Below are 72089 nucleotides of genomic sequence, written 5' to 3' on the forward strand. Positions count from 1 at the left end.
CTGCAAAACGTCAGTGCGGAGCGCCGTTGGAACCACGAGCAGGTAACCAGAGTCCGTCGGGGCGTAATTTCGATTGTAGAGGACGCCATCTCGCAAGCAAAACGACGACAAGCCACGCGCGAATAGACGAGGCGGTAACGAGGCGGTACCCTCAAGATAATCGATGAGTGGCCGCAATTCCGTGTCGTCCCTCTGGTGTTGAGCGAGGTCAGACGTGGTCAGAGCACCAATAAAGAGGGGGTCATCTTCGAGGTCATCAGAGCTGGACGGGATAGGAGCACGGGACAAGCAGTCTGCATCGCTGTGTTTGTTGCCCGACTTGTAGACAACTGTTACATCAAATTCTTGCAAGCGAAGGCTCCAACGAGCTAGCCGGCCCGAGGGGTCTTTAAGATTCGCGAGCCAGCACAGTGAGTGGTGGTCACTCACGACCCGAAACGGGCGACCATACAAGTAGGGCCGGAACTTCGTTATCGCCCAGACAACAGCTAGGCACTCCTTTTCAGTGGTTGAGTAATTGGCCTCGGACCGAGACAGCGTGCGGCTGCCGTAAGGAATCACACGCTCAACACCATCTTGCCACTGGACGAGGACTGCACCGAGGCCAATGTTGCTGGCATCGGTGTGAAGTTCTGTATCCACCTCCTCGTCAAAATGGGCAAGAATGGGCGTTGTTTGTAGGCGTTTGCGGAGCTTTTCGAAGGCGTCCTGCTGTTCCTGCGCCCAGACGAAAGGCTGATCGTCTTTTGTCAGCCGTGTGAGAGGCTCAGCCAGCCTGGAGAAGTCTTGCACGAAGCGTCGGTAATATGCGCAGAGGCCAAGAAACCGGCGCACAGCTCGCTTATCAGTGGGAGTCGGGAACGCAGCTACAGCAGCCGTCTTGGGTCGAGGCTGACACCCTAAGGTGTCACAACATGGCCCAAAAACTTAAGCCGTTGATACGCGAAGAGGCATTTTTCGGGTTTTAGAGATAGACCGGCTGATCGGATGGCCGTCAATACTGCACTCAAGCGTTTGAGATGTTCTTCGTAGGTCGCAGCGAAAATAACCACATCATCAAGATAGACGAGACGCGACTGCCATTTGAGGCCAACCAGGACAGTGTCCATCATTCTTTGAAAGGTGGCAGGAGCGGTACACAGGCCAAAGGGGAGCACCTTGAACTCGTACAAACCGTCAGGCGTTATGAACGCGGTGTTTTCACGGTCACGTTCATCGACTTCGATCTGCCAGTACCCACTGCGTAGATCAAGAGAGGAAAAGTATCGGGCATGACGCAGGCGATCGAACGAGTCATCAATTCGGGGCAACGGATAAACGTCCTTTTTAGTAATCTTGTTGAGGCGACGATAGTCGACGCAGAATCGGAGAGTGCCATCCTTCTTGGCGACCAGCACAACGGGCGAAGCCCACGGGCTTGTTGACGGCTGGATAACCTCGTCGCGGAGCATTTCCTCAACCTGCCTCCGAATCACCTCCCGTTCTTTCGCAGACACTCGATAGGGGTGGTGTTGTATAGGCCTCTCGCCTTCATCCACTACAATGCGGTGTTTAGCGACCGATGTTTGTCGAACTTTAGAAGTGGTCGCAAAGCAGTCACGAAAAGAGTCGAGGATCATGTGGAGGCGGTGTTTCTGATCGGCGGTTTGGTCGGGGTTCACGTCAGTCATAACGGGGGCGTCAGACGTCGATGCATGGGTATCGTTGTGGGAGCAGGCGCAGTGGGAGACTGAGTCACTAATTTCATCGAAATAGGCTATGGCGGTTGCTTGCGGCAAGTGGCGGTATTCGGCGCTAAAGTTCGTAACAAAAAGCTGCGTTCGCAGTCTGCGGAGGGAAGTAACACCCCGCGCAACGCAGACTTGTTGACTCAGCAGTAACGACAGGTTACCTTCCGCAACCCCGTGAGGAGTGCGTGGGTTGGAGCATTCCACCGTAATAAACAAACTGGAGCGTGGTGGTAGCGTGACATTGTCATCAAACACGCGAAAAACAGGCCTGTCGGGCTCGCTGCTGTCGGCTATGGCACAATGAGGTGAGAACGTCACGACAAGTTCGCGGAGGTTGATTATCGCACCGTGTTCCCGAAGAAAATCTAACCCAAGGATGAGGTCCTTCGAGCAATGAGCCAACACAGCGAAGCAGGCAGTGAAGGTGACACCACGAATCTCCATTCTAGCGGTGCAGACGCCAAGCGGTGTCACCAGATGGCCTCCAGCTGTCCGGATGTGTGTTCCCGGCCAAGGTGTCAGTACTTTCCTCAGGACAAGCGTCAGACCACGACTCATGACGGAGAAATCGGCGCCGGTATCTACGAGAGCAGTCACGCGGCGGCCATCAACGATGACCGAGATTTCAGCCGAAGCTTGGTCACCGTCAGAAAAACGCTGTATGAGGGAGGTCGGACTAGGAGATCGTTCTCGCGGTCGGGTTGGGGCGTCAAGCGGAGGCGTCTCCGTTCGTCGAAAAGTCGTCGGACTTAAGGGTCGTTCAGATTGTCCAATTGAGGCGTTAAGCGAAGAAGGCGTCTCTGGGCGTCGAAAGGTCGTCGCGGCGTGGGGTCGGAGGTCGGGTCGCATGCTAACGTCGGTGAGCGGAGGATGTTCGTCATTATGTCCGGTGACGGCGGCCCTACCTCCGGGGGTCGCCGTCCTCAGTTTTCCCGGGGCGGGCTGGAGGACTGCCGGACGTAGGACTGGCGAACTGGTGAAGAAAACCGTCGAGGCGACGGTGACCTGGACTGACGTTGGGCAGTGGGTACAGGTGGAACGTTGGCCGCTAGGTACTGATCGATCTCACGGTGTCGTTCACCATAGCGCGGCAGGGGTGCGTCGTGCGAAAAGCCGCGCAGGCCAATCCGGCGGTACGGGCAGTGACGACGGATGTGGCCTGCTTCGCCGCAATGGAAGCACAGGGGCCTGTTGTTCGGCGTTCGCCACATGTTTGCCTTCGTGACGGGTGGGTGGTCGTCTGGCAGCGCTGTCGTATGCGGGAATCGGTGGGACGGCGCGGTAGGGGCAGGGGAGTAGAACGCCGGCGGTGGTGGCGCAGGACTTCGCAATGTCTCGCTGTATGTCATCACATAGGGCGCTGGCGGTGGCGGCGGTGGAGTGGGCTGCACCGTGCGGCGTATCTCGTCACGGACAGCCTCCGAGATGGCGGTGACACTAGGAGGCTGCTCCACAGAGCGCAGCTCTTCGCGAACTATGCTCCTGATGAGCTCTCGGAGGGAGGTGTTCTCATCCCCGGGCTTCGGCATGTGGCACTCCACAGCAGTGATGTTTCAGGAACGGCCGTAGTGCGCAAACCGCTGCTGCAGGGCGCGCTCCATGCCTGCCGCCTCCTTTGCAAAATCGGCGACTGTAGCCGGAGGATCGCGCACGAGCCCAGCGAACAATTGCTCCTTGACGCCCCGCATCAAATGGCGCACCTTCTTGGCTTCCGACATCGAAGGATCAGCGCGGTTAAAAAGCCGGGTCATGTCCTCCACGAACATCGCCACGCTCTCGTTTGGCTGCTGCGCTCTCGATTGCAGGGCCAATTCAGCACGCTCTCTCCGCTCGTTGCTGCTGAACGTATCCAGCAACTGGCGCCGGAAGTCTTGCCAGGTGTGGATGGCGGACTCGTGGTTTTCGAACCACGTCTTGGCGGCGTCCTGGAGGGCAAAGTAGACGTTCCGAAGCTTGCGGTCCTCGTCCCACAGATTAAATTCAGAGACCCTGTCATACCCGTCCAACCAGTCCTCCACATCTTCAAACTTGTCACCATGAAACGGCGCGGGAGTACGAGGCGAATGAAGAAGCAGCGGTGGCGGACTCACAGTTTGCTGGAAGGTCCGGCTGGCCACCGTAGAGGTCATCTTGCGGGATGGCGCGGCGAGGGGATTGTACTCGGGAGCTAAGTCTTTCAAGCGGCGGCTTGACTTGTGGACCGGTGTCGTGTCCAGGGGGTGTGGCTGAGCGCTGGAGGTTCCTGGGACCTCTTCGTACATAGATCGTACCCAGCAGCTGCACCAAAAATGTCACGGACGCCGGTAGGACGTTCAATCCCTGGCAGAACAGTACCTGGCGAGCACACTGCGCAGAGCGTAGCCGGCAGGGCCTAGCACCGAGCAGAAGAGGACGAAGTCCGGCGCGCGACAAAGGTCGAAGACAGACCGCACGGGGGAGCCGGTAGCGTGATGGCTAAACTAAGTGCGGCAATATGCACTCGTTTATCGCAGTTATCACAATGCAGATTCCACATTCCTGTCTTTGAACTATTCCAGACTGCAGTTTATGCACATGGTGTTATGCTAATTAGTATCTCACTAATTGGTATGTGTCCAGTTAGCTGCACTAATTACCACATTATTAAGCTTCAAATCAAGACACCCCCAACCTTGTTCTGCAGCCAAACCAACTTGCCTGCGTGGCCTAGTCGGTATAGTGTGCCTGGCCAGCGGCCCTAAGGATCGTGGGTTGGAGTGCAGGCGTACAATTTACGTGTATTTTCTTAACGACAGGTATGGGACAGGCCTTTGCCCTGAAACTGGTGTAGTCAGGCTGATGTTTATGATGGTATTTTTCGAAAAGAGCGCGAAGAGGACATCGCGAACAAGCAATATTTGATTACCAGACAAAAATTGGCTACAACCTCCTTTTATTCTGTCAGGCATTCAAAATTCATAGCTGTAATTATCATTCTTAATGATATCTTGGTCTGTGGCTCTCCTTGGATTATCTTGTTGCCTACAGCTTTGCGCATTTAATTTTTTTCTCCAGATTTTCGACAGTATGGTGTTTGGCGAAGTGGAGGAACCCAATAGGAACCATTGACAGACTTCGCGCAGCCATCAACAAGCAGCCTTTCACACGAACTTGGCCCCGCCGCTCTGCCACCTGCTGCCGAAGTAGCTGTCGGAGCCCAGGCTACAGCCCGAGCACCTGCTATGAGGAAGCGGCGGGCTACAACATATGGACTATCATTGGAGAGTTTAGATGAGCTACGGAAGATAAGAGGGCGTCCAGACAACCTCCCACATGCAGCAATGTAGACCATTGCATGCTTGCTGCCTCTCTTCACTCTTCATCTCGCTGTGTTTGGTCACACCATGTAGTGAGGTTGTTTATCTAAATACAGCTGTCTAGAGCATAATTAACTCTTGGCAGCCTACGGTACACTTTTCGATATTATGTTACCGCTCAGCAGCGATTAAGTGTTTTTGGCTTTTGTTCCTGCGCTTATATTTTCTTGTATTATAAGCACACATGTACAGAGTGTTTCAGCAAAGTATACAAAATATTGAAAAATAGGCATTTTTATTAGGATGAGCACTTTTTTCGCCATAGCATTGTAAGCGGTGTAGTACATCAAAATGCAGCTAAGACATGCTAACCAGAAGGATTTCATTTTACTAACACAAGTATAAGACATCCTTTTTTTGCCAGTTTTTCCGTTTGCACCGGAAAAACGCTAAGGCGCCCGTGTGCAGTGCGATGTCAGTGCACGTTAAAGATCCCCAGGTGGTCGAAATTATTCCGGAGCCCTCCACTACGGCACCTATTCTTCCTTTCTTCTTTCACTCCCTCCTTTATCCCTTCCCTTACGGCGCGGTTCAGGTGTCCAACAATATATGAGACAGATACTGCGCCATTTCCTTTCCCAAAAACCAATTATTATTATTCACTGCGTGTACATATAATTTACATAAGAGCATAGCATCCCCCATGTGGCGCATATTTTTTGCCGGCATTGAATAGTTAAGTTCTTACTATTACTTTTAGGCTAATTAATTAGTGAGGTACGTCTAGCCTACGCTAATATCCATATCACTTTTTACAATTTCGAAAACGCGGTTACCCTCGAGTGGAACATCGAATTTTTGCTTTTTCGACGAGTTACGTGCACTGGAGAGGTTACTTTGCTTCTCAGCTTCTCTAAGCGCATGTATTTTGACGCGATTTCGCCAGAGTTTATTCGGTCACAGCGCAGGGCTACCGCCTTTTCGAAATTCTAAAAACTGTTATGGATGCTACTTACACTGTATTACACACCTCTAAATTATTAAGGAGTCTAACGGTAATAGTTAAAAAGTTAACTATTATATATTAGTTAACCAGCCTGCTGATTAGCAGGTCTTAGGTGTACTGCGATGTACGTATTACGCCGCTGGCAATGCTATGCCGAAAAAGAGCGTTCTTCTATGTGAAAGAGCCTATTTTTAAAAATTGTGAAAAGTCCTAGGTGAAACTCGCTATATATTCACTTATATTGGGAAGTACGCCTCGGGCTCTGAAAGGCGGACTGAATTTTTTTTCAGGCGGCATGTCATCTTGTGCATAACCAAGCATGTGTTGATGCGGCCGAATGCGGTTTCTGCAATTTTCTTTGTATGCGAAAGATTGTAAATAAATGCACTTTTTTGGCTTTCAGTCAGTGCATATCGGAATTCGTTCGGCATGTTACACGGCGGAGGGATGCCTGCATGGACACGCCGTAGCATGGGCTGCATGTCTGCTTCCCGAATTAGTGTTGTGGGGGAAAGGAAAGTCCTGCTCTCACACAGTAAGTAGAGCTTCGATCGGCCATATCCGCTGGCATCGTGGCACCTGCCTGAGCTCGATCCGTACGTTTATATACAAAATGATACGAGTACTTCACTGTTGTCAAGAGCTTGTTGATGTGCCTGCATGAGAAACCGTGAACAGTGCGGGTTCATAAGTAATTATAACAATGGCGCGAGGAATTGTAGGCGAACGTCACAAAATGTAAACTGACATCCCAGTAGAGACGGTGGTCTTAAACATAAATCGACAGCATGTCCGTCACCGTGCGGGTGAGGCGCGCAGTAAGGCCATTCCTTTGGGAATCGTATAGGCCGTCGTGAACCACTTTAGAAAGAAACCAGCGTCCGAACGGAGATGTTCAGGGGCACCAGACTGAGGCTTACGTGCGAGAGCAGACGTTGTGCATTAGGTCAAAGGAAATCGTTCAGCCAGCGCGATGCCACAGTGTAAAACTTGGGGTGAGAGGCTGGACTTCAAAGTCGGAAGGTGGGTGCAGTTGCGGGCGACTCTCGGAGCGGTGTGCCGAAGGTTGACGTTACGCTGAAGCAGAACGTCTTTGATTGGGTGAGCGACGTCGGTACCATTAGAAACGCATACTTGGGTGGATAAACCGCAGCTTCGCGCGTCAGGCGAATGAGCTGAGCAGAACCTAATTTGGTCGGTTTGGTATGGGTGCTTTCAGAGCAGAGCGGCAGGTTCAAGCGAAGAAGTCCTGTGGAGGTATCTATAAGCGCCGCATGGGTCCTTAAAAAATCGCTGCCAAGAATCACATCGTGGGGACAGTGGTCGATGAGAGTGAACAGAACAGCTTTAGTACGACCAGCAGTGCAAACGCGCGCAATGCACATTCCAACTCTGGCTGCAGCACACCCGTCGGCCGCACAAATGGCTGAGGAAAAGGCGCATGTCACAACCTTCTTCAGTCGACTGGGAATGTAGGAGCTCAAGAAAGAAACTTGGGTGCCATTGCCAATCAGAGCGGTTACTGGTGCACCACATACGCAGATATCGAGAAGGTTGCGGCTAGGTTCAGGAGGGAATTTTCGGGCCGGGTCGTCAATGCAGCGTCACCTCCGGGAGCTGCATTGGTTAGTTTTCCGACTGAAAGACGGAGTAGGGTGAGTGGATGGGCGGTGAGGTTGAACGGGAGCGGCGGACCTGCGCGGGGTCGGAGTGTCGTAAGGCGTGCGGGAACTCAGCACGAGAAGTGATCTGGCGCGGCCCATATTCGGCACGACGATGGTAATATGGGTTAGGTCGCGATGACGAAAACTCAACAGCTGTTCTTGTAAACCAGCGCAACGGCTCGAAGCCAAACCGAAAGGGACAAAACACAGCGCTCCACGACAAAAAACAGGTTTACAAGAACAATGTTTGACCAACTCGCCCACCAGTTCATGTTGTCAACAGCTATTGTGGTTACGGCAAATGTGACCGGCACGCGAACGGGTAGGTTAAGCAGACTGGCCGGTCTTCCGAGGCGCACCAGTCCACAGGATTACGGTAGCGGTAGCGCGTCGCGATGGTAGGAGACGGTGCAGCAGAAAGCAACCATGGCGACCCGGAGGGCAGGACAGAATTGAGGCCCATATTATCGAACTCCTGAGAAACGATGGCCTATAGATCAGGGCAGTCGCGGCGTCGGCCGGCTGAGGGGCGAAGGCGACGGGCGTCATAGCCTCCAGTTCTATGCGTAAAATTGGCAGGATGGGACGGCTGCTGCAGTACTCCCACGTCCTCGAGCGTAGGGCATCGCCGCAGTGTTCGGAAGGTGGTCGAAAGGGGAGAAATACGGCGTGTTTAACTTGCTCAAACTGCCGACACATCTGGAGGACCGAGTGGACCGTTGGGCAGTAATACAAAACGAGAATGTCAAATTCGTCATTTTCGATCCCCTTTAAGATGTGGCCCACCTTATCGGTGTCTAACATGGCGCTGTCCACTTTACGGAACCGAGCTGGGAAGTCCTGAATGTAGGATAGACATGACTCGGTGGACGACTGTTCTCGAAAAGCAAGGTCTTTTTTAGCGCCGGGCTTGCGTCCAATGGGCTTGCCAGACAAGTTTCTGTTTCTGAAGCTTCTGTTTGCAGGTGTCCCAAGAGGTAAGGTCTTCCTCATCAGTCTTGAATCAGACGCGCACCGTGCTCACGAGGTATAAAATTGCGTAGCAGGGGGCGGCAGAAAGTTAGGTGGGTGGATGAGATTAAGAAGTTTGCAGGCATAGGGTGGGCGTAGCTGACAGCAGATAGGGTTAAATGCAGAGACATGGGAAAGGCCTTTGCCCTGCAGTGGGCGTAGTTACGCTGATGATGATGATAATAATGAGCAATCGGGAGGGTCGCGTCCCATCAGTGTGCGTACTGATGCACTCATAACATCGCGAGCCACTCTTCGACGTCGACGTCATCGCTGCCGCAAAAGGTGCCCGGGTCGCTAAGCTGCGCCACCACGACGGTAGGCGCTGGTGGTGCTGCGGTGGCCGGAGGTGTGTCGAACGGCATAGAGATGGATCGAAGCTCACGGCCGCTGCGGTGGTCCAGGGCCTACTCCTGCTGTAAAACCGAACGCCTACACTAAATATGGGAATTAACTCAGCGGGAGGCGAGGGAGGCCGCAGTCAGGCAGCACACAAAACCAGGTCACCCCCAGTATTAACTGCAACGTCCTCATCGACAGCCTCCAGACAGTACCACGTCCTCTTTGCATCGTGACTGCGTATACGGTAAGAATATGCATTCAAATATATGTATTTGCACATAGAATTCATGAAAAAGAGCAAGTCACGTGCATTGACCAGCAGGGATTAACCAAGTAAAAATGCAAAATGATAAGAAAATACTGGTAATGCCGTCTTGTTAATGTCGTGAGCTACGATGTTGCAATCACGCCTCAGAAGCCGAGTACGTATTTTACTTGTAAGCCGGAAGACTTACTAGCCGCACTACATGGAATGCCGGCGGCGTGCTGTAGTGTATTCGTGCACTCGCAGATGGTACAGAAAATCCCAGTGATGTGAGAGGAATAAGATGACGTCGTCAAGCAGCCATAAGGCGCGCACAGCAAGCCGACCATCGGCATTTCGGCAATCGTGCACGTGTTCGTTCATCCATAAATACCCCCACTTGTTGACCTCAATGTAGCGCCAGTTTTCGCTACTGCATACGCACCAAAATTGTGATCAGGCGTTTGTCATGCAGCTTTCGCTGTGATGTCAAGGGTTTCTCGTTACATATAGCTCGGATATGTTTGTGAAGCTCGACGCTAGCTTGCGACATGCATTTCAACCTAGAACATATGCACCTTGTATGCCTTTCCAGACTTAGGAGAGCAGAAAGTTGGGCTAGTTGGTTGATATGCATGCCGAAGAAGTTGGCGCGGAAAGAACAAGGACAAGGACAAGGAAAAAACAAGCACAAGAGGATCCGGATCGCGCTGGACCTGCTGCTCACCCTCGGCCCTCCGCCGCCCAGGAGTGCTCTGCTGTGCGACTCCCGTGCCGCCCTCAACCGCCTGCAATATAACGGCCGCGGTACCCCACTAGTGCGCGAAATTCGCTCGCGCATCGAGCGCCTCGCGCAGAGAGGATGCGCCGTGCGTGCTCAGTGGGTGCCCGGTCACTGCGGCATCGCCAGAAACGAAGAAGCTGACGACCTCGCGACCGCTACACACCAACTACCTGCCAGCGATCTGCCCCTTGCGCTGGAGCACGTGCGTGCGGCCATCCACTACCATCTCCAAAAGCATCATCACGACCCACGCATCGCAGGAGGTGAGCGCATCGACAGTGTCACCGGCTGTCGCGCACTTACACGGCCACAACGTGTAATGATCCTCCGCGCGCGCATTGGCTGCGTGTGGCCCGGGGAACGACGGGAGCGTCAGGGAAACGCGGCGAGTGATGTGTGTGATGAATGCGGTGCAGTGGAAACACTAGAACACCTGCTCCTTCGCTGTGCCGCGTTCGCCGATGCTCGTCGCGATATGCTCGCGGCCTATAGGGCGCAGGGCGTACTACGACTCCATCAAGACGCTATTGTGGCCGCAGGGCAGTGCGTGCACTCGTGAGCGTACTTTGGTGAGCCTCTGTGCATTCCTCGAACACACCGGCTTGACGACCCGTCTGTTCTCCGTCAGGTAGTTACACGCAGTGACCGAACGCTCCGCGAGTTCTACCTTGAATGATTAATAACCGGACGCCCCACTCCAGTTGTAGCCAACACAGGGCTGTGCGCGTGTGTTTTAATTCCTCTAAAGTGAACTAATCACGCGCACAACCTGGACACATTTCTTATTGTGTAAATAGTTTGTACCTATTACTTCTCCCTCTATCCTCTCTTCATGTCCCCTCACCTCTTCCATTTCATTTCTGCATTCTGCCTGTTATCCTTTATTCCCGCTGCCCCAGCTCAGGTGCTTCAGTATCGATGGTATATGTCGGGGCTAGCAAAAATCTTTTCCTTCCTTTTTACTATTATTTTAATAAAGTAACCACTACCACCATTAAGGACAAGGCTCGTCTTTGTCTTGCTTGTCTTCGTTTTTTCCGCGCCAACTTCTAAATTGTACTTTCCAGACTCCAGACTCTTTACCTCTTCCCTTAAGGCATGGTTGAGGTGTCCACCGAGGTGTGAGGTGGTTACTGCGCATTTGTTCTCCCCAAAGACCAAATTTTGTATTAGAATTATCACGCAGTCGTTCGTCGTACACCGTTGCGGGTATACACGGTTGGCTTCCGTCAAGTATATGCCATAACGAGCCCCTCTTTTCCCTTTCCTTGTATCCCCGTTGCGGGTAATAATAATAATAATAATAATTGGTTTTGGGGGAAAGGAAATGGCGCAGTATCTGTCTCATAATTGGTTTTTTGGGGAAAGGAAATGGCGCAGTATCTGTCTCATATATCGTTGGACACCTGAACCGCGCCGTAAGGGAAGGGATATAGGAGAGAGTGAAAGAAGAAAGGAAGAATAGGTGCCGTAGTGGAGGGCTCCGGAATAATTTCGACCACCTGGGGATCTTTAACGTGCACTGACATCGCACAGCACACGGGCGCCTTAGCGTTTTTCCTCCATAAAAACGCAGCCGCCGCGGTCGGGTTCGAACCCGGGAACTCCGGATCAGTAGTCGAGCGCCCTAACCACTGAGCCACCGCGGCGGGGCCTGTGCCACATGGTGAAGCCATTTTCTGGATGTAACATTAAACACAAAATGACAATTCATCATCAATTTTAACTTCACAAAGAAACCGTCACTGAATTTTCTATACATTTACAGAAATTCTGAAAAATGCGATGTTCCAAAATGCCAGGCATGCTTCTACTCTTTAGACAGTTGTGTGAGTGTTTTCGGAAGGGAAGGTAGGTGAACGCAAGTGTGTGAATGCGTGTTCGTGCACGTGTTTCGTACTTTATGGGTCTTCAGTCTTTTTTCTTTTAGTTGGGTCCATCGTCAAGAACAGGTGTTTTCTGGCATGCATGCGAGCCGCAACAAGGGTTATCGAGAGCACCTGTACATTTTATTTATTTGCAACATAACTTTAGGGGCTCTGCGGTTTTTTCTAAAGAACAGGGGGGCAGCATGGGGGACAATTGGAACAAAAACTAACTAGTAACGGGACACTTCACGTTACCGAAAAATGTTGACGTAAGTACATTACTCCTTACAGTTTCGAAATAGTAAAGAATACGTTACGAATTAAGTTATCGAAAAAGTAACACGTTACCGGTAACACATTACATGTAACGCGTTACCGCCAACGCTGCTTATAGGGCACGCCTTTTTCTTTTGATTTGCCAGCAGCGTACAAACTGGTGATAGTCTACACGGGGCTAAAAAGGCAAGATTAACATTTTTCCTTTTCGCGCCCTTCTTTAAGTTATGAGACAGCTTGTGTAGATACGGGATTACGGCCAGGGGAGGCCGTTTTGCCTGCTCTCTTGCCTGCGTCTTTGCTTTGCGATTTTAACTTCTGGAGAAGGATCTGAAACGCTACGCACCGATGCTGGTGAACCCGCCGCGGTGGCTCAGTGGTTAGGGCGCTCGACTACTGATCCGGAGTTTCCGGGTTCGAACCCGACCGCGGCGGCTGCGTTTTTATGGAGGAAAAACGCTAAGGCGCCCGTGTGCTGTGCGATGTCAGTGCACGTTAAAGATCCCCAGGTGGTCGAAATTATTCCGGAGCACTCCACTACGGCACCTCTCTCTTCCTTTCTTCTTTCACTCCCTCCTTTATCCCTTCCCTTACGGCGCGGTTCAGGTGTCCAACGATATATATGAGACAGACACTGTGCCATTTCCTTCCCCAAAAACCAATTATTATTATTATTATTATGCTGGTGAGTATCCAGCAAGTAGCCAGCACTGTAAAGACGTTGGTCTTGTTTCTCCATTAACGCTGCTCTGCATCGCATGGGGACTGCTTTTCGTGAGCGCTGCCTGCATGGCGGATGAAACAATGCCTCGCTTAATCAATTTCGAGTGAGCGCTGTCATGCGGAAGAAGACCCTTCTCAGAGCGACAGCTATACGTCCATCAGAGGTGAGTTTGTTCAAAGTTAAACAACTCAGGCCCAAAAACTGTACACCCAAAAAAACGCTAAGGCGCCCGTGTGCTGTGCGATGTCAGTGCACGTTAAAGATCCCCAGGTGGTCGAAATTATTCTGGAGCCCTCCACTACGGCACCTCCTTCTTCCTTTCTTCTTTCACTCCCTCCCTTATTCCTTCCCTTACGGCGCAGTTCAGGTGTCCAACGATATATGAGACAGATACTGCGCCATTTCCTCTCCCCAAAAACCAATTATTATTATTAGTTTTAGTTTCACGTACGTAGAGGCTTCACGTCCGTAGAGCTCTTACGGGTGACCAGTGCGCATGCGCAGAACGCAAAGGGTAGGCGCGAGTCTCACGTACGTACGTGAGATTCGGATTTTTACGTTGCGGTCTTTGCGTTGCTTGCGTACGTAGCGTTGACAAACATGGCGGCGCCCTGCCCGCCGCTTCACAGCGGTAACAGCTTCTTCGCTAATCCCTCGACGCGATATCGTGTTCTAAACTGTTGTATTCGCCTTCTATTTGCGCATTCTTACCCTCGCATAAGGTTTCAAGCGACAAATGGCTTTTGTTTTTCAGACAGAAGGGCGATTTTTAAGCTATTAAGCCTGACGAAGTAGCGTTGGTCGTCGTCATAGCAACCGTCTCGCTATGGATGGCTTGGCTTAAAGACTTGTCTTGGATGATTTAGGCTACAACCAGTGTCTGTGTTTCTTAGTAGATGGCGCTGGGCGTAACGCGCGGTGTGCTTCGCGTACGTGTAACTAGAGAGTTTTAGTTTCACGTACGTAGAGGCTTCACGTCCGTAGAGCTCTTACGGGTGACCAGTGCGCATGCGCAGAACGCAAAGGGTATGCGCGAGTCTCACGTACGTACGTGAGATTCGGATTTTTACGTTGCGGTCTCTGCGTTGCTTGCGTACGTAGCGTTGACAAACATGGCGGCTACCTGCCCGCCCGCTTCACAGAGATAACAGCTTCGTCGTCAATCCCTCGAGGCGATATCGTGTTCTAAACTGTTGTATTCGCCTTCTATTTGCGCATTCTTACCCTCGCATAAGGTTTCAAGCGACAAATGGCTTTTGTTTTTCAGACAGAAGGGCGATTTTTCAGCTGCTAAGCCTGACGAAGTAGCGTTGGTCGTCGTCATAGCAACCGTCTCGCTATGGATGGCTTGGCTTAAAGACTTGTCTTGGATGATTTAGGCTACAACCAGCGCCTGTGTTTCTTAGTAGATGGCGCTAGGCGTAACGCGCGGCGTGTTTCGCGTACGTGTAACTATAAGGGTTTCAAACGACCTGCGTGCAGGCTACGTAGACTTCTCACGTTTGCGTACGTGAACCCTCTACGTGCGTGAAACTAAAACACTCTACTATAAGGGTTTCAAACGACCGGCGTGCAGGCTACGTAGACTTCTCACGTTTGCGTACGTGAACCCTCTACGTACGTGAAACTAAAACTCTCAGAGGTTCGTACGTAAAGTTATTTGAAAGGGGCGACAATCGCAGAAGTAACACTGTCTCCAGAACCAGGTGGGCAACTTTAGAGGACAATAAGAAAATCATACACATACCGGAAGACGTACTGGAAGCGTTGTGGTGATTCATTTGTGCCGGCGTGTCACAGGAGAGAATATAAACATTTTTTTTCACCTGCTCCAAAGCATACATTTCAAGAGACCAATAAATCCAGTAAAGGTAACAATTTTCTTATCGCTTTTTTATGCTTTGACTTATATTCGCGAGGACACATTGAGCCTCTTATATTCTCTTGTTCTCGTTACTCGTGTGCTGCCAAAGCCAGCCAGAGCGCATGCGTTTTTCTCGTAGTGTTCTGACTAGCGCGCGCTGCGGCGCACTTTGGTGCGCGTTCGATTTTCTCTGGCCGAGTGGATTTTGGCCTGGAAGCGTTTTGGACGCTTTGTGGCCAGCAGTCAAGAAAAATAAACAATGGTCACTCCCATCCATCATTGCCACGCGTTCGCTTGACGACGTGATTGCTGGCGCGCTGGACCATTACCCGCTGAACAGCTTTCAGGCCTGCACCCAGAATTTTGACGTCACATCCGGCAGGCTGACACTTGCAGAAGCCGCATCGCCAGCGACATGATATTAGTCCCTGCTGTTCTTTCTTTCACGCTCCCTGCGCCGCGCGGGCCGGTTGGTTGCAGCGGCGTGGCCGCGTTTGTCGTTTGTCGTCGTTGTTTTGCGGCAATTTTGTTTCCGTGTGCGGTGTGCAGTGGATACTAAAATGCCGAACAAGTGTTGTGTGCCGGGGTGCACCGGCAATTACAATACGGGCAGGAAGATACAAGTGTTTTCTTTCCCAAAAGACGACGACACTTTCAAGAAGTGGTTACGCGCCATTCCAAGGAAGGACTTTGTGCCCACTTCGTACACTAAGGCAAATAATGTTTATGGTACTGTTATGTGCTCCTGGTTGCTTTTACTTAATCAGCACGTTTATTGTGATACTTCCGAAGCCCACATAGATTGATTGCGGCCACACTTCTTTGCTGCAAACACGCTCATAGACAAAGGAGCTAGCATTAGGCTATTTTAATAAGTAGATCATGAGATGTTTACGAAACGTTTGTACGTTTTTGTAGGTTTGCGCCGATCATTTCGACGCTTCATGGATCGAGATGACGACATCGTACACTGATCCAAGAACAGGAAATGTTCTTACAGTTCTATTGCCAGTACCGCGGTTGCGCCGTGGATCGGTGCCTACCGTATTTCCCAACGACTCTTCGTACCTTTCAGCACCAGACAACAGCAAGAGAGAAGCACCTGATGCCAAGAGGAGCCGACTAGAAGCTTCCCAACTCGCCCATGCGGTGAAAGGATCATTGGCGTCATACGAAGCAGAGCAGGAGAGAGACCAATTTTCGTCACTCGAAGAACTAAAGGCGCGCCTGCAAGTGGCCTCAGTGTCAGTGCAGTGGACTGTGATTCATAAAGAAAAGTGTACGATGTTTTTGAACATCACCAACGATCGTGAACCTTGGTTGAAGGCGTCATTGACAGTGTTCGAAAACCGCCAAGTCTCAGCCTGCTGCCAAGGATCCGCGATCAAGAATCTTGGTAGCGCTGTTGTACCAGACTCGGTTTGCAAAGTGAGCTCCTTGTTGGAAATTTTGAACAACCTGTGCATGCTGTCTGACGAGTCTGGCGAGCGTTGTAGTTCTCTCCACTGTCGCTTGCAGTAAATTCCCTTCTGGACAAATTGGAAGCAAACATTAATGAAAACAAGAAAGGGGCTGTGAAATTTTTAAAGGAACACCTAACACGGCTCTCTGCAGAGCGTATTCAGTACAGCACACAGGTAGGTAATGGTATTTTCATGCATTCGCCACACAATATCGCCACATGCCTAGAAGTATTTGAGAAAAACAAAAACACAAGCCTTGCCCCATCCGAGCACTATTGGGAAAGTGTGCTCATCGGTACAAATGTGCCCAGAAGTTGATTCTTGTGATGCAACTTTTCTTCAGTATGTTTCCCAAAGATTTACACATCTGCAGCCACATGAAAAGACAGCGACGTTGATGCTTGACGAAATTCATACCAAGCCTTGTTTGGATTATAAGGGAGCAGCATGTGTGGTGCTGCAGTGAATTCCAGCGAGGCAGCCACATCTGTACACGTGTTTATGATACAAAGTCTGCTGAGGTCATTCAAGGAGGTAGCACACACTCTTCCGGTAAAAACCATACAGGGCGACCAACTTCATGCCATACTGAAAAAGGTGGTCATACGCTTAGAAGAGATTGGGTACAGGGTCATAACCGTTGTTTGTGACAATAACTCTCTAAACAGAAAGGCAATGAAGATGTTTCTGCCAAAGTCAATGCTTCGTCATGTTTATCCACATCCGGCAGATCCAGATCGGCCATTATTTTATGTGGTAGATGTTGTATATCTTTTGAAGTGTATCAGAAACAATTGGCTGACTCAGAAAAATGCGGGGACTTGCTTTTTCTACCCACGCTTGGAGCTTTCAAACAATGATATTCGTCCTGAATGCAAAATGACTGCCTCATTTAAGGATTTGAGAGATTTACATAAAGAGGAGTCATCTCTACTGATAAAGTCTGGGTATGGCTTGACATCCAAGTCACTTAATCCGAGCAACTTGGAACGGCAAAATGTGAAGCTGGTACTGCAGGTTTTTAATCCGCACGTAGCCACAGCCCTGGCAGCTCGCAATGGTGAAGCTGATTTTCAACATGCGGCAGCAACAGCAGCTTTCATCAAAATCATTCTTCGCTGGTGGAGTATTGTCAACGTAAAAACGCCAAATAAAGGCTTCCATCATCGTACTGTTTGCGAAGAACCCATATCTTGCAGTACAGAAGACCCAAAAGTAGCTTTTCTGAATGGTTTCATTATCTGGCTTGATGTCTGGGAATTTTATGGGCATGACTCTGGGGTCCTTACCCAGGACACATTGAGTGCCCTAAGGCTATCTGCTCAATCCTTACTGGCATTGGCAAAGTACTGCATAAGTGAACTTCATTTTAAGTACGTCCTACTAGGGAAAGTTCAAACGGATCCTCTCGAGAGTCGTTTTAGACAGTACCGGCAAATGGCTGGTGGGCAGCAACACGTATCTGTTCGACAGCTTTGTGAGACAGAGGGCAGGAGTCGCCTTCAAAATGCCCTGCCAAAGATGAGCACTGATGACTTTAGAAACATCGAAGAGACAGTGTCAGAGTTGTGGGAACCTCCTTTAGTGTTCAAGTTGTAGACGCTGACCTTGATGCACTCAGAGAACGAATGCCAGTTATTGGTTATGTTGGCGGGTATTGTGCGCATGTTACAATGAAAGTTTTAAAGTGTGAAAGTTGCCGAGGACACTTGGTTGTTACTGGAAGTGAGACGGAAATGGAAGTAGACACCCATTCCTTAATTGCACAACAGGACTCAAGTTTCCCTCTGCCCTTGTGATTACAATAGTCATGTACACGGAGGTTGTAGTTACAAAGCTTGTGACACAAAGTGCTTGCCCACTTTGGCAAAGTACTGCATAAGTGAACTTCATTTAAGTACGTCCTACTAGGGAAAGCTCAAACGGATCCTCTCAAGAGTCGTTTTGGGCAGTACCGGCAAATGGCTGGTGGGCAGCAACACATATCTGTTCGACAGGTTTGTGAGACAGAGGCCAGGAGTCGCCTTCAAAATGCCCTGCCAAAGATGAACACTGATGACTTTAGAAACATCGAAGAGACAAACAGTGTCCGAGTTGTGGGAACCTCCTTTAGTGTTCAAGTTGTAGACGCTGACCTTGATGCACTCAAAGAACGAATGCCAGTTATCGGTTATGTTGGCGGGTATTGTGCGCATGCTACAATGAAAGTTTTAAAGTGTGAAAGTTGCCGAGGACACTTGGTTGTTACTGGAAGTGAGACGGAAATGGAAGTAGACACCCATTCCTTACTTAATCGCACAACTGGACTCAAGTTTCCCTCTGCCCTTGTGATTACAATAGTCATGTACACGGAGGTTGTAGTTACAAAGTTTGTGACACAAAGTGCTTGCACACTTTGGCAAAGTACTGCATAAGTGAACTTCATTTAAGTACGTCCTACTAGGGAAAGCTCAAACGGATCCTCTCAAGAGTCGTTTTGGGCAGTACCGGCAAATGGCTGGTGGGCATCAACACATATCTGCTCGACAGGTTTGTGAGACAGAGGCCAGGAGTCGCCTTCAAAATGCCCTGCCAAAGATGAACACTGATGACTTTAGAAACATCGAAGAGACAAACAGTGTCCGAGTTGTGGGAACCCCCTTTAGTGTTCAAGTTGTAGACGCTGACCTTGATGCACTCAAAGAACGAATGCCAGTTATTGGTTATGTTGGCGGGTATTGTGCGCATGCTACAATGAAAGTTTTAAAGTGTGAAAGTTGCCGAGGACACTTGGTTGTTACTGGAAGTGAGACGGAAATGGAAGTAGACACCCATTCCTTAATCGCACAACTGGACTCAAGTTTCCCTCTGTCCTTGTGATTACAATAGTCATGTACACGGAGGTTGTAGTTACAAAGCTTGTGACACAAAGTGCTTGCACACTTTGGAAAAGTACTGCATAAGTGAACTTCATTTAAGTACGTCCTACTAGGGAAAGCTCAAACGGATCCTCTCAAGAGTCGTTTTGGGCAGTACCGGCAAATGGCTGGTGGGCAGCAACACATATTTGTTCGATAGCTTTGTGAGACACAGGGCAGGAGCCGCCTTCAAAATTCCCTGCCAAAGATGAGCACTGATGACTTTAGAAACATCGAAGAGACAAACAGTGTCAGAGATGTGGGGACCTCCTTTAGTGTTCAAGTTGTAGACGCTGACCTTGATGCACTCAGAGAATGAATGCCAGTTATTGGTTATGTTGGCGGGTATTGTGCGCATGCTACAATGAAAGTTTTAAAATGTGAAAGTTGCCGAGGACACTTGGTTGTTACTGGAAGTGAGACGGCAATGGAAGAAGGCGCCCATTCCTTAATCGTACAACTGGACTCAAGTTTCCCTCTACCCTTGTGATTGAAATAGTCATGCGCACGGAGCTTGTAGTTACAAAGCTTGTGACACAAAATGCTTGCACACAATTTCTCCATGGGCCCAACCAAAGGAATGCCGTTCGGCAACTGGCGCTCAACTCTCTACCGAGGCTGGAGGACATAGATGCTACTACCGCCCCATATCGCTATTAAGTGTTTTTGCGAAAATTTTGGAATGCCTTATACATAAACGACTTGCTGCATATGCAACTGATTTTCATTTAATCTCTCCCAAACAGTTTGGCTTTTGCAAAAATAAGTCGACTGAAACAGCACTAATTCAGATTAAAGAGAAGATAATCGAGAATATCGAACAAAAGCTTTTTACAGTTGGTATCGTCCTCGACTTAAGGAAAGCGTTTGATTCCGTAAACCATCGCATACTAATCTAAAAACTAAATGCTTATGGAATTCGGGGACTTGCCAATAACTTAATTCAAAGCTACTTAAGTAATCGAAAACAGTTCGTTAAATTGGGTGATTACGTGTCCGAATTGAGAATTATAAATAAAGGTGTACCACAAGGGTAGAAACTTGGGCGAGTCGGTAACGGTGATCCATGGAAAGTGAGAGTAGCGCAAAACGGGACAAAGGGACAGAGAAAGACAGACACACCACAGGCGCTGTGTTGTGTCTGTCTTTCTCTGTCCCTTTGTCCCGTTTTGCGCTACTCTCACTTTCCATGGTGTACCACAAGGGTCAATCTTAGGTCCGCTTCTCTTTTTGTTCTATATTAATGATATTGAAAATATTCCTTTCACTCAAGACATACTCTTGTATGCTGATGATACAAATGCTTTTTTTTCCGGATCAAAATTGAAAGAAATAGAAGAAGCAGCAAACACTTTGCTATGTAACTTATCGAACTGGCTTATTAGCAATGATTTGCAGTTAAACATCAAGAAAACAAAATATATCCTATTCCGAGCAAGAAACACACCTATTGACTACGAGATTAATCTCACCTTCCACACTGAAAGTTTGCAGCAAACAAAAACCATTAAATTCCTCGGTGTCCACTTTGAAGAGTTTCTGAGCTGGAATGAACATGTAAATCATTTGAAATTAAAAATGTCGAAAGTAGTTGGAGCATTATGGAGGGTGAAGAACCTGATTCCAACTAGGTACAGATTAAATACATATTATGCAATCATCCAATCCCACTTAACTTACTGTCTTTTAATTTGGGGGAAAACAACTAGCGGTAACTTGCAAATGTTAACAATCATGCAAAAGAAAGCCATTAGGGCTCTGGAAAGCTTAAATTATAATGAGAGCACAAGGCCTGTTTTCAAGAGACATGAGATTTTATCTTGAACAGCTCTATTTATACAAACTTGCAGTCTGCATATACACCCAAAGGAAACAAAATTCTCACAGCTTTGATAATACATATCTCATGAAAAATGACAGTTTTTGCTTCAGGAAAATAAATTACATATTACCACGTTTACGAACAAATTATGGACTATAAAGTATGAATTATCTTATTCCCAACGCTTTAAACGAGAACGCGGTGTTAGCTGAAGCTATCAATTATCCTTCTATTAATACACTGAAAAGATTTTTGCGCGAAATTTTCATTGTGTGGTAGTAGTTGGTCTCACGGTTTTTTGTGAATTTCTATAATGTGTACTTTCTTTTAGAACGACTACTTTCTTTTCGAGTAACTATACTTGATTTATGTTCATCATACTTATTTTTTGTACATTATTGATTATAAGTGTCTCTCCTAATGGATTCTGTATTTTCTGATGGTTTCCGCACAAGGTTTTGCTAAAACGGTTTTTATTTTGTTTAAATATTGGCACGAGTGTTGTGCACAATTTCAAACATCATGTTAAATTGTTTTCGCTCAAAGTGCTTTGTTCGTTTTTCTTCGTTAGTTTATTATTTGTTTATTCGGAGTGCATCGCTACCAACTTTGTTATGGGGTCAGGGGACCCAGCCAGGTACAAGTTTTGTACCTTTTGTCCCCGGCCCTTAGTTTTCTGTACTGAGAACTAAAATGTTAATAAACTCAAACTCAAACTCATATGAAAATGGGCATGCCTACGAGCTCCTTGTCACACTTGTTGCAAACTGTGCAGCAAACATAATTCTTAACAATTTATGCAAACAAAGGAATGATCAACTTCATATATAAAAGAACAGAAGGCAAAAAACAGAAAAGCTCTTTGTTTCTAATCTGTAATTTTAAAGTATTTTGGCAAATAAGTGCAATGTTTTTTTTACTGAATTGTACCTGCTGTGATAGGTGAATGACTTATTTGTCACAACTTTTGTCTGTATGTCCTCTTGTGCAGTGTCTATTACTGTACTATAGTTGCATTGTCTATTATGTATTATTGTATTAGCGTCTATATTATTGTGCAATGCAGTATGTGCAGTGGATTTCTTGTGCATTCCTGTACCTGCAGCAGTCAAATAAGTGGTTCTTTGTGTCACCTATTTATTATAACCTAGTTCACAGTTTAGTCACAAGTGTGGTCAATGTACTGTGGTTTCTTTGCATGTCTTCGACTCTACAAAGTAATATGTTGTGTTTTATGCCATTGAAGGGCGGCCACCTACTCGGGAAAATGGATGAAATAATATTTTCTTCTAACCTACAGTTAAGGTGCGAGTATGGCTTTCGTTTTCTACCTCTTGGCATTGCCATGTGCTTTGTTCTGCTTCCTCTCACTCATCTGAAACTCGTATCGTGCCACAGGGCCTACTTTAATACACAGATTGGTATTCTAACTGTGTGTATCTCTTATCTGTGCAACAACTTGTTTCGGGTGTCAGTTGTTTAGAATTTTATAGCACGCAGTATAAAAGGGAACATCCGTCTACATTACAGCGCAATATCGTTTTCTGTCTGTCATGTATTTTGGCCGCGAACGATGTGTAGTCGTAAATATATGCAAATATGCATACAGACAGAGTCTGCTGAGATAAATAAATATGAATAATTCTGTCCGTAATCTTAATTATTTGCCTTTGCCCTGATAAATCGCGCGGCCCTGGCGGTCGACGAGCCTGTCTGTGGCATCAGTTCCCGCGAGGCGAGCGCGCGGCAATCGCTCGCGGCTCTCCGCCGACGCGCAGTGACGTCGTTGACGTCGCGTCACGTGACGCGCAGGCCTGAAAGCTGTTCAGGGGGTAATGGCTGGACCCGGTGGCCGCCAGACCATGTGACCATGATGCCGATTCCTCCCAGAGGCGAACTTGCTGGCAGCCAGCGGGCTGCCCGAGCGCGGTTAATCGAAGAGGCACTGTATAGGGCAGCTGTAGCGCTGTACTGTGCTCAAGAGGCTCTCCTTTTCAATGTAACCAGGCGAAGCGCTTACACGGCGAGCACCATGGCCACGAATCACGCACACGCAATATTACATATGCTTGCACGCATGCAAACGCCTACGGTTGCGCGCTTATAGACTGGTGCTGCCATCTTCCGGTTGCTTTTGAGACCTTTAGTGGTGGTGGCCCCTCGCGATTGGCGGTTAGATGAGGCGGGAGCCCTTTGGTTATTGGATCTCGGGGCTGCGCGAATGCAACGCAACTCTCGTATGGCGGCTAGTGTGGGGAGGTGCAACTTTGTTGCGAGCATTGGAGCGGCGGAGAGGAAACACCAATCAGGGCTGGCCTCGAGGGAAGCGCGCGTCCCCTTCGAGACCCGCCCCGATTGCTGTTTCCTCTCCGGCGCTGTCGGCCCGCAGCGAGGTGCCTCCGCGCCGAGGGGATGATGCTGGGATTTCGTTGTCTACGCCGTGCTTTTCTTGCTTCGCAGCGTCTAGAAGCGCCTCATCTGTGTGTCCTTAAGTACTTATGGAATCTCAGGGAATTCAATATATGTAAAGGACCTATCTTGAAATTAAGTCCCCTTACTGCATTATTGAATGTAGCTTAGTGCCCCGGTGCGCATGTTCGAAACAACACATGTAGCGTCATGAATGTCGAAAGCTCGCTCATGCCCGTTTATTACTTGCATTCTAATTTGGCCGTTAATAGCGTTACGAAGTACTGTAGGCAGCTCTTTATGTAATGCTTGTTTGATCTATTCGTGTCCTTTATCGAATGTCAGTTGCGAGACTGGTGTAACGAATTGGGAGTCTGAGAACAAGCTAAGGCTTCAAAAAGTACTGGACATGCCTGATCTTGACATTATTGCACAACCGATCTCCGTCATAAGTGTTGAATCACTTTGTGCACAGTTCAGTATAGCAGTGACCAATGCTGATGTAGCAAAAAAATCGTCGATGATTCCCGCTGTTACGTATGTTGCGGGATACTGTGCCCATGCAACACTGAAAAAGCTCATGTGTATGTCGTGCAAGGACAATCTCGTCCTGGATAACACCAGTTTGGACCATGATGACACACTGCTCATTTCTGGCATGACAAGAGGAGGATTAAAGTTTCCACGAGATGTCGTAGTGAACGCTGTACTTTATACAGAAATAGTCCTTGACAAGTTGAGGAGTGAGAAGTATCGTATGCATCCAAATTTCTGGCTCTTCCAATCAGAAGGAGGCCCTTGTTTCTCTTGTGTCAACCATTCTCCACGATTCTGGAAACCTTGATACGTGTGATTCTGGTCATTCGCCAGAAAAAGTCATGCACCATATTTTGAGTGCTGCTGCCAACACGCTGTTCAATAATCTGTGCAAAACGAAAAACAACACAACAGTGTCGAAGGGGCAGCGAAAAATGCAAACTCTAAAGAGTTGAGGATTGATGACTGTATCGTTTAATGGCAAGTGTTTCTGAGATAGCAGACCTTTCTTGCACACCTGATTACATTATAAAGATAGCTTTGTATTAAGGCATTTTATAATCTGTACATGTTCTTTTCATACTTAGCAACTGCAGCTATAGAACATTTCATAGAACTGTAGTGAGTGGTAACATGTGCACCAAATTTTTTTCCCTTCTGTATGATTTACACGTAAATGCAAATGGGTATGTTTGTTCCTGTTTCATACAGTATGGCACTGAACAAATTGTACTGGATTCTTGTGTGCGCATCTCACCAAATCACACAACTTGGTGACAGCTATATTCTTTGTGTATGTGTGTGTGAGTGTGAAGTGCTTAAATAAACTCTTTATTCACTGTATTCGTTGCAACTCTTTTTTTAGAAATCTTGCTGGTTTGTTGTGAAACATCCGTGCAACGTGAAGTAGTATAGAATAACATATGAAGGAAGCTGACAGTCAATGCAACCAAGGAAAGCATAGGGGAATGTTCGATTTTTACTGAAGTGGTTATGAGTGGGAAGTGAATAGTGTAATCATTTTATGGATGCAAGACAACTGACTAGGAAGAATTAAAAAAAAGTCCAAGGAGCTACAACTGGGGCTAGTTGGAAATGCATTCTTGAAGGGGATGATAAGCGCTGTCAAAATACGAGAAGGGACGAACAAACAGGACAAAGCGCTTTCTAGCAACTGTTTATTCTATGAAGAAACATGAATATATATACACATGTTAACGTCAAATCATGCGCAGAAGAGGGAAGACCGCACCGCACTGACAAGAGCGATATGAAGAAAGAAATAAAATAGAATAGAAACGAACAACACGTGCCCTTACAACAGCCGAAGATTACTTATCTTGAGGTAGTTTAATGCAGTTCTCCCTAAAAGCACCGAAGTGGAGCTGACGCATTGCTTATCTGGAGCAACATGCATAGCGAAGGCGTCGATTATTTCGCGTTCCCGCCTGTTCCTGAAGAATACATATTCTAATCAGAAACCGTTAAATACTAATATTACGCTGGCACAAAACACGCAGTATTTTGAGAAATGGGTGCCCGACGGGCAACCGGAAAAACCGCGTGGGGTGAAGCTGACTTCCAGGCCCATCTGCTGTGTGTGACGTCACGGACGCGTGCGGAGGCCTTGAGCTAGTCTAGGTGGTATTGGTTGGGGCCCCGCTTTTCCACAGCTGGTATGACGTCACACATAGGTTACGCTGAAGGTCAATGGTGGATTCTCCGGGACGACGGCCAAGAGCGGAAACCTCGAGCAGTATTGCTTTCGCAATAAAAACCACTTACTGCTACTACTACTACTACTACATCTTTAACGTTCAGTGGCATCGCACAGCCCACGGGCGCTTGGCGTTTCGCCTCCATCGAAACGCGGCCTCCGCGGTCCAGTTCGAACTCGCGTTCTCTGGATCAGTAGCCGAGCGCACTAACCACTGAACAACCTCGGCGGGTGAGATGCGATGCAAGCAGGACGGATTTAGACACAGAGGGAAGTGGCTGTATTTTCTGGGGGAAAAAAATTCCACTGGGACGCCATTTGCTTCAGGCAAAAAGCTTTAAATGCATTGTGAAAATAAATACCTTCCACAGCCTCCTATCCGGCGCTTCAGGCAAGAATTTCCCGATAAACCTCGCCTAGATAAGTAAGTTAGAACAGTAGTAGCGAAATTTCGTCGGGGCAAATAAATTACCTTTAGCAGGCTTTTTCTGAATTTATGGGATCTCGTACCGGGCACCGCACTATAGTGCTCTAGAATACAGGATTGTAGAGTACCCGCCGCGGTGGCTCAGTGGTTAGGGCGCTCGACTACTGATCCGGAGTTCCCGGGTTCGAACCCGACCGCGGCAGCTGCGTTTTTATGGAGGAAAAACGCTAAGGTGCCCGTGTGCTGTGCGATGTCAGCGCACGTTAAAGATCCCCAGGTGGTCGAAATTATTCCGGAGCCCTCCACTACGGAACCTATTATCCTTTCTTCTTTCACTCCCTCCTTTATCCCTTCCCTAACGGCGCGGTTCAGGTGTCCAACGATATATGAGACAGATACTGCGCCATTTCCTTTCCCCAAAAACCAATTATTATTATTATTAGAGCACTATAGCGTAACTCGCCAAAGAAAAAAGATAGTTTTTTGAGGAAAGGAAGTAATGCAGTAATTATCATGCGTCTAGGTGGACACCCGAGCAGCGCAAAAAGGGAAGGGAGGAAGGTCGGAGTGAAAGAAGAAAAAGTATTTTTTGGGGGAAAGGAAATGGCACAGTATGTGTCTCACATATCGGCCGCCACCATAAACCACGCCGTAAGGGAAGAGATAAAGGAGGGAGTGAAAGAATAAAGAGGTGCCGTAGTGGAGGGCTCCAGAATAATTTCGACCACCTGGGGATCTTTAACGTGAACTGACATCGTACAGCACGCGGGCGCCTTAGCGTTTCGCCTCCATCGAAACGCAGTCACCGCGGTATTTTTTAATTGGTTTTTGGGGAAAGGAAATGGCGCAGTATCTGTCTCATATATCGTTGGACACCTGAACCGCGCCGTAAGGGAAGGGATAAAGGAGGGAGTGAAAGAGGAAAGGAAGAATAGATGCCGTAGTGGAGGGTTCCGGAATAATTTCGACCACCTGGGGATCTTTAACGTGCACTGACATCGCACAGCACACGGGCGTCTTAGCGTTTTTCCTCCATAAAAACGCAGCCGCCGCGGTCGGGTTCGAATCTGGGAACTCCGGATCAGTAGTCGAGCGCTCCAACCACTCAGCCATAGCGGCGGGTAGAAAGAGGTCTCTCAAATTGAGAAATTGTAAATTGGTTTTTGGGGAAAGGAAATGGCGCAGTATCTCTCCTACTATCGGCGGACACCTGAACCGCGCCGTAAAAGGAGGGATAAATGAGGAACTGAGAGAATAAAAAATGGAAGAAGTGCCGTATATAGTAGTAGTAGTAGAGAACTTTACTGACAAGGAAGATAATAGAGTCTAGAAGAAGTACACAATGGGAGGTGTCTTCATTTCGAGACTCCGCTGGCCTTCGCCGCCGCTCTAGCCTGCGCAGCGAGTGTGTGCTGCTGGATGGAAGCAGCTCTTATCAGGGAAAAGGAAAGAAAAAAAAAATCTTCCACGGTGGTGGGGGGAAGGACCATGAAGAAGACATGCCAGCGAAACGGAGACATTGGCTCCGGCTTTTATGATCAATTTTGCAGTGTTAATTATTTGTTACTGCGGTATAACTATTACCATTGTATCCGTGAAGGTGCGGGTTATCAACCAGTACCGGTGGCTACCACAAGGTACGAAGTTTCGCCAATTTTCCGGGATATTCTGTGGAGGTCGGCGCCGTTCCTCTGAGCCTAAACAAAGAGCTTGGAACTGCCCATAGCGAGGCCTAACCTTGGCGTGGGAAGGCTATCGTCTCAGGCGGCGGCTTTACAAACCGAGATGGCGACGTCCATTGTTCTGGACCCGGCGATTTCCGGCGTTAGCCAGATGTGTGTTGAGGTACAAGGGGAAGAAATTTCTTCAGAGTAATTCAGCACCGGTGCAGACTGGTCGCACGTTGGCCGGCGTATAAAGACCTTGGCCGGCGAAGGGTTTGCCGCTCGCCAGTCAACTCCTACGACGAAGAACTTTGCCAGGAACGTGAAAGCTTCGATGACGAGGGCAGCAAGGATGCCGGACGCCCTACCACGAGAGGAGACCAAGGTGATAGTGCGGCCTCGGGGAGGCCTTAACATCGCGAGGACTCAGATTGCCACCGTGGCATCGGCCATCATGACGGCGGCGAACGTTTCAAGGGACGACGGGGCAGCGGATACTTTCTGCCCCAACTTACAACAAAACATTATGGTGGTGAGTACCCCCGATGATACACGTGCTTCACGTTACGCTGAGATAAAATCGATCTGCATTGGTGGCACAGAACACGTGGTTGGCGCATATCCAACCGCGCCATACGGCACCGTTAAAGGCGTTATTAGAGGTATCCCAATAGAGGACTCCCCGGCCACAATCGACCGGAACATTGTCACCTCGAGAAATCCCTTGGCACTTGGCGCGAAGAGTATTGGCAGCTCGACCACAGTCATCGTGGCTTTCAGGGGCCTGAAGGTCCCGAATTACGTGTGCTATGGTCCCGTTCTTACCAGGTGCAGCCTATATCGAAAACAATTCGAAGTATGTAAGAAGTGCGGACCGGTGGGTCACTGCTGCGATGTTTGTCCAAACCCCCACGTGAAAGCTTGCTTCGCTTGCGGGGCCGCTGACCCCAAAAAAGATCATAGATGCACCCCCACTTGCAAATTGTGCGGAGGGCAACATCTGACCGGTGCCAAGGTTTGTAAGAATAGGTACAAGACCCCATACGTAGTTAAAAAGAGGCAATGGGAGCGCAAGATGGCCGAACTACAAGCGCAGCAGCCACAACTAGCTTCTCTCAGAGCTGAGGAATTTCCATCGCTGAAGTCAAGACCTGTAACACCTGCCGGCCCAGCTGGTGGCCACGCGTCCGTCTCAAAGAGCAGGGTCAGCAAAAATAGACAGCGTAGCGTTAGCCGTAAGCGATCACAGTCACGTGACCGCGTGAGCTGGGCCGATGCAGCAAGGCACGATGCCAAGAAAGCACAGGGGGGTACCACCACCACCTCTAATAGCACCGCAACCTGTAAGACCGTTAGCACCATCAAGAACGCCGACGGCAACAACAACAAGTCGAGGGAAGACGAGGTGATGAGGACGTTGAAGGAAGCCAACGAGGCCCTCCAGCGCGAAAACAACGAGCTCGTGATGAAAGTGAGTAGGCACGAGGCCACTATTAGCAAGATGGCCAACGAGATCGCGACAATCAAGAGCCTTCTGACTACTCATTTCACCAGCAACGAAACACCCCAGTCAGTATTATGTGACATCACACCGGGTAATCACAGTGCTGTACCACCAACATCCGCCGAGAAGGAACCGGCACCCAAGAGACGGGCAATCGAGAACCCGAAGGAGCGGAAGCTTAATGACCGGGCGGACAACCTGAAAGATAAGGTTGACCACATCGAGGAACATCTCTACGGGCTCGACGATTATATTAAAACAACCTTCACCAAGATGATTAACGACAAGTTCGCCGCCATTGAGCTGACGTGTCAGCAGTTAACGAACGCAATACAGCAAATAACACAGCATCCCCTTGTAATGTGGTATGCATCGGCCCGGTCTTCGCACCACGGACATTCGCTTTTGTAGCGCTCGGGGAATAATAATTGGTTTTTGGTGGAATGGAAATGGCGCAGTATCTGTCTCATATATTGTTGGACACCTGAACCACGCCGTAAGGGAAGGGATAAGAGAGGGAGTGAAAGAAGAAAGGAGGAATTAGGTGCCGTAGTGGAGGGCTCCGGAATAATTTCGACCACCTGGGGATCTTTAACGTGCACTGACATCGCACAGCACACGGGCGCCTTAGCGTTTTTCCTCCATAAAAACGCAGCCGCCGCGGTCGGGTTCGAACCCGGGAACTCCGGATCAGTAGTCGAGCGCCCTAACCACTGAGCCACCGCGGCGGGTCGCTCGGGGAAGATGATCTTGCATTTGTAAAGATTGGGGAATGTATCGGTCTGGAGTTGCCTCCAGTCCCGGGTTTCCTGAGCGTTTAAGCTTTTTATGTGGAGGGGGAAAGTGCTGTCGTTGTGTGCTTGGAAAATGCAGCCGTGTGTTGTAGGTGACGGGAACTTCAGGGAGAAAGCTTGAGTCGGGGTTGGAGCCCGCTCGGTTGGTATGTCCTCGAGCTAGTGCGTCCGCGACCTCGTTGCCCTCTAATCCCGCGTGACCAGGCACCCACGTTATCTGATGTCTTTGGGAGGAATTGGCGCTCATAGAGTTGGTTACTGTGCCCAACAACTTTTTGGGTATTCCGCCTGCAAGTTGTAGCCGACAGGATGCTTGGGAGTGTGTCATGACGTGTACACCCTGGTTAAGGGCGTCGCCGTACTGGATCGCCAGCAGAATTGCTGCCACCTCTGCTTCCGTGATCGTCGTGTATTTCAAGGAGGCGCTGACAACCTCGTTGTGGGAGGAGTTCACCACAACTGCCGTCGCCCGCGTGACCTCACTGTGTGTTGCTGCGTTGGCATACACCGTGTGGGGGCTGCGTGCCGCCGTCCGCTTCAAGTAGCCCATTCTGGCTGAGCGTCAGCCTGACACGGCTCCGCTCGACATGTTTTTGCGAATCGGGGAGACGTATGCCCGCGAGCGATATGTTGTTGGGAGGTTGGTCGTGCTTTGTATTATCTGGACGTCTGCCGGGTAGCTAACCCGCTCCAGAGTTTGACTACCGGTGTCCGTGTGAAGGAGGCTTGCGCGTTGCGAGAGGAGAAAAGCCTCCTGGATCTCCTCGAATGAGTTGGAGAGGCCGAGGGCCTCTAGTTTGGCGTTTGAAATGCCGATAGGAATGCCCGGCGCAAGTTTGTACCCAGTACGTAACATGGCATTGACTTTGGTGAGATCTTGTCTAGTTAATTGCAGGTACGGTAGGCCGCAGGAAACGCGGCTCACCACAAGTGCTTGGACGAGGCATAGCGTGTCCTCCTCGCGCATGCCTGTCCGATTGCGTGCCACTCTTCTGATCATTTTGCGACTTGCTGTGTTGTGGTGGATAACAGCTTGATAGCGTAGGTGGCTTTTCGATTACTCTGGAGCCATAAGCCAAGTATGTGTATCTATCGGGTCTCCCGGACGGGGACGCTGTGTAGGAGGACCTGAATGTCTCCTGGAGACTTGTAGTTATGTCTTTCTATGCGGATGATCTCTGACTTTTCCGGAGCACAGCGTTGTCCGCACTGGGCGGCCGTGTCCTCAACGCAGGTGGCAGCTTGCTGAAGAATTTCTTTGGCCGCCAGAGAGCCTTTGGTAGTCCAGAGAGTTATGGCGTCGGCGTACAGTGTAAATCCGATGTTTCATAGTGCTTGAAGGTTTCGGGCCACGCCAACCATCGCGACGTTGAAAACGAGAAGGGAGGTGATCGAACCCTGAGGCGTGCCTTTGTGCGGTATGTCCTGTGGGTCCGAGCGTGTACCTCCTATGCCGATCGTAGCGGTTCTGTTGGATGGGAAATTTTAGACGTAATGAAAGACGCTTTCCCCACAATTTAGGTTGTTCAGTTCTGTGAGGATGGCATCGTGAGACACGTTGTCGAAGGCACGTTTGAGATCAAAGGCCTTCACAAGGTGCTCCCCTGCGCTTGGAACGTGCGCCAGTACCTCCACCTTGAGTAGAAGGAAGGCGTCTTGAGTGAATAGCCCGTATCGGAAGCCGATCATGGATGGAAGGAAGAGGTTGCTGTATTTTATGTAGTTCTGCAGACGAGTTTGGATCACCCTCTCGTATAGCTTGCCCAGACACGACGTGAGTGAGATGGGGCGGAGCGCCTGAAGTGTGGGCAGCTTCCCCGTCTCTGGGATGGCGACGATTTCGGAGTGTTTTCACTCTTGAGGGATTATATTCTTTTCCTAGAGCTCATCGTTAATGTACTGAGTTACATCCTGAATTCGGTCCTTGCCGAAGTTGCGTAATATAGCGTTGATGATTTTGTCCGCACCTGCCGCCAGGAGTCTCTAGTCAGGAGGACAGGAGTCTCTAGTCACACTGTTTCCCTCTCTTGTGGGAAAGGCAGGGTTAGTTAGGAGTTCCAGTCCTATCGTGTGCATAGCTCTCACTGCAGACTGACCTCTTGCCGTGTTATCACAATACCCCCACTCTCTGTGGGGCGCGTTGAAATCTCCTACGGTCACGTGCTGATTACACTGCGCTTTGTGAGAGGCAGCCAGTAGCAGATCTTTAAAGTCCCCTTTCCTAGGCTTGGGGGCTTGTAGACGTTAATGATAAAGGTGCTTGCTCGGCCGCACTTGTTGTCGCAACCTCGACCGTCAAGTGATCGGCGTCCGGTACTGGCAGGGCATGCTCGACCACAGTTATATCTTTTGCCATTAAAATAGCAACCGATGGCATCAGGGGCTGACTGATCGTGTAGTATCCCGCCAGCGTCGGGGCCTTATGGGCTCCCACTTCCTGCAGGCAGATAAGGTCTGGACAAATTGCAGTGGCGGCAATTAATTGTTTGAGGCGACCCGCTTTGCGCTTGTAACCCCTTCAATTCCACTGCCAAATTTCTATGTGTTCTGCATTTTGGCTGCTTTTAGGGTGCGTGGCCATCTTGGACGTATTGAAATGAGGTGCGACCCGCATCGCCGCTGACTGAGCTGGTGCGACTGCGTAACTGCGAGGGGCTCTGGCCGTGCTCGTCCGACGAGGCTCGTTTACGGTGTCGAGTTTGAAGTGCCTGAATGACAGTTGTGTGCTGATTGAGAAGAGCCTCGTGTCGCGCGAGTGTATGGTGAATACTTTATATTTTCTCCGTTAGTGTTTGGAGAAGTATGGACATTTTGCAGAGAGTTCAGTGTCGCGGATCATTTGGACGGTTACGGATTCTGCCGGTTTTGCGAGGGGTGGCTCTGCGTCTTTACGTGGGTGCGGGGGTGCTTGGTTCTGTTTTAGGACCTGTTCTAATGTCCCCGTTAGGGCCTTAATTTTCGTGTTTTCGTCGGCTACATGGCGCTCTGGGACGCAATGATATTATGCAGCTGTTGGAAACGGGGGTTGTTCGAAGGAGCGGGAAGTCCCTGTACTCTCTCTGCCTAGCTCATCTGTCTCGTCGGCTGCGGCGGTGACGGCTTGTTTTTCTTCAGCTCCGGTTTCGGCGGCACCGAGGTCCTGGTCTTTGATCGGGAACGGCTCCCAGAATGGCTCGCCCGCCTGCTGCCGTGGCTGGTCATGCTCTCGTCGTCTGAGGGGAACCAGCAGCCTTTGTGGACTCCCGGCATCCCGTCCTTGCGGCATTTCCGGCCCTGGTTTGTGTTGAATATGTTGGAGGACGCGGGAGGTTGGCTCTGTTGTGCCCTGACAACCAGCCCGGTTTCCACATTTACAAGATGCACAAATTCTCCTGCGAACGCCCTTGGACAGGCCCCTTGGACTAGCCCGTTGCTGCGCCGAAAGGCAACCGCGCCCTAACGCTCCCTTGTCAAGCAAAGATACTGCGCCGCTAGGCAGCAGCGCTCTTTGGAGAAGCATCGGCGAGCAACATGTCCAAACGTGTTGCAACATTGTTAGACAGCCATATGCCGGTTCCCCTTTCCCCCTGGGAGTCACCGCACGCGGCAAAATTGAAGCGGGTGGCCAGCGTGGTCGCTGGTTAGACCTCTCGGACGGCTGTCAAGTGCTGGATTTTTATTGGTCCGTTTGTGGGACGACCGTTTCTCGGGGCTATATAAGCCCCAACGCTGGAGAGGACTCCGGACTCCGATCTTCCGAGCTCGCACTCAGTGTGCCGCTCCCGAGTGGAGTGTGATGTGTGACGCGTTGGAGCCTCACCGGACGTCACCGTGCGAGAACTGTCGCGTTTGCTGCTAGCTCTCGGCCCCTGTGCCGATCTCGTCCTGTATAATGCTCTGTACATAATGTATAAAATCCCTTTCGTTGTTCTCACCGACGCCTGACTCAGAGTCTTCGCTACCGACTGAGAGCTGGCGACGCTCTGTCACAAAACGGGTGGCGAGCGCTACGGGACCACCTCAAAGTCACAACACTGGATGGCAGCTACGGGATTGACCGACATCAGCTACCTCGGCGCGGTGAGTGCCTGAAGTATACCTCAAACACCATGCTTTCCCTGACACATGTTATTGTAGCTTCGAGATGGACATTGTGTAGCATTGCGTCAACCTTGTGTGTTTCAAGCCTAGTAAGAGTGTTTTGAAAACCAAGGGATGCTGAGGGTGTAAATAGGGCAGTGACGACGACCCAAATGTACGCTCCTACGTCCTCGACCTCCTCCAGAGGCTCGGGAAAACAAGATATTGTAGAGAACCACATGAAGACGGCGCAAACCTTGTCAAAGGAATATTACGACAAGTCAGCAAAAAAACGCACTTTTGAAGTGGGTAGCCAAGTGATGTTGCTGCGACCGTCGAAGAAAAACAAGCTCGAGGTTCACTGGGAGGGGCCCGCAAAGGTTGTATCGAAGCTTTCCGATACCAACTACGAAGTTAAATTAGGAAGAAGGCCCAATAAAATTTATCACACCAATTTGATGAAACCATACATTCAGCGTCACGCGATTGTAAGCATGACGGTAAATGCTGCTGATGAGGAAGGGGCCGAAATCCTGACGACGGCTGACATGAAATAATGTGGTTTAGAGTTAATGTTGGAACACCTTACGTTGAACGCGCGTCTAAGTGCCGCTCAAAAGTAGGACTTAAAGGGAATCGTTGCAGAGTTTAAGGAGGTTTTTTCGAACCGTCCCGGAAGGACCACGGTCCTAGAGCACGACATCGAGTTATCATCTGAGCAACCGATCCGCAGTAAACCGTATCGTTGTTCACCCGCGCAGAAAAAAAATCATGGCTGAGGAGATTCAGCGCATGCGTCACTTGGGGGTTATTGTCCCATGTGAGAGCGATTACACATCGCCCCTGATACTAGTCGAGGTTCCGGGAAAAGATCCGAGGCCATGCGTCGATTATCGGCGTGTGAACGCGAAAACCCGAGATCAGACATATCCGATACCGAACCTGGAAGAAAGGGTAGAGACGGTGTCGAAGCCAAATTATATACCTACCCAGGACGTCGTGTGAGGCTATTGGCAAGTACCCCTTACGGAACGGGCTAGCCGCTGCGCCGCGTTCGTTTCCTCGTTTGGAACGTTCCGCCCACTCATGTTGAGCTTCGGACTCAAAAACGCGCCGTACTGTTTTTCTAGTCTGATGGACAGAGTGCTTTATGGTTTGGGCGAGTTCGCCTTACCGTACCTCGAGGATATTGCCATATTTTCGAACACTTGGGAAGCACAACTGGAGCACTTGCGTGACGTATTGAGCAGGTTGAAAGAGGCAGGCCTTACGGTGAAACCAGCTAAATGTCACCTAGGTTGCGGTGAAGTGACTTACTTGGGCCATGTGGTAGGGCGCGGCCGGCGTAGACCTTCCGACATCAAAGTAGCCGCTATTGTGAACTATCCCCGGCCAACCACTAAGTTTTAGGTTTAGCTGGATATTACCAACACTATGTGAGAGACTTCTCTGACCTTGCCAGCCCGCTAACAGACGCGCTTCGGAAGTCTGAGCCCGTTAAGGTGACGTGGGACCCGAAGAAAAAAAATGCGTTTCAAATGCTGAGGCGAGCATTGAGCCATAAGCCGGTTCTGACAGCACCAGACCTTTCGAAAGGTTTCATCATTCAATGTGACGCGAGTGATCGCGGCATGGGAGCGGTGCTACGCCAAGAAGATGCTAGTGGTCATGAACGACCAATTTTGTATTCGAGTCGCAAACTAAGTTGTAGGGAAGAGGCATACAGTACCTCTGAGAAAGAGTGCACCTGCGTTGTGTGGGCAGTGCAGAAGCTGGCTAGTTATGTCTCCGGTTCTAAGTTTATTGTGGAAACAGAACCATTGCCCTCTCACTTGGTTAAGTAACATGTCGTCTAAAAGTGGCTTGCTGAGGTAGAGCATGACCCTCCAGCAGCACAACCTCGTCATCCGTTATAAGAAGGGAAGGTTGAACGCGAACGCAGATGCTCTAGGTCGTGCATTCTAGGCCTCGCTTCTTTCAGTGACCTCGTTATTTACCTTATTTCGCTTCGCGACAACCTGTCATGTTCGCAGGAAGATCGGGGCAAAAATGAATGACCTCATTTGCTTCCTCAGTAGTGTGTTTTCGGTCCAAGTGATTTCAAGGGGATCATTCTATTTTCATTAGTATTGATGATTATAATGGTTCCTGATATTTTGGCGTTTTGTTGATTTGCAAAATTGTTGTTTGAACCTTGTGTACCAGATCGTACACCTGTCTCTTGTTGCAGCGGGAGCAAAAAGGGGACACCAATTTAGTTAGGTTGATTTGGATTATGGCCTTGTCTGGTGTTTGACGGGAGACAGAGGGCACTTGCTTGTGTTGGGTGTTGCCTTTTGCCGGTCGGTTTTGCAAGCTGCAGAATGACCAACCACGACCTGGGGCGAGAAGCAAGGGCGTCGGAACGACCCGAGCAAAGCTGGTCGAGATGCCTTGGCGAAAACGCTGTGAGCAGCGATCCTGGCCCGGCGAGTGGGACCTGGGTACGTGAAGCTGTCTGGCGTCCGGACACTGGACGTGAACTTCGAAGAGCCTGACGAACGTGCGCGCCTGACATCCGAGCCACGTGGAAGCAGCTCGTCTTCCCGGCGCCTTATCTGAGGGCGGGGATGCTGTTGTGCCCGGACAACCAGCCCGGTTTCCACATTTACAAGATGCACAAATTCTCCTGCGAACGCTCTTGGACAGGCCCCTTGGACTAGCCCGGTGCTGCGCCGCAAGGAGACCGCGCCCTAACGCTCCCTTGTCAAACAAAAGACAGTTTTAGCTGTGCGTACGCTAAGAGTTAGCGTACGCGAGGAGTTTGCGGGGACGGTAGTGCGCATGCGCAGAACGCAAGCGCAAGCCTTGCGTCTTGCGTACGGTAGCCTTGCGTACGGTAGCCAGCGGAGTTTGCGTTGCGGCGCTTGCGTGGCTTGCGTACGCTAACTTTGACAAGATGGCGGCGCCCTGCTCGCCCGCTTCGGAATAAATACATGTCGCCGCTGGATTCTTCGACGCAATAGCTCGCTCAAATGGTAGCGGTTCGCTTTTATTTCGCCTAATCTTGCCCACACGTAGTGGTATAAGCGATAACTAGCCCCTGTTTTTCAGATAATTTGGCGATCTTCAAGCTCCTAGGCCTAACTATATTCAGTGTGTTTTCCTCGTAGCAACGACACCTGGCGAAGCAGTTTTCTAACTTTTAGCCGGATCATGCATTTTCTTCGGTTTGCATAGTTTTTCTTCTTGGAACAAAAAAGGCTCCCAATGCACTCACAGTAGTTATCAGTAATCACGGATGAAATTTTCTTCAACCGAGCGTTGATGTGGTTTGACTTCTTGTCACTAGATGGCGCCACGTGCGCCTGAGGGACGCTACGGCACGGTCAGCTAAAACTATACTTCGGAGCGGACAGCGTAACGCACGCAGCGCCGTAGCTCTTTGGGTACGCAAGCACTTGCGTACGCACAGCTAAAACTGTCTAAAGATACTGCGCCGCTAGGCAGCAGCGCTCTTTGGAGAAGCATCGGCGAGCAGCATGTCCAAACGTGTTGCAACATTGCTAGACAGCCAGGCGCCGGTTCCCCTTTCCCCCTGGGAGTCACCGCGCGCGGCAAACTTGAAGCGGGTGGCCAGCGCGGTCGCTGGTTGGACCTCTCGAACGGCTGTCAAGTGCTGGATTTTTATTGGTCCGTTTGTGTGACGACCGTTTCTCGGGGCTATATAAGCCCCAACGCTGCCGCCTGGAGAGGACTCTGGACTCCGATCTTCCGAGCTCGCGCTGAGTGTGCCGCTCCCGAGTGGAGTGTGATGTGTGACGCGTTGGAGCCACGCCGGACGTCACCGTGCGAGAACTGTCGCGTTTGCTGCTAGCTCTGGGCCCCTGTGCCGATCTCGTCCTGTATAATGCTCTGTACATAACGTATAAAATTCCTTTCGTTGTTCTCACCGACGCCTGACTCGGAGTCTTCGCTACCGACTGAGAGCTGGCGACGCTCTGTCACAAAACGGGTGGCTAGCGCATCGCGGGCATCCTCTCGCGCCAGTTTCGTGCTGGTCCCCGCAGAGGCCGCACTTGGGTTGGCATTTGTGTGTCGCACGTGGGTCACTGGCATTGCACAGACGACACACCTTGGCTTCGGGGTTGGGGCATACGACGGGCCGGTGGCTCGGTTGCATGCACGTCGAGCAAAACTGCCGCGCTGGAAGATACGGATGGCGGAGAAACTCCGCTCCTCCTTGGTAGACCGTTCGAGGCAGACATGGCACAGTGAAATCGAGAAGGGCCGTTGTGGAGGAGCCAAGAATCCCCCCCTCCCCCCCCCCCCCCCCCCCCCCGAGATGCCATGAGCGATTCTTGGGTTTCGTTGGAGCGGAGTCCATGGATGACTCCTCTGAGTGTGTTTATGAGGAGTGGGGTACATAGGCCCATACCGTGTGGACTTTTCCGTCTAACCTGAGTCCTTCGAGGTTACTGAACTCTGCCGCCTAGTTTTCGCACGGCGTGCTGTTGACGAGGAAATTATAGCCTCTGTGAGGACGGACAATGTACCTTACCTGGCAGCCTCCTCATAGAATTTGTGGCGGAATCACACACAATAATAACTGCATGGTCATTGACAATGCCATTGTGTATTATAGCGCTACGCACTGTCTAGAAGAGTGAAATATGCATTCTTTAAATAAAAGAGTGTATTCGTATGTCTTAAAAATCATCGCAGATATAACTGATACCAATGGTTCCGTGTTTCTGCGTATGTAATTAGTAAAAAAATATCACAAGAAGTATAAAAGAATATCAGTCCGAAACCAGCAAAGAAATGCATGGCGCTGATGTGAAAAACGTACGCATGAAATGAGCAAGCAAAAGACCAACATTTCAATGAATATGTGTCTTTCAAGAGCCTTTAGAATTTGGTACATATTGTCACCGATAAACGGTCGAAGCACTCAAGCCAGGTTTAATTAGACGTGCTCGGCGTGCATGACAGCAGGGAGCTCGAGCGAGGAAGAAGATAAAAACCTCTAGCCCCTACTGTGTGCAAGGCATGGCAAGTCCCATCTGAAAAAGTTCGGCCGCAGTATGGCGCCACTGGATTGATTGGTACTGTGGCAATACTCCCCCTCTCTGAAGGGCAACGACTCGGTGCCGCAACAATCAGAAGCAGGAAGGCAAGGGACGTCAAATGTTCTGGCGGCTGGTGTAGACACGCCTGAAGAGCTAGCGGGCGTGGTACGGCTTCATCCGTGCGACATGGACTACTTCGGGGGTAGGCCGTCTAGAGGAGCGAACTGTTCCCTGGAGAAGAACTTCATAGTTCACCTCACTGACTTGACGGAGTACCTCGTAGGGGCCAAAATATCGCTGTATAAGCTTCTCAGAGCACCCTCGCATGCGGATTGGGCTCCACACCTAGACTTGTTCGCCGCGCTGGTGACGCACATTTCGGTGGCGGAGGTTATAGCGCCGAGCGTCGAGAACCTGCTGGTGCCGGATGCGCTGTCGGGCGAGTTGGCGGGCGGCCTCAGCGTAACGAACAAATTGGGCTGCACCCGTAACAGAGGAGGTAGTGCTAGCTGGAAGTAGCACTGCATCAAGCATGGTTGTGGCTTCGCGACCATGTACTAAACGAAAAGGAGTGAAGCACGTCGTTTCCTGGACTGCAGTGTTATAAGCAAATGTGACGTACGGGAGTATGGCGTCCCAGTTCCGGTGGTCCGCATCGACATACATGGAAATCATGTCGGCGATCGTCTTGTTGAGTGGTTCGGTGAGGCCGTTGGTTTGAGTGTGGTAAGCGGTTGTCTTGCAGTGACTGGTGCCGCTCAGGCGCATAACCTCCTGCGTAAGGGCCGAGGTGAACGCTGTTCCCCTGTAAGTTAAAATGATGGTGGGTTGACCGTGACGAAGCACAATGTTTTGGATAAAAAAGATCGCAATTTCGGTAGCGGTACCACGGGGAAGAGGTTTACTTTCACAGTATCGGCTGAGGTAGCCGGTGGCGACCACAATGTAGCGGTTGCCCAGTGAGGACTCCGGAAATGGGCCGAGTACGTCCATGCCGACTTGACGGAAGGGGACCTGAGGCGGATCAATAGGCTGCAATAGGCCGGCTGGCTTAGTCGGCGGCGTCTTGCGACGCTGGCACTCGCGGCATGTTCTTACGTAATGCTTCAGAACTGCAGCAACCCTGGGCCAGTAGTACTTTTGCCGTATTCGTGCCAAAGTTCGACAAAACCCCAGGTGACCAGAAGATAGGTCATCGTGGCACGCCTGCAGGACTTCGTCGCGAAGAGCCGTAGGCACGACGAGCAGATAAACAGCTTCTGTCGGCCTGTAATTTTTCTTATACAGGATGCCGTCGCGTAAACAGAACGACGACAGTCCGCGTGAGAAGATTCGTGGGGGAGACTGAGCGCTTCCTTCCAAATACTCAATGAGGGGCCGTAGCTCACTGTCGTCTTTTTGTGTTGAATCAGAACGCACGTGGAGATGGCGCCAAGAAAAACTGAATCGTCGTCGGGGTCAGCTCGGGGGTCCTCGATAGGAGCACGAGACAAGCAGTCGGCATCACTGTGCTTCCTACCAGACTTATAGACGATGGTGACATCGAATTCCTGAAGTCGAAGGCTCCAGCGTGCAAGCCGTCCCGATGGACCTTTGAGGTTCGCCAGCCAACAGAGCGAGGGGTGGTCGCTGACGACCATGAAAGGGCGGCCATATAAGTACTGGCGGAATTTGGTCACTGCCCACACAACGGCCAGGTATTCTTTTTAGGTGGTGGAATAGTTTGCCTGAGATTGTAACAAGGTGCGGCTCGCGTATGCGATTACGCGTTCAAGACCATCCTGCCACTGCACAAGGCCCGCACCGAGCCCGATGTTGCTGGCGTCTGTGTGCAGTTAAGTGGCGGCCGACTGGTCGAAGTGTCCAAGGATGGGCGTACTTTGGAGACGAGTGCGGAGGTCTTCAAAGGCCTTCTGTTGCTCCGGGCCCCAGAAAAACGGTTCGGAATCTTTCGTGAGGCGGGTAAGGGGCTCAGCAATCTTGGAGAAGTTCTGCACAAAACGTCGATAATAGGCGCAGAGACCCAGAAAGCGGCGCACGCTTCACTTATCGGTGGGCAAAGGAAAAGCAGCCACGGCGGCAGTCTTATCGGGGTCGGGGCTAACCCCTTTAGCACTCACGATGTGGCCCAAAAACTTCAACTCTTCGAAAGCGAAGTGGCACTTGTCGGGCTTCAGGGAAAATCCGGCTGACCGAATTGCTTCGAACACAGCGCGCAGGCGTCTCAGGTGCTCTTCAAACGTATCAGAGAAGATGACAGCGTCATCCAAGTACACGAGACAGGACTGCCATTTCAGATCGGCAAGAACGGTATCCATCATCCGCTGGAAGGTTGCAGGAGCCGAGCACAGGCCGAAAGGGAGCACCCGGAATTCGTACAGACCGTCCGGTGTGATAAAGGCTGTCTTTTCCCGGTCGCGTTCGTCCACCTCGATTTGCCAATAGCCGCTGCGTAAATCTAGCGATGAGATGTACTTGGCGTGGCGCAGCCGATCCAGGTAGTCATCAATGCGCGGCAGAGGATAAACATATTTTTTGTGACTGTTTAAACGTCGGTAATCAACGCAGAACCGTAGGTTTCTATCGTTCATTGCTACTAGAACAACAGGTGACGCCCACGGGCTCGTCGACGGCTGTATCACGTCGTCCTAGAGAATTTCTTGAACTTGGCGGCGAATGCCCTCACGCTGCTTTGAAGAGACTCGGTAAGGCGGATGACATAACGGCCGCTGGTTGGCGTCGACTATAATTCGGTGCTTTGTGAGCGGTGTCTGCCTAACCTTAGAGGTCGAGGCGAGCCAAGTCACAGAAAGACAGGATAACGCTTTCAAGGCAGCGTTTCTGATTAGACGAAAGGTTCGGGATCACGTCCGTTTTTATGGGAGTGGTCGGTGCCTCCAATGATGCCGAGGCTTCGGACAAACCGTGCTGTCCCGCGAATTCGCCGAGTCCTTCGAAATACGCAATAAGTGTTCTGCCAGGCAAACACTGAGGTTCACAGCCAAAATTGGTTACCAAGAGCTCGGTTCGGCCATTGTTCAGCTCGACAATTCCGCGAGCGACTAAGACTTGCCGACCAAGGAGCAGCGACATGTTGGCTTCAGCGATGACACGAGTTCCAGTGATGATGTCGCCATCTACAGTAACAAAGATGCTAGCTCTCGACGGGATTAATACGTGGTCGTCAAAGACGCGTAACATAGTCCCGCGTGGCTCGGGATCGCTGTCAAGAGGGGGTTGAGTGGATAATGTCACAACCAGCTCCTGAAGGCTGACGACAGCACCGTACTCCCAAAGGGAATCCAAACCAAGTATCAGGTCTTTGGAGCACTCGGGCAGCACAGCAAATCAACCACGGAAAGTAGAACCATGGATCTGGATTCGTGACGGGCAGACGCCAATTGGCGTAACCACATGGCCGCCGGCGGTGCGGATCTGTGGTCCAGACCAAGGGGTGAGAACCTTTCTGAGGGCCATGGCTAACCGACTGCTTATTACAGAGAAATCAGCGCCGGTATCCACAAGTGCGGTCACATCGTGATTATCAGCGATTACTGGGATTTCGGCAGACACCAGTCGGTCGCAGCACGTCGTTGTCGTTGAGGTCGTCGGGTGAAGTCGTCGTCGGTCGGATCGTAATCGCGAATCGTCGGGTGGAGGCTCTTGACTTGATCCAATAGCGGCGGCCCTATCCCCGGGGGACGCCGTCTTCAGTTTTCCCGATGTGGGGACGCGCCTCTGAACTGGCTAGGAAAAGACGGGCGGCATGGCGAAGAAAACCGCCTTGGGGATGGCGACCGGGACTGGCGTCGCCGCGAGGTCGTTGGCTGCACGTTATCAAACAGATACTGCTCGATGTCCCGCGGCCGTTCTCCGTAGCGTGGTCGAGGTGCGTCAGGTGAAAACCCCCTTAAGCCCTTAAGCCCATTCTGCGGTAGGGGCAGTGGCGGAGGATGTGGCCAGGCTCCCCGCAGTGGTAGCAGAGCGGCCTATTGTTTGGCGTACGCCAAATGCGCGCTTTGCTCATGGTGGACAGGGGCTCCTGCGCTACGACGGGTACAGCTGCAGTTGGGTACCGCGGTGAAGGCACAGGAGTGACGGTGGAAAAGGCTTGTCTCACTGACCCAGGACGACTTTGTAGGGCTTGACTGTATGTCATCACATAGGGCGCTGGCTGCGGAGCTAGTGGCGACTGAACAGCTCGCCGGACTTCATCTCGGACCACGTCTGTTATGGCAGCGACGCTGGCCTGTGGAGCTTCGAAGCAAATTTTCTCGAGTTCTTCGCGCACCGGGCTCCTCACAAGCTCTCGAAGCTCCTCAGTGGGTAGCGACGCGGGCGTATAGTGGTAAGCGGCTGCTACACTAGTCTGACGGCTGTAGTGCGCGCCCCGTTCTTGCAAAGAACGCTCCATGCTCGTTGCCTCATTGGTGAAGTCGGACACTGTTCATGGCGGGTCACGGACCAGTCCGGCAAATAGCTGCTCTTTTACGCCACGCATTAAGTGGCGTACCTTCTGGGCTTCGGGTATAGCAGGGTCAGCCCGATTGAACAGTCGCGTCATGTCCTCGATGAACATCGCGACGCTCTCATTCGGCTGCTGTGATCTTGAGCGCAGGGCAATTTCAGCCTTCTCTTTTCTTTCGCTACTAGTAAATGTCGCTAGCAGCTCTCGACGAAAAGCCTCCCAGGTGGTAAACGAAGCTTCGTGGTTCTCAAAACACGTTTTGGCCGAGTCCTGCAGCGCAAAGTAGACGTTGCGCAGCTTGCGCTCACCGTCCCACTCGTTGAAGCCCGCCACACGGTCAAAGCTGGCCAACCAGTCTTCGACGTCCTCAAACCTCTCACCGTGGAATGATGGGGCCGACCGAGGCGTGTGAAGGACGAACGGCGGGGCATTCCCGGGAAGCTCACTTGTCTGGCTAGCCGTAGCGGACGTCATGGCCCTTGCTGATCTTGCGAGTTCGCCGAACTCTGATTGTAGGCCTCGCAGGCGGCGGCTCGCCTTGTGGACTGGTTTTGTAGCCACGCGTTGGGAACTGACGTCAAGAGTGTCCTCGAGGTCAGCGTACATGGACCGTTACCCAGCGGCTTCACCAAATATGTCACCGATAAACGGTCGAAGCTCTCAAGCCAGGTTTAATTCGACGTGCTCGGCGTGCAAGACAGCAGGGAGCTCGAGCGAGGACGAAGATAAAACCTCTAGCCCCTAGAATGCGCAAGGCAGGGCAAGTCCCATCTAAAACAGGTCGGCCGCAGTATGGCGCCACTGGATTGATTGATTCTGTGCCAATATCCAACGGCCAGAGAAAAATCTCAATGACGCTGTCCTTCGTTCCAGTGTACTACGCAGCAGCAGCTGCTACCGGTCATGTATTGCGAGTAATTGCATCGAAATTTTATTCGAAACAGCGAGCACATGTATAAACGAGGAGTTCTGGAAATTATACATTAGAAGTGAGAATATAAACTGGAGTATTAGAAATGCGAAGATACAACTTGATAAAGGACAAGAAAGTGTCACTCGAAACAATGTCGCTCTATCTATGCGCAAAACCTTGCAGCACGATATTTAAATACACGTATGTCTGCATTAAATCCACGTATCTAAGCAAACGTCACTGTACAATATGCGTCAAACAGGGCAAATAAACATCTTGCGCAATCGCAGATAGTAAACTTTACACACGAAAAAACAGACGATCCAAGCAAGAACAAAACTGACTGCTGAAGTCGCGGTATGTACTTGGGCCACGCTGCGGTCGCGACAGCACCATATGGTTAGAATAATAGACGAACAATGCAGAAATTAATACGAAAGTATTCATTTTTTAACTGCCTGCACGGCGACAATTATTCCGCACCCACAATTACGGAAGGGTATTCCTTTGATTCAAAGAAAAAGCAGGTAGATAAAAAAGAAAAAAGGACAAACGAAAGCCACGAATGATGCCGCAAGTTGAAATCACCAATATCCGAGAGTGTAGGTCGTTAAACATCGCGTGGGCAGGGCTTTCAATGAGCAAGGTCAATCAAAATTGGTTATCGATGTCCTCAAGATTTTCGTAATCGCACGGTAATTTTGATCATGATGCTAACTGTAACAATGAACGCCACAAATTTCAGCGGTATGAACAGTCGCACATTTTCGGAATTGCCCTTTTATGCCCGTAATTGCCTGTTTGCGCCAGAATATCTTCTCTAGTCTGAAAAAGGCACTGTAGGTGAGTAGTGAGAAAACCCGGAATGACTTCCGGCGCCGGTGGCTGTTCTGGTCAGCGGTGCGTGACAGTTCGAAAAAATTTCGGGGGCGGGCTGAAGGCTCATAAACCCTCCCCCCTTCCCCCCCTCCCCCCCTCCCTGGCTGCGCTCCTGGTGTCAAATGATTCGTCGTGTTGGGATGCACACGTTTATGAAATTAAGTAACTGATATAACAAGGAAACATACCAGCTTGGGGACAATAGATGTCATTGAAAAAAATGGAAATGTGATAGTAGACTATCAAGCTGAGCACTGTGGCCATGAGAAAGAGCTACGGTACCATCCCTTGTCAATTGCTGACCAGAAGGACATTGCACGGAAGCTGAAGCTGCAGGTCCCTCGTAGGGTTATTCTTTCAGATGCACGTTTACCTGCCAGAGCTCCACTAGACAGGCTTCACCTTCTGACCCCATCACAGGTTCAGAACATAAAGATGAAGTTTAATATTGGCAGTGAAGTGAAGAAAAATTTTAATGACTATGTCAGTACACAGAAGTGGATCGTCGAGCTAGAGGATCAAGGTGCTCTGCTGTATACAGAGCCAGATAAACTGAGAGAAGAAAGTATTGGTGAGTTTGTGATGGCAATGATGAACACTACCCAGGGTCACATGATACTAATGCATGATCAAAGCGCAGTGTGTGTTGATGCAACTCATGGCACAAATCGCTATAAGCACCAACTTAGAAATGTGATGGTCATAGGAAATCGTGGGTCAGGCATTCCGTGTGCCTTCGTCCTCTCTTTCAATGTGTCTGAGGATCTCATGGTAAGATTTTTTACTGCAATCAGGGACAGGCTTGCACATGAGTTAGCTGTGGTGCATTCATGTCAGATAATGCACCACCATATGCAAGTGACTGGGAAAGGTCATGGGGAACCCTGTGAAACGTCTGCTGTGTGTGTGGCACATCAGTCGGAGCTGGAAGTGCAACATGACCATTGTAACTGACAGCCAAAGCCGAGAAGTTGTGCAGGAGAAGCTGAATGCAATGTGGACCAGCAAAAGTGAAGAGGACTTGCACAAGGAGCTGTCAGAGTTCCGTACTTTAAAGGAGTTTGTTGAGTGCGTTGAGTTTGTTGAGTACTTTGAGAGGGTATATGCTAAGCGCCCAGAACAGTGGGCTCTTTTCTACAGGCAGTGCACCGGATTGACTACTAACAACCATCTTGAGTCAATGCATAATGAGCTCAAGAAAAGTTATTTGGGAGGGTTCAGAACTGGCGGTTCGACAGGCTGCTGGTGTCTGATGAAATTGGCTTACTGACCGGATAATGAAGCAGCTGATCTGTCAAGTGAAGCGCAGGGCAGACCATCGCACAGAAGACTAATTCAAGAAGCATGCTGCAGGAGTGGAAGTCTCCAAGTCTGGCATGACAAGACTTTTCTGATGGAAAGTGGTATGTGCAGTCACGATTTGTAGAACGTACTGGCCCCACTGTTGTCAGGAAGGACACACAGTGTCAAGCGTGCATGCTTAGCTACCCTGAATGTAACACTTCTTTCCACAGGTTGCAGTGGAGCTGTAGGGAGTTTTTCTGTGCATGAAAAGATGCCACCAGGTCCATGCAGTTGTGCAGTGGGAGCTGCGGAGAAGGGATGCAACTGTTGATGAGCCAGTCATTCAGGATCCATCTTCTGTTTTGTTTTCTGCAGATGACCATTCATTCGTACTGGATGAGCCTCCTATTCACGAGTCAGCCAGTGAGTACTCATCTGCAGATGATTCATTCCCAGATGATAAGCCTGCAGCACTATTTGACAGCATATAAAGTGACATGATTCAGTCACAAGACTCAAATGCTTTTACAGGCGTTGACATTGAGCTTTCTGTTCTTACACGTAAATTCGGTAAAGAAACATCAACTGACCCAAAAGTGGGAGAATTGGTGCGTGAATACATTGGCAAACTTGTGCAGGTTATCAGGGGGTGTGCCGACAAAGAGGAGGAACCACCATCTATCCCAGGCCACCGCCTGCCAATAGGCGACAATAAAAGCAGTCAAGGTATTGTCCCAAACGTAGCAATGCCACCGCTTCTACATCAGCTGCAACATGTTCTGAAGGGGAGCATTTGAGACAGCAGCTTGAATGTCAACAAGGTCCACCTATCCGCATCGCGGATTATGATCCATGTATTCACATTCTGAGAGAGCACGACTACATAACGCGCTCCTGAACACAATTACATCATGTGTTTATGGCGTATGTTTTTCTTATGTTTATGGTGCATGCTTTTCTTGTAGTCCCCTGGAAATTGCATCAGTGCAGTTTTACTGTGACAAGTATTTTTAGCTATTGCAATACAGTAAGCCTTGTAAAAGCCATACATATCCAGTAGACTCCGATTAATCCAACTCTAACGGAACCACTGATCTTTGTCCCGGAAGTAAGAAATTTATATCTATTAAGACATTACTTTCTCATGTCAAGCTAGCTATATTGTACCTTAAACTGCTGATCTTGTCAATTCAGACATAGTCTGCCCCTCTTCCTTGCCCTTCAATTCATAGTGTACATCTTATTGATATGACTCCAGGCTAAGCTGATTTAAAGGGACAATATACTGACTTTTGCAGACGTTTTTTTAGCAGCAATCAAAGGCTCCTTTCCCCACTAAACGAATACTCTGATTCGGAGCTTTGAAACGCAGCAGAAGAATTTCAACCTAATTTTTTTAATATGGTAGTCTCACTTCCTTGTTCAAGAAAGGGATGCTTCTGCTTTCATTCCGCCACGACGGCTTGTGTACTGTGCGATGTCAGTGCGCGTTAAAGAACCCCAGGTGGTCGAAATTTCCGGAGCCCTTCACTACGGCGTCCCTCATAGCCTGAGTCGCTTTGGGACGTTAAAACCCCAGAAACCATAAACCATCGTATTTTCGTAGCGATTGGAGTCTGGAAATTCCTTTATTAATGCAACCTTTGCCACACTGCCTGGGTGCCATGCAGTGGCAATATTGAGTGTGACATTAACCAGGATGCATAGGATTTTATTAAAATAGCGTTGAGAATGCGAAGGTGGTTTTGAAAGTACTGTCAGTAAAATAACTCACGTTAACGCAGGTACAAGGAACCGCTTTTGCAGACAGTAGTACTGCCATTGGTAGGCAAGGCATAGCAGTAAAGTGTCAGTCTGCGTTTTTGAGTACATTAAAAGAAATGCTCAGAAAGCATGGTTAAACCATGTGAGAAACTACTGCAGTAGGATACAACTAAAAAAACTGCAGTTACTAACACTGGGACATTGTCCACGGCGTACTGTATTACTCTGCTGGCCAGTCACAATGGTTGACGAAATCAGCTTGTTATTGCTTGAGTATATTAAACAAGCCAGGTATCACAATTCTAGAGCAAATTTTTTTTTGTGATTAGTTTTTTGCTTGGGAGCAAGAAAAGTTTAATAGTTGGCTATTTTTTGTCATGGAGGAATTCTGTGCGGCAGTCCTGAATGGGGGCGAGCTTCGCTACAGACTTAAATTACATCCGACTATAGTTGCAAGACAGGAAAACATTAAGACAACTAAACCTTGTAGCGAAAATAAAAGAATGCTATGTTTTGCACTCCGTTTTATTTATTAAATCTAGTGCGATAACCCGAGAAGATGTTGCTTAACTGCTTAGAAAGCCACAAGGTTTTAAGGCAGCACTGCACAACAATTTGCTCTGGCATGGTTTCTATGTCAATTTAAAATGTAAATTTCTGCCATAATCACGAGTTTTCCCCTTGCTGTTGTCATCGTAGGGAAAGATGTACAAGAAAGTTTGGTTTATGGATTTTATGTCCCATAGCGACTCAGGCTATGACGGGTGCTGTAATGGAGGGCTCCGGACAATTTCAACCACTTGGAGTTCTTTAATGTGCACGCACACTGCACAGTACACGGATGCCTTGTGTTTTGCCTCTATCAAAATGGAGCCGCTGTGGCTGGGGTCAAACCTGAGTCGTCCAGCCCGGTAACCGAATGCTTAACCACTAAGCCACCTGAGCGGGGAGATCTGCAAGAATATGCCAACATGCCTACTCTTCTCCAATAGTAGACTGTCCCGGTATGATATGAGGCCATAAAAATGAATGGAAAAGTTTTAAATTAGCAGTTAGGATTACAATTATTTCATGTGATCAAGCTTTTTTCGTTCCCTTTTCGACACTGAAATATATACTCTATGGTGAAGAGGCACGTCTGGCTACTACTGTGTGTTCACGAATCTATACCCAGAGTTAAGCCACACTATTCACAAGCAATTGGCAGACGTGCTTCCAACTGCTCGCCACCTAACTCGTTGAAGCTCCCCTGGCTGCCCCAGTCAGTTATTCAGAATTTGTGTCCTCAATCAGAGCTCCACTCAATTCCTCCTTGCATGCTGAGGCTATTGTGCAGCCGCTACCTGCCCATATTTGTTTTATACAAGAGCTAATCTTAACCACATCTTGGCTGTATATTTTTTATGAGGAAATGGCAAGCTAACTGATGTGTCAAGCATGAGTTACTCTAACCGGCGGGTGTAGTTTGGATGTGTTGCGATGTTTGGCTGCGTGTTCGTAATGTTTGTGCATTTAGGAAGTTCTAATACTTCGAGCAGTTAAAGTGTGGTGCGAATGAAATGGCAAATGATATTCACTAACCATTTGTGGTTTATGGGGGTTCAATGTCCCAAAACAACCCGGGCCATGCGGGACACCACAGTGAAGGGCTCTGGAAATTTCGACCACCGGGGGTTTCTCGCACAGACTTCGCACAGTACACAGGTGTCTAGAATTTCTCCTTCATCAAAATTAAACTGCCACGGTCGGGATCGGACCCACGTCTTTTGGGTCAGTATCCAAGCGCCATAACCAATGAGCCACCGCGGCAGCTTGGCCAACTATTCAACCTTTTGATTATTTGCGGAGCCCTAATTTTTTAGAATGTTTTCGTGTAACAAATATGCAAATGCATAGGTATCTAAAAGTAGGGTACAGCAGCTATGGGTCACCAGTGACATACACGCTGTGGGCATGGTAAGAAAATCATTATTGGAGGGAGGGGGCTATAAGTTATAACACAGGATTTGGAAAGATTTCAGGCACACTTGTGGAGTGTGACATTTGTTTGATAGCTCATATTTTGGTGGCCAGCACTGATATATGAAACGAAAAAATACAGTAAACAAAGCTGTCATTTAAACTAAGGCTGGGAATATGTTTGACAGCTGCAAGCCAGGCAGAAGTTGAAAATTGAATTCGCTTTGTGTAATTGGGAAAACGTTGCTGTTCATTTTGTGTCCAGACCTGGTCTGGGGCTCTTTCAAAAAAGTGTAGGCGTGTAACCGTGCTGATGTTATGCATACCTCGTCGTCATGGAAGGCAGCTCAATCACACTCTCACTCGCATCCACTCAATCGCACTCACAGACACGACCACCCACTCACACTCACGTAATCACACTCATGTCACATGCACGCGATATGAGTGCACTCGTTAATGAGTGTGCTGACCTGTGATGTATTGTAGGCAGTGGCACTAACTGGCCTGGGTGGTACGTGAGGGAGGTGAATAAGTGCTGGCTCCACTTTCGCTCAAGTTGCTTTTGTGTGGTGTGAATGGGCGACAGACATTTAGTGTGTGTGTTAGTTCATGAAAACTCTGTCCGGCCCCAGCAATGTTTGTGCCTTGAGAAAAGGTGTTTGTGGGCTCTGCAGTGTAAAAGTTGCTTACAGTGGTGGGCCTGCTTTCCAGTGGTGTGCTCACAGTGCGTACAGTTCTAGTCTGCAGCAAAATGGTACTAACTGGCCTGGGTGGTACATGAGTGAGAGTGCCTTCAGCGCTGGCGCCACTTGCTTTTGTGTGGCATGAATTGTGCAGTGTGAATGGGCGACAGCCATTTAGAGTGTGTTAGTTCGTGAGAAGTCTCTGGTGCTACACCTCGCGCAAAGGTAAAAGTTGCTTCTAGTGGTGGTCCGGTTTTCAAGTGGTGGTGTGCTCACGCAACGTGCAGTTGCAACCTGTAGCCCAGTACTACAAACTGGCCGGGTTGTCTTGCGAGAGACAGGCCCTGCTGGTGCTGTTGCTACTTGCATGGTATGAACCGGTGTAATGGTATATACTCTGATGGCGCAGACATTTCTCATGTCTGCTGGTGCTGTTGGGACCATCACACCTAATATTAAAACAAACTGGGTTTTCCCCCTCATTTACTAGGCTGAGTGGAAGTCAAGCTGACGGAATTTCTCGCTACCATTGGCGGTGTCCATTGATAGTGTGCTCGTACAGTGTACTAAAATGTAACCCAGTGATGCACATCAGAAATGTGCACACAAAAACATTATCCAGACAAATATGTGATCCAAAGTGCCCAATTTTGAAAATGTAACTGGTGACTGTGGTGCAATTTTAGTTCGTTGAAATGTCGACTGGTGTGTCTTTGCATAAGGTTTCAATGGCTTCTCGAGCTTGCAGAAATCAGTCCACATGTGCATTGTCTTAAGTGCGGAAAGAAATTTGCAAGACATCCGGTCTGTTGGTTGTAAAATGAGCCAAAATCTCTTCCTGGTCATGCTCAGATGGCTTGTGCCCTTGCATATATGCGGTGCAGGGTGGCGCTGCGGCAGCTGTCTTAGTGCCCTTGCTTTTCATGCTGCCTTCTCTGCACTTCACCTGCTTGCATGTAAGCAGGTCGTAGTATATTTATTTATTTATTGATATTGCAACCCCGGAGTTGGGATTATAGCAGGGTGGGGATACGAACTAAGCAGTTTTAAAATACAGGCAAAAGTAAACGAAACAGTGCAAGTTGAAGCTCTTCTGTACCATTGGGAAAACAACCATAAACATATACAACAGAACAGTGAAATAGCAAATGCAATAAAAACTAGGTGATATGTTGCGAGAACAGCATCAGCTACGGCTGCTGCACTTCATTGTTAGAGAGGTTATTCCAATCGGAAATAGTTCGTGGAAGGAATGAGTATTTAAAGCAATTATTTCGAACCTGAAAAGGAGTTAAAGTTAGCTGGTGTCGTTGTGGCGTCGCATATCCGGACGAAAGAACACGCAAATCGGTAAGCTCCGTTCTGTAGTGTCTTTTCATTAATTGATACATAAATTTAGGTCGCGAGCAACGGTCTCGCACAGTTATTGTCGGGAGGCCAGCTTGGATTAAAAGATGTGTTACTTATGTACGTCAGTAATTGTTATATATGTATCGTGCCGCCCTCTTTTGAACCTTCTCTATATTCTTTATGTAAGTTTGCATGAACGGGCCCCAAATAATAGCAGCATAATCTAAGGTAGGCAGAACAATACATTTGTAAGCAAGTAGAAGTACTAATTTAATCAAGCAGTTTAACGCCGTGGATTGACACATGGGCTGCGAGGGACGCTGTATTGTAGGGCTCTGGATCAGTTTAGACCGCCCGGGGTTTTTATAGGACGTGGCAACATCGCACACCACACTGCCGCCTTTTGCACTTTTGCAGAGGCGTAACGCGGCCTCCTCTTGTTGCGTTGCCACAAAAATGGTCTGCTCGCATGTTTCAGCACCTTTTTCGCTTTTCTGGTGCTCTTCACTAGGGCACTGCACAGAAGCCACCGCAGTAGGTGACTGCTGTTGCATACTAGTTTTTCATGTTGCTTGCCGCTATGTTTAGCCGGTTTAAATGTTTTCACAGCTACGGTTAGTCATTAAACATATTATACGACCAGAATTCGTCAAAACTAAATTTAGGAGCTCGGAAAATGTGTCACATGGTTTTGTTTGTAATTCTAGGAGGAGACATTTCTGCTGTTTGTGATTTTGAGCGTATGAACTGGCAACATATCAACAAGGTCTGAATGTATTCATAGCCTAAGCAAGTGACACAAACTAGCCCAGGTTACACATGAGTGAAGGATGCCCTTAATGCTGTGCCACTTGCATGGTTGCAGTCTGCAGTCTGTAGCCCAGTACCACAAACTGGCCAGGTTGTCATGCAAGCAAGAGGTGCTGCTAGTACTGTTGCCACTTGCATGGTGTGAACAGGTGTGATGCTATATGCTGGTAAAATGTTTAGGGGAATCCCTCAAGGTGGAGTACATTTGTAACAGTAAATACTCCCTTATTGCAATGCTATATGCGGTGATGGCGCAGACATTTATCATGTCTGAGGCTGGTGGTGGGACCGTCACTCCTAATACTAAAACTGGGCTCTCCTAAATCTACTTGCCCCGGTGGAAGTCAAGTGGATGTAATTTCTCCCTACTTTTGCCAATTCTCTAAATATCTATGCTCCGGTCCTTTTGATTCATCTAAGCGCAGAACAGTTTTGGATAATTCTGTAGCTTGCGGTAACTGCTTAAAAACCAGATGTGAAATGCCTGCCATCACTTCTTCTTTATTCATCTCCAAGTTTTTTCTCAGATTTGGTCCTTTTTTAAGCCCATTTGTCTTCCAGTTGCATATTCAAGACTACCTTGCAGGCCATCGGTGTATGGCTCTGGCATGAATCAATATGCCTCAGTCAAACCAGTTCGTGATTTTCAATTATCTTGGTACCGAATAAAACTTTTGCAGCCTTGTTTTTTCTATGCATGTTGGTTTCCTTCTTGTTTCAGGGGATTCCAAAATTTCTTCCTGCTGTTTTATCGTGTTTTACCTTTCTATATCCTCCTTTTGGCTATGATAATTTTGTTGCTGGTTTTTGTATACTTGTTCTTGTTTGGTGTTTTGTAGCCGCTATATGATATTACTGCTTCATGTTTTTCTGTTTCTGTGCATATATTATACGTTTCTCCTTACACTGTTTCCTTTTAATCTAATTGTGGTGTTATTGTGCACAGTTATTTGTGCTGATTACATGATCTGTTCTTTTTAGTTGCAGAGTGCTTAAACTTAACTGCCTTTCCAGAACCTCCTTGTCAGAGGCCTATTTTTGGTAGTATCAAATAAAGGAGGGCATGATCACATATTTTGTTGTATTATTCATTTGCACAGATCCAGGTTTGGATGTCCACAATAAGACAGAGAAGACAGCAGCATAATTCTGTTTCCTTAGCAGCACAGTTCCCCAATTTCCGGTTCGACTCTGCTCTTCACTGATTTCCGCTGTGAAGTGTTCAATGTAAACGTTATGAAAACACAAGGCCAGGGAGAATTGCGTGCCGGTGATTCATGTAGACAGCAAACATGTTGTCCCGCAGGACCAACAGCATCAAGTTTTCTGTTCTTGCCTGTTTTCATAAAGTTGTTCCCGTTACCAATGGGCGGGATAGCGTGCCTCACAACCACATGATCATAAAAATACTTCTGCACACTGCAACTACTGCAAGTCTGCTTAACAGGTGTGAAAAGAGAACATATGCCCAGGTGTTTTTATTGGTGATACTCTTGTGCTGTCATTCTGCTGACCAGCAAGCAGTTCTGCAATTATGCTTTGACCTTTATTTGAACTCTTTGTTGCAACGCACAGAAGAGAAACTCTGCCATGTTGTCGCAGCGAGCTAGTGGCAACTTGATTTTGATTTTGAGGTCTAAATGGCAGCAGAAGAAACAGGAAGACCTCATCATGCAAACGGATGAAATTTCTGCACTAGGCATTTTTGTAGAAACTTTCTGCACACATGTGCTTATATATGCATACACACAAACTTGGTGTTTCAAATTATTCAATACATATTTTTTGAAAAGCTGCGAAAGGTACGTCTATGCAGGTTGATAATACAGCAAGGCGGACATTACGTACATAACAGAACACAACGAAACGACGAGTATTACCCATATAAAGGTAACCTACTAATTTTTTTTTGTTTCACGGCACAATAGTATACTGACAAATTGAAGGCCTTCAACATAGCAGGCAAACCCAGTTTAAAAAACTTCTGAAACAGAATCGTAATTCGAGATATGGACCATAGAAAATATGCATTTCGCAGCTCGTAAAAATTGCCTTTCCCGCATTACATATTCATAAAAGGGCGTTGCACATGGCATCGTTACAGGAATTGCGCGTACATCGCCTATGCAAAGCGAGAAAGCTCAACCTGAGCTCTCTGAAGCTATTTTCATGTTCGATATCTCGAGGCTTGATACAGGTTCTGAAAAGCTATGCTTGCTTCTGATTTTGACACCCTTCAATTTCGCAATATAGCCCCGTACCATGCCATTACACTCTGAACAATGTTCCCATAGAATCTGTACTCACCATTAAGTTTTTCGGGGTTCACATAGCAATCGACCTATCTTGGAACAATCACATAGACGCGATTATTAAAGGGGTCACGGCATGTCCTACCAACAAATCATGATTTTACGCTACTGCCACTAGCCACGACATTAACTATACATAAAAAAGGCATACGGCCCTATGCGCACATTTAAGCTAAAAAGCTAAAAATTGCAATTAGAAGTTATCAGTTCTAAGCCCCTCCCCCTGGCAGTGACGGCCATATTGATGCAGCCTGAGTGACGTCATAAATCGATAGCACTGTCATCAACTCCGAAACTACCACGCATGGTCGGTGTGGAACACAAGCACCTTCTCAAGTACCGCCGTGGCACACTGCAGTGAAGTCTCCAAGACAAGAAATGAAAGAGGACACAGGCTTTTGTTGCCTTTGACCCCTGTTGTGGGGTGTGGGCTCCCCATTCTCTAGAGTGGAGAGCTGGGCGAGTCGGTACATGATTGAAGAAGGAAACCAGCGCAAAAGACGAAGACACGGGAACAGCGTCGTCCTGTGTTCCCTGTTCCTGTGTCTTCGTCTTTTGCGCTGGTTTCCTTCTTCCCCATTCTCTCACCAACATCCCCCCTTCACCCCTAGCCTGAACAATAAACACCTACTGCCCTACCCTCTTTATGCGCAGTTCAGTTGCAGGCAAGCACGTGAACGTTGGTTTATGGCGTCACAGATCAAGGCTGCGCCAGTGTTGCCTGACTCCCACACAGTTCAGGATAACTTAATTACAAATTACTTGCCGCACCAAAGCAGCCCATATTTCGCATAATTTTCCAGATATGCTTAGCAAACTACATGCAATCAACAATTTTAGTCTTAAAAATGATACCATGACCCCTTTAACAAGGCGGCACCGAAATCATCTGGATTCCTTCGATGGAACCTTGGTTTAGGAAACCCAGACGCAAAGCTTTAACGTTGTGATGCGCCACCAGCGCCCTCAGCTCTAGCGGCGGCCTGACGCTCGCTCAGGCGGGAGAAGCAAGGTGAAGAAAAGGAAGTGAGAAGCGGGGCGCGGCGCGAACGGCACGAGGAGACGAGCTCGAGCAACGGAGCAGGCGAGGTCACGGCTGAACGGCTTCCTGAACCCGGGTGACCAGGCCTGGGGAAGCCGTCCTCACCCTGTTCTGCTCAACCAGGAGCCTGCTGTCTCGTGTCTCCTGCCTGTCGCTCGCTGCCTCGGAGTGCGGGCGCCGTGCCGGGAACAGGCAGGTGCTGCCTGCCCGGAGATCCTGCCGGCCTTGCTGTGGGATCGTGCCTGCCGTCCCGTGGCTGGGACCCCCTACCGTGAAAGGGTGCCTTCCTGGCCGTGCCCGGGTGCCCAGACCTGGGCGGCCGTCACCTTTCTGGTGCGTCGTCAGCGCCACCGGTGCTGGTGCTCCGCGCCCGGCTTCCGGCCGCAGGAAGAACAACCCTGCGGAGGTACCTGGCCCCGGCGCCTTGCCGGCGACGGGCCGCGGAACCTCACACCGGAGCCACTCCTCGACCCTCGGCCGCACAGCTCCATACTCATCAGTGACTGCTCTCCTATATTAAGTAAACCATTTTTGTTACATCTACGGACGTGCACGGTCTGGGACGACTTTTCTGGATCCTCCGGGGCCCCACCTCGGAGGACGCTCGAACCTGCTGGGGGCCTTTTCCCCTCACAAATTTGGCGTCCGCTACGACAGGACCAGGCCGAGCAGCGTTTACCAGTTAACAGAGTTCATAAGACAGAATGAGTGCTGCAGATTTTCTCGCGGTAGGAGAGCGCCTGGGTTTGCAGGGACGCGAGTTGCGCGAGTGGGTAGAGGAGGAATTGAGCAAGGCACGAGACGAGAGAGCTGCGGATCGGGAAGCCACAAAGCGGCGTTTGGAGCTCGAAGCACAGAACTTAGAGCGAGAAGCGCAGAATTTACAGCTTCGAGTTAAACTATCAGAAAGAGAAAATCCTCCTCCTAATCCAAACGCTGAAAGTGCGGAGCGTAGTGCTTCAACCGTTTTTCCCATTAGCCCACATGGCCTGATACCAACGTTTAATGAGGCACGAGATGATTTGGACGCGTATTTGAAGCGTTTTGAACATGTCGCCACAGGGCAAGGGTGGCCGAAGGAGAAGTGGGCCACGGCGTTGAGCCTCTGTCTCGGCGGGGAAGCTCTTAGAGTCTTTGGTCGGCTATCTCCAGAGGACTCCATGGATTATGAGAAAGCGAAACTTGCCCTGCTACGAAGATTTCGTTTTACCGCTGAAGGCTATAGGGAGAGATTTCGGCAGAGCAAGCCTCACGATGACGAGACAGCCTCCCAGTACGCCACGAGGCTTTTCAGTTTCTTTGACCGCTGGGTAGAAATGCGGGGAGAAGGCCGCACCTTTGAGGTGGTGCGCGATATGATTGTTGCTGAGCAGTTTATAAGCAACTGCCACAATCGTTTAGTATTGTTTCTACGAGAAAGGGATTGTAAAAAGGTTGAAAAGATTGTTGAGTCCGCCGACGTTTTCCTGGAGGCTCAGAGACAGAATAACCTTGCAACTTTCAAAGACCGGAGTGAGCAGAGTTCAGTGAAGCCTACAATCACGGTTCCTAATCCCAAGTCACAAATTCAATGTTTCATCTGCGAGAAGGTCGGACACAGGTCTTCCGATTGCCGTTCGAAGCCGAAGGCCCCATATTGCACATTCTGCCGCAAATCTGGACACGACTTACAATCATGCCGGCGCTGCAGTTCAAGTGACCGGGAGACATCCGCATGTTTCATGTCACCCCAAGGTTCTTGCCCTGATTCACAGCCGGGAAGAGAGCGTTTAGATGTCCAAGCGGCAGATCCTGTTCACAGACCCTCTCCACCGATTGCCAGCATGCCGGTGGTGCACGGGGAAGTGTTTGGACAAAGAGTGTCAGTGCTACGGGACACTGGAAGTAACAGCATCGTCGTACGCCAGGCCCTCGTGCCCGAGGCAGCTTATACTGGGAAAAGAGCGACATTGCTTTTGGCGGATGGTTCCACCATAGAAGCTCCTGAGGCGGAGGTGATCGTCACATCACCGTACTTTACGGGCAAGGCTATTGCAAGGTGCTTACCGACGCCTTTGTACGACGTGTTAATTGGCAATGTCCCGGGTGCACGTGTTCCTTTCTTGGAGAACTCAAATAATTGTTCATCAGTCTCGGCGGACCAGGGGACCAATTCTGCACCGGCTACGCAGGCCAACGCTCCTTGCACAGCTGTGGCGGCGAAAGCTTCGGAGACTATCTTGGATCTCTCTCAGAGCGCGGTCCACGTGTCTCGCCTGGCGTTCCGCAAGAAACAAGAAGAGGACACTAGCTTAGACCTGTGTCGGAAGAAACTGGGGACAACCTTTCCCGGCAAAGCCGAGTCCTCCCACACCTTCCATCTGGTTGACGGCGTATTGTTCCGGGCGTATCAAGTGTGCCCTGGCAAAACGATTGAACAGGCGGTGGTTCCGAAGAGCTTGTGCCATCAGGTCCTTGTGCAGGCGCATGAGAGTGCTCTTGCCGGTCATCAGGGTGTAAAGAAAACTACGGCGAGAGTACCGGGTGACTTCTACTGGCCAGGGGTACAAGCCGACATAAAAAGGTTTGTGAAGTCATGCGACGCCTGTCAGCGGACTGTGCCGAAAGAAAGCTGGGCAACGCTCCATTAGGACGTATGCCTATTATTTCCACACCTTTTGAGCGGGTGGCGGTGGACATCATTGGACCTTTGACTCCAACCTCATCTAGAGGGAACCGATACATCCTCACGTTGGTGGATTTTGCCACCAGGTATTCCGATGCGGTAGCCCTTCCTTTCATCGATTCAGCCACTGTGGCGGAAGGCCTTCTCGAGATGTTCTCCCGTATTGGGTTCCCACTGGAGGTCCTTTGTGATCGGGCTTCGTGTTTCACATCTGCACTTATGCGAGAAGTGAACGATTTGCTAGCTATAAAACATTTAAGTTCGACACCATACCATCCTATGGGCAACGGGCTTGTGGAGCGGTTTAATGGGACCTTGAAGAGCATGCTACAGAAGTTGTGCCAAGAACACCCCAAGGCATGGGACCGTTATCTTGCTCCACTGCTCTTCGCTTACAGAGAAGCACCGCAAGCTAGCCTGGGGTTTTCCCCATTTGAGCTCATCTACGGTCGCCAAGTCCGAGGGCCAGTTACCATTCTAAAAGAGCTCTGGAGAGCCGGAAACCTGTCTGACACTGTCAGGACAACGTATGGTTATGTGCTAGATCTGAGGGAGCGTCTAGAAGGCACGCTGCAGCTCGCACACCAAAATTTAATGAGGGCGCAGAGGTCACAGAAGATGTACCACGATAGGCGTGCCTCTAATAGGAAACTGAAGGTTGGTGATCGAGCGCTAATCCTTCTACCCGCTTCTCATAACAAGGTCATCATGCATTGGAAAGGCCCTTTTGCGGTCACCGGCAAAAAGAACGAAGTCGATTACTGGCTTGACGTGGGCCCCAGCAAAAAGTTGTTTCACATAAACATGTTGAAACGCTATGAAGAACGCCAGCCAGTGAATGCACTCCAAGCGTCATCGTTCGTGGTCGTTGAGGAAGTGGAGGCAGAAACTCCAGTGCCAACCTTCAGTGCTAATCCTGGTCCTGGGATTGGAGCTATCAAGCGAGCGAACGTTGGTGCAGATTATTTAAGCCGGTCATGACCCTGTGAGAACTCTATCGCTGTGACGTTCTATTGACTGGTCGGGTAACCAATCTTTTTGTGTGAACTTCCTTTGGTGGTGCCTGTGTAGTTACATTTTTGTTGTGTGTTTTGTGTGTGTGCAACATGACAGCCAGTGAACGGTGGTGCGCGTGGGAAAGTGTTCAGTGTGGTGTGGTGCAGTCCGCCGACCAGTGCTTGGTGCAAGTTTTTTTTTCGGAAAAAAAAACTTCTCAAAGGGGGGGCATATTTGTGATGCGCCACCAGCGCCCTCAGCTCTAGCGGCGGCCTGACGCTCGCTCAGGCGGGAGAAGCAAGGTGAAGAAAAGGAAGTGAGAAGCGGGGCGCGGCGCGAACGGCACGAGGAGACGAGCTCGAGCAACGGAGCTGGCGAGGTCACGGCTGAACGGCTTCCTGAACCCGGGTGACCAGGCCTGGGGAAGCCGTCCTCGCCCAGTTCTGCTCAACCAGGAGCCTGCTGTCTCGTGTCTCCTGCCTGTCGCTCGCTGCCTCGGAGTGCGGGCGCCGTGCCGGGAACAGGCAGGTGCTGCCTGCCCGGAGATCCTGCCGGCCTTGCTGTGGGATCGTGCCTGCCGTCCCGTGGCTGGGACCCCCTACCGTGAAAGGGTGCCTTCCTGGCCGTGCCCGGGTGCCCAGACCTGGGCGGCCGTCACCTTTCTGGTGCGTCGTCAGCGCCACCGGTGCTGGTGCTCCGCGCCCGGCTTCCGGCCGCAGGAAGAACAACCCTGCGGAGGTACCTGGCCCCGGCGCCTTTCCGGCGACGGGCCGCGGAACCTCACACCGGAGCCACTCCTCGACCCTCGGCCGCACAGCTCCATACTCATCAGTGACTGCTCTCCTATATTAAGTAAACCATTTTTGTTACATCTACGGACGTGCACGGTCTGGGACGACTTTTCTGGATCCTCCGGGGCCCCACCTCGGAGGACGCTCGAACCTGCTGGGGGCCTTTTCCCCTCACAAACGTATAATTCATTAGTGTGCTCAAAGTGGAATATACCTCCTTGATTTGCAACAGACGCACACATACTAACAAATCCAGAGTCTGGAGAATGAGCCTGCTCAATTTATATCTAAGAATTACTGAGTATAAAAGAAATGAAACAAATATCTGAACTTACCTCTGCTAAAACGACAGGAAATATTTTACATTCCCTCCTTTTTCACAAATAATAGCATAGTCATTCTTCTTTTGCTATGTGCCATATCACGTCGACCCGTCATGTTTTTAACTGCATTGATCACCAACTGAAAGACGAACGTACCTTTCCTCAATTTGCTTTTTTTATTCACCTCTCTTCCACCCCATTCGTCAATGGAATCAACAGCCTGGTATTACTGCATGCGCCATTGATCATGATAAATTTGAAGGCTGTCTGCAATGTCACCTCCAGCTATAGTCGTGACCCTTCCATTTTTCTGTACCTTTTGTGCAAACAATGCACTCAAATCAACAACTGTCTACTGCTATCTGTCTTTAATGAACGTGATAGTGTTAACGGCCCCGTTCTCGAGAACATCTGGTGTCAGCGTTGTGACCACAAAAAAACACGGGCATGGCTCTGGCAGGTGGTCCCCACATAGCAACCTAGGAGGCAGGTGGGCCACTTAGGTTACATAACCTTACAGCATCCTCACAACCTGCCCACTGGAAACGAGCAAAGTGCACACCATGGCATGGGCAAGTTAAATGAATAATTGGTCGCTTGGGAAGAGCAACCGGGGCCGCAGAAGGCCCACTGCTGGGAGCACCTGCCATCACAGGGCAGTAGTGCATCGCTTAACCGCTGCACCACTGCACCAGAAAGGACTCCTGAGGACTCCTGGTGATCTATGAATGTAAAGTAGAGAATTACCTGTATATATTAGAATTAACTCATTACGCTATTTGAGGCTAAAGGTGAACATAAAATGTTATATTCTCATATTTCCAGTATTCAGTGCGTTCCAGTTTACACCAGCAAGGTTCAGGTCACCAGCCATGATAATTTTACTTCCAAACATGTGCTTGAGCATATAATACAGAGCCAAGATAGGTTCCTCCAAAATTCTAAAGTGTGTAGATGGTATCCACATGTAAGAGACATTCTTGCAGATGCAGCTTCCACCGCACAGCTTCAGCACCAGGGACATCTGCCATTTCAGAGGAAGACAAGCTTTGTTTCAAAAATGCAACACACCCTTCCCTTGATCCTACTTCCCTGCACACAGTCACATACCCAAGTGGAACACCTGCAGTTTGGCTTGCATGGCAAAACGAGGTTAAGACTCTTGGTCAGACCACATTGTGGGCTGCAGTTTTCCTGAAGAAATAGATGCGTGATCAGTAAAGGTTCGTCTTTGTCAGACCAGAATATAGTCGGCAGTTCCAATCCTGGCCAACGTAGCAAGCAGAAAAAAATTAAATTTTTTACATATTAGCCCAAATTTAACCTTTGTGCATACGTGCCTTTATAAAAATACCTTGAAGCCTGGCATAATTAAAATCACCGCCGTACTCTCAGCTATCTAAAATGTAATCTTCGAGATGCCCTGTTAACCACTTAAAAACTTGCATATCAGACTTTTGTTCTTCCCCAACTTGGATTCACGTTGCCCATGGGGTCACCACACCAAGCCTATTTAATACAATCATTCAAACGAATTCACACCTGCGCAGCGCGTTTTGTAATCACAAAATATGAACAGCAATCTAGCGTTACTAATGTGAATTTATCGCTATCACTCACTAAAGTTACCTACAAACACTATAGTTACGTACGAAGATTGTTTTGCTTTGTCTAATACATAAAACAAAACACAGTCAGGCATCCTACTAACCTTCCCTTAGCTGAAACACATTGTGCATCCTGTAGTCTTTAAGACTGCAGCTTTAGGCACTTAGTCGGTCGCACCACGTCTGTTAATTTGACAGCCCTCCCGCAAGCCATAAGCTGCTGGAATGATATTTCTGATCACAACGCTTCCATTAATGACCCTGCAGTCTTAAATCACCAAGAGCTGCTATGCTTTTCTTGGTTTATTATGCGCTGTTTTGGACTTTTTTAGTCATGTTTTAACTGTTCCTTTAAACAGCAGAAATATAATGCGTTGTGTACTATTCTCCAAAGCCTTGTATTGTACTACATATGATTTTCTGCACCATGTGTAGTTCTGTAACTTCTTTCCTACACGCTTGCCTTTTGTGTAACCCAGTTTGTTGAAGCTTCAGAAGTTTGAAAAAAAGATAGACACACGATTATGACAGTGGGTAATGCGAAATTTAAGTGCAGCTCTTCAAACGCCACTTGCCACCACTGGCAGGTGACGTGTTACGCTGCTAGCCACCTTCCAGTTGCCCGTCCCTCCACTCTCTCCCTGGCAGGTGGTGTTTCGCTCTGCTAGTACCTGCCACGCCAAGAGTGGAGGAATGGGCAATCAGTTACGCAGATGGTGCCAAAGACGTTGAATGCAGGAACATGCGCTCAAGAGCTCCTCTCTAAAAAAGTGATGTCCTACATTTATGCTGCTTTTTTCTGTCTTTCGCTTTCTGTATATGCCCTCTGCACCTAATACTCTTATTGGAAGCATGTGAGTTTTTTGTCTAAATGAAACTCCTGTTGAGAATTTTCCACGGAAGGGCAATGATTGCTTTGGCTAGGTGCGCAGCAATTTATAGCACAGGTACAGCGTAGAAGTTAAATGCATGAGGAATTAAATGGCGAGGCAGTATAAGCAGCATCGGCCTCAATTCTTTTGCAGTGTAACTAATAAAAGGGTCCCCGATTAAGCATTAGAAGGTGGCAGAAACACCCATGGTCGTATGAGCACAAATGTAATTGCTGTGCATTTTTTAAATGACAAAGTATGTAATCCCCACGCATAGGAATGCGTGAAAGAGTGAAACCTTCATTGTGCAGTCGATATGACAGTAGAAGTTCTTGGCACACTTAAATATTGGCACCTCACAAACAGTAGCACAAAACAGCCCATTATTGCCTTTGCAAAACCATGTTAACTGAGCCCATGATGCCAGGGGAATGTCTGCGACGGAAAGGTGCTGTGGTAAGTGCACACAGACATCATAGGCACAAGTTAATATCTAGCTACGTACTTTGGTTCGTAGCGCTTTTCTCTTTATTTGCAGCCGAGAATTACATCGGTAATGGGGTCTTGTTAGGCTCAGGCCAGCTGCCTTTGACTTGGCCGTCGAAGACCATGCTCTGTGCAATATTGAAAATAAATAAAACAAAAAATGCCTTCGTTTGAAAGCGAAAAACTAGCAGGTCTACCAATATCCCGAACTCTCCGCGATATCCTGGCGTGATCGTTCACGTTGCGTGCTAGTGAACGATCCTACAGTTTCGCTGTGGTACTATTATAGATTGAAGCCCAACTGAGCGCAGGGAATTCACATCCACACAACTTCCAGTGCAAAGTAGCAGGCACGCGTGAAAGACTCGCTGCACAGTTGTTTAACTGACACAACTTTCAGTGCAAAGTAGCATGCAGACGCGAGAGCCAAGACGAAAGGCTCACTGCAGTTTTTTAATTCACAAACAGAAACGTAACATCCAATGCTTGGTGTAACTCATCGGACCTGACGTTGAAAATTAATGAGCATCAGTGCCGTCATAGGCTTGTATTTCGTGCACTGCTCATCTTCCACCATTTCAAAAACAGCCTGCTGGTACTTAATGTTCAAGTAAAAGCATAGCTTTCCTCCACTGGCGCTCGTTGCTCACGCACTTGCCTGTGACGTAAGGCCAGCTACGAGACTTCTGCGCCATATTTCCAACAATGGTACGCAATGAATCACTTGATATACCTGAAACGTTCACCTACCTTTCGTAAGCTGACGTCTTGCGAACTATTCGCGATGTTTTGAAGTGTAACGCAAGGAGCATGGAGGCGGCCATCTTGTCTACCGCTTTTTGGTCCCCTAGCGATCAACGCAAGTACTGCCATAGCAAGCATATTTGAAAACAAAAAAAAAACATGTCGAAATGCATGGCAGCACTTTTAAATGTTCGCATTTTAGCTTTGATAACACTTCATAACGTACACACCGCAAGTGGCCAAGATTTCACAACTATATAAATGGTTTTCACGTATGTAAGTTTGCAACACAATGGTTTGCAAACAAATTTGGCTGCTGATGATGACACTAGCCCAACTGCGCTTTTGGTATAATTGGCGTGGCGTTTGAAAACGTTTGCGCCAAGTTTGGGCCAGTGCAGACGATGGGTGCCGTTTGAAAAAGTGCGACAAGCGAAACGCGCAGTGTTTGATACGGCACTGGTGCCGGTGAGACGCCATCTTTCGAAGCTTCTCTTTTTCTCTTGCTTGCAAAATGCGCCCTTCCAAATTATTCAAAAGGAAGTGCTCTGGGGCTAAATGGCGGTGTTGACAGAGCGAAAAATGCTCGACAAAACCATACATTACAAAAGACCGGCCTAAGGTGCGCAATCAACAAAGAAGCACAGACACATTTCGGCTGTACGTTCTGCGTAAGCATAAGACATAAGTGAATATAAACTTTTATGTAGAATATGATTAGATATAGTAAATAATTGCAGTGAATTTCTTCTTATTCTGGTTTCGCTGTCTAGCATTCGAATAGCAAAGTGGACTAGTGTAATTATGTACACGTTACGTAGGCTTACAGAATCAATTAGAATTAGAAAATATTTAGTCGGCATGGACGAAAGTGGCAATCCATAGCTACTTGTGTGCTAAGCACCGTTACAAATAAGAAAACATGCAACTGATGGTTTGACGTCCGTGCTCCTTCAGAACTTTGTTTTCATGGCAAATGTTTCATTGCTTGCTGCCACATCGCCAAGCGTAGCCCTTCGAGACGGTGTAGTGTATGCTGAACGAAATCTAGGTCTGTATAGTTTGAAACCTGGGCAACGAATGTAACGTTTAAAATTGCTCCAGCCATACGCGCGGAATACCTGTGTCAAGCTCACAATTTTATGCAAATGGACAGTTTACTTCACTTTGCATGAGTGATATATGTGCATAAAAACAAATCAAGGGCCGTCATTATATTTATACTCTGTGGTGCTGTCATCAATATTGGCAGCTTCTCGGCACTACACTTAAATTACGCAGTGAAATGATTTCATTGTATTGTGCAGGCACTGATTTAAGCATGCAGTCCTGATTGCCCTCCTTCTAAATAACTGGTATTGATTTCCTCAGGCGTTTAATAGTGCATAACACCTTGCCTTGAAATTCTTCCCCCTTCTCATTACCTTTTCCTATTCCTGCTTTCTATTCCTTCCCACCTGGCCGTGGAAGATGCATGCATATCTGCAAGGCCATCCCCAGTTCAACCTTTCTCTTCACCAGTTGTTTTTGAAAACATCTACATTCCCATTCCTTTATATTAACCTGACTTTCACTGCCACATTCCACGGCGTGCAACAAATGAGTGTAAGTGCGCATTTACACAACATTTAGTAGGCCGTTTAATTTTCCTGCAACTAACGCCACACTGCACAAAAATAAATCCACTGGCGCAGAGAACAATAGACACTTCAAAACCTTTAGCCTGATAAATCGAGGCACCTTTCCTTATCAGGTCAATTCAAAGTATGGTAATGGTGCTCAGTGGAAAAAAAGAGGCGCCTCATATGAATGCCTAGACAGAGCCACCCTGGGAAGTGATGAGTGAAAAATGTAGTCCTGAAGACATTACATGGCTCAGCACATTAAAATTGTTTATGGAACAATAATTTTCATTTGCACCATTTTTGTGTTGTGCACCATTACAGTTCATTTATTGCACCGGCAGGTGCTGCCTGAAGAATTGTACAAATGGAATGCAATGTAGCAGGAATGAATGCAACATACGGTTTCTGAAATAAAAATTTATAACTTTAACAAAAAACACATACAACCAAGAACTGGGGGCACAGCAACACACCCCCCTAATGTGCCAGTGCAGAAAAAATATAAAAAAAACACATCGCCACACACATCAATGTATGTTGCCAAATGGTCACAAACAGCTTCGCTCAACATGGAGAAGTGTGAAAGCCTTTACAATGAGAGCTGCAAGCGATTGCATAAAAAAATAATTTGAAATTTGTTCAGTGCACAAAGCTGCACTGAACATAACTTTAAGCTAGACCTGTACAAGGGTGCTTCCAGTGATAGTGGTGGGTTCGAAGAATTGCACGAAACATGGAGTCCTTCCTCCATAGCACGAAAGCAGCAGATTCCCCGCCGTGGTATTGTTTTTTATCTGAAATCAAACTACTGTGCGGCAGACATAAGTGCGCAGAAAAATTTGAATGAAAGCAATGAAGGCTACATGCCTGCCGAGCAAACTTGCAAGGAGCACTTGGTAAGAAATCGACGAAGACAACTTCTTCTGTCTTGTTTGGCGCTTACGATAGATGACAAAACGCCAAAGGGCGATGTGTTGCAGTATGTGATGTGTGGTTGTCTGTTTCTTTTCCTTAGGAAATAGAAGACGACCACGAAGTGCGATATGCTGGGAAAAATAAAGTGCTTTGCCAGAATAAGCGCGTTTTGTTTATATGTAACTGTTGCGCAAAGGTGACCGCGGGAACCCAGCCCTTCTGCGCACAAAATTAGCAGATTGCCGCCAACACCTGCCGCACGCATTTGCTTACCATCGGTTGTGCGATGCCGACGTGCGCCTCGTTACCAACGGCAGCTTGAAAGCCGCCCGTGGCAAATAACCGCTGTGCACATATCACCTGCCGTCGTACCGACAACGCGCTCGCACGCGCATCTCCCAGTTCATCGGAGACTTCGTCGTACAGCTACTCCACAGTGTGCTTCTACAGTCGAAAAAAAGGCGCCGAAACAGCTCGTCTGGCAAGTCAAACGCGTCTTCGTGCATCCTCCTTCGCCACTGCTCCCGCCAGGGCAGCCACCTCAGTCGTATCGCCGCGTACACCGCTGCCATTTTCTGTCACAAACGCAACGGTAAAATTGACCACATCGAGATGATCACAAGAAACTGTCAATTGCGCCTGCATAATTAGGTGTGCAACGCCATCACTTCTGCCACATCCGTGACGTAATCTGCAGCCACCCATGACGCAAAAAAGCAAAATGACCACCGGCCACGACACACCAATAGGAATGAGGCTAACTGATACGTTTTTGAGAAGTTTTTGAGAACTTTGCTATTTGACAGTTCCGTGATACGGCCCCAGGAGTCTTTAAAAGAGTATCAGCAGAAAGCATGGGCAATGCCCAAGACCATTCTGCGCTTGCATCGACAGGCACCAAGTGACTTGGAAATGACTGCATTGAGAACATGTCACAATGTGGGCAGGTGAAGGCAAGCACATTCATTGCCATAGCATAATTACAACGATAATTGGAGCATGACTGCAAGGGCACTGAAAACGACAGGCACATAAAAGGGAATTCATTTCAGAGCTAACATGAGTCTCTACTAATATAGAAATATTGTAAGCACTGTGAGTGACCTTCATCTTCATCTCAGCGTAATCATCATCGGTCATCGGGTCGTGCGAAGAAGACGAAGTGTTGCTAAGCTGTGACTAGTCGGTAGCTGCTGCTTCGGCCTACCTGAAGTAAAAAGGTGAATTTGCTGGTGCGTTCTTCTGCCTCACAAGTGGTGGAGGTGACTCCTGATCCCAGCGTCCTCAACGCGGCACCCCCTGGAGCTCCGTTCCGGTCGTGTTCTTGGCGGCACATCAACCGCCATGGCGCAGTCACATCCCCCTGCTCTCACCGTTCCGGCGCCTGTAGCTACCGATGGGCATCCCACGGCTGCCCATGCCACCTCTGCACCACTGACGTCCCAAGGTGCACTTGCTCAGCACCATTTGACCCACCCAACTTGGTCAGTTACCTCACGTCAGCGCGACCCTCCGGTTTTCGCCGGTCTCCGCGGTGACGACGTCGAAGACTGGCTACAGCAGTACGATCGGGTGAGCGCTTTTAACGGTTGGGACGCTTCTATGAAGCTACTCAACGTCTCATTCTACCTGAGTGACGTGGCTAAGACGTGGTTCCTCAACCATGAGGACGCCATTCCTGACTGGCCTCAATTCACGACACAGATCCGCCAGATATTTGGAACTGTTGGTGCTGGTCCGACCTCTTTTCAAAAGAAGCTAGAGACCCGTGTGCAGCTTCCAGGAGAGACATACACATCATACATTGAGGACGTACTCGCCCTTTGCCGGCGAGTTAACAATGGCATGGTCGAGGCTGAACGTGTCGGACATATTTTAAAAGGAATTGGCTCTTTTGCCTACGCAGCTCTAGCTGCCCAAAATCCCGTCACGGTGGCAGACATTCGTGCCACTTGCCAGCGACTTGACTATCTACAGTCGCGCCGCCTCAACAACACCTGGGATCCGAGCCAAATTCCCGAAACTGATCTGCGCACCATCATACGATCTATAATACGGGAAGAGCTCCACAATGATATTTCGTCGGTTCCTGCCTTCTCACGCCCACCTGCTCAATCTACTGGGTTGCGTGGCATTATCAAGGAGGAGCTTACTTCACTCAATCGTCCCATGGCTACAGAACCACCAGCCCCTCCCTACGTTCCGACGTATGCTGAAGTCACTGCGGCTCCTCCTCCTTGTCCTCCTGTCCATCACGCGCCCGTCCCACCCAGCCTCGCCGCCCTGTCCCCGCGACCACCGGTGTATGGTAATTGGCGGCCTCTCCCACCTCGTCCAGTATGTTTCTACTGCGGAATCCGCGGCCATGTAACACGCGTTTGTCGCCGACGACTGCGAGATGAGCGTGCGAGCTATGGGTACGTTCGACGTGACGACGCCTACCAGCTTCCTCCTCGCCAGTACTACACCGATAATGACCTCCGTCCCTCTTCCTCCCCGTCGACTTCTCCTGACCGGTCTAGGACAGCACGGCCATCGCGTCGTCGCTCCCCGTCACCCTTTCGCCGGACTTCGTCGCCCCTTCGCCCTCCATCTTCAGCTTCTGCCCGCCAAACGGAAAACTAACCTGTGCAGTTTCCGGAGGTAAAACTGCACCGCCTGTCGTCGCTCCAATTCCTCCTCTGCTCCCATCAAACATGTTGACTGTATTCCTTGAGGGACATGAACTGGAAGCTTTAATTGATACCGGCGCCGCTATTTCTATTATGAAACTTGACTTGTGTTTAAAACTGCGAAAAGTGCGCACACCTTATACCGGTCCTCCTTTACGTGCTGCAAATGGACAGAATATTAACCCTTGTGGAGCGTGTACAGCCCGAGTCACCATTGATGGCATCTTGCACTTCATTGAGTTTGCTGTCCTATCCTCCTGTGTCCATCAACTCATCTTCGGCTGGGATTTCCTCCAAAACGCCTCAGCAGTCATTACGTGTTCCCCTCCCACTATTGAAGTCACTGAATGCAACATTCTTGCCGATAGAGAACCACTTTCTTCCCGTGTAGTTATGCTTGCCGATCACGTCCTCTATCCGGGCAACGAAGATATTCTATCTGTGACTTCTGACGCCGTCACCGATGGCGACGTCCTGATTACACCCAGCCCTCGTCTCCTGTCAAGAGGTATTATCATCATCGTGTCCCTTCTTCGCTTCTCCAGCGGTTCTTCTCTTCTCGCCGCATTCAACACCACATCAGAGCCCATTCTTCTGCGACGCGACTCTACTGTTGCATCAATTGCTTCCGCCCAGCCTGTCACACTTCTTCCCATTTCCATCTCCGATCGCTCTGATTCATCCCCTGCCTCGCTCAGTGCAGCACTTCGCCACACGATCAGCACCGACCTGACAACAGACCAGACAGACGCATTGCTCGCTGTATTGAACAAGCACGCAGACTCGTTCGACGTCAATTCCGGCACACTGGGTCAAACCGCTGCAGCAACGCATCGCATACTCACCGACGGATCAAGCATAGTTAGACGCCGGCCTTATCGTGTTTCTCCAACCGAGCGCAAAGTTATTCAGGAAAATGTTGCTGACATGCTTGCACGCAACATCATACGCCCATCGTCTAGTTCCTGGTCATCGCCTGTTGTGCTAGTGCAAAAAAAAGACGGTTCGGTTCGTTTTTGTGTAGATTACCGTGCTCTAAACAGAATAACTCGTAAGGATGTGTATCCCCTCCCTCGAATTGACGACGCCCTCGATTGTTTGCAAGGTGCCCAATTTTTCTCCAGCCTTGACTTAAAATCAGGCTACTGGCAGATCCCCATGAATGAAGATGATAAAGAGAAGACCGCCTTTGCAACACCGGACGGTTTATACGAATTCAATGTAATGCCTTTTGGACTCTGCAACGCTCCTGCTACATTCGAGCGTATGATTGACACAGTTCTCCGCGGCCTCAAATGGAAAACATGTCTCTGTTACTTAGATGACATCGTCATTTTTTCTTCGTCATTTCCTGATCACCTTACTCGTCTCGATGAAGTTTTGACAGCACTTTCCAGCGCTGGCCTACAGCTAAACACGAAGAAATGCCGTTTTGCATCAAAATCCATTAAAGTTCTTGGCCATCTCGTAAGCAGCGAAGGAATTAAGCCTGACCCTGAAAAAATCGCTGCTGCGCTGCACTTTCCCCGTCCAACTCGGGTCAAAGATCTCCGCAGTTTCCTCGGCTTGGCATCATACTTCCGCAGATTCATCCGCAATTTCGCCTCTATTGCCTCACCTTTACATGCGCTTCTTCACAACGACACGCCTTTCATCTGGTCTCCTGCTTGCGAAGAAGCATTTGAAACTCTGAAGCGTGCTCTGACTTCGGGTCCCGTCCTCTGCCATTTTGATGATAAAGCACCGACAATTTTGCACACCGACGCCAGTAGCCATGGCATTGGCGCTGTCCTT

At 49.1% G+C, this 72089-nt stretch overlaps 2 pseudogenes; both read left to right on the forward strand.

The window, feature by feature from the left end:
• Positions 1–15348: 15348 nt before the first annotated feature.
• Positions 15349–32622, forward strand: LOC144098125 (uncharacterized; annotated as a pseudogene).
• A 1211-nt stretch (positions 32623–33833) lies between these two features.
• On the forward strand, positions 33834–34860 carry LOC144098126 (uncharacterized; annotated as a pseudogene).
• The last annotated feature ends 37229 nt before the right edge of the window (positions 34861–72089 follow it).

Source organism: Amblyomma americanum, chromosome 7 (assembly GCF_052857255.1).
Source record: "Amblyomma americanum isolate KBUSLIRL-KWMA chromosome 7, ASM5285725v1, whole genome shotgun sequence".
In the NCBI taxonomy this organism is placed as follows: domain Eukaryota; kingdom Metazoa; phylum Arthropoda; class Arachnida; order Ixodida; family Ixodidae; genus Amblyomma; species Amblyomma americanum.